Source organism: Oncorhynchus mykiss, chromosome 12, assembly GCF_013265735.2.
Source record: "Oncorhynchus mykiss isolate Arlee chromosome 12, USDA_OmykA_1.1, whole genome shotgun sequence".
Lineage (NCBI taxonomy): Eukaryota > Metazoa > Chordata > Actinopteri > Salmoniformes > Salmonidae > Oncorhynchus > Oncorhynchus mykiss.
This window is the reverse complement of record NC_048576.1, coordinates 96,533,515-96,599,576: the sequence shown is the minus strand read 5'-3', so window position 1 is coordinate 96,599,576 and position 66,062 is coordinate 96,533,515. Positions and strand designations below refer to the sequence as shown.

General features: G+C 38.3%; 1 protein-coding gene across 3 annotated transcripts; it reads right to left on the bottom strand.

Annotated features, from left to right (window-relative positions):
* Positions 1-5,408: 5,408 nt before the first annotated feature.
* LOC110517345 (tetratricopeptide repeat protein 30A) lies at positions 5,409-56,707 on the bottom strand. Of its 3 annotated transcripts, none has more exons than XM_036939370.1 (19): positions 56,525-56,707; positions 56,119-56,184; positions 55,221-55,430; positions 38,041-38,097; positions 32,385-32,520; positions 31,994-32,098; positions 31,716-31,844; positions 30,785-30,834; positions 30,290-30,442; positions 25,863-25,928; positions 23,941-23,994; positions 22,671-22,736; positions 19,987-20,063; positions 16,648-16,858; positions 9,120-9,191; positions 8,857-8,960; positions 7,203-7,281; positions 6,434-6,563; positions 5,409-5,777 (listed from the first exon to the last, which is right to left on the bottom strand). In XM_036939370.1, exons 1-19 carry the CDS (start codon positions 56,576-56,578, stop codon positions 5,641-5,643), a joined length of 1,956 nt encoding a protein of 651 aa, XP_036795265.1. In that variant the 5' UTR covers positions 56,579-56,707; the 3' UTR covers positions 5,409-5,640. The 3 variants fall into 3 exon arrangements, with proteins under 3 accessions (XP_036795265.1, XP_036795266.1, XP_036795267.1); XM_036939371.1 differs by having other exon boundaries at positions 19,987-20,057; XM_036939372.1 differs by lacking the exon at positions 9,120-9,191.
* Between the last annotated feature and the right edge of the window lie 9,355 nt (positions 56,708-66,062).

The window sequence follows — 66,062 nt, the reverse complement described above, 5'->3', positions numbered from 1 at the left end:
AACATTGTAAACAGAGTGCCCCATGGTGGCGTTGGGGTAATGGGCAGGTATAAGCTACGGACAACGAACACAATTGCAATTTTATCAATGGCGATTTAAATGCACAGAGATACCGTGACGAGATCCTGAGGCCCGTTGTCGTGCCATGATAACGCACAGCCCCATGTTACAACATTCCACAATCAACAGCCTGATCAACTCTATGTGAAGGAGATGTGTTGCGCTGCCTGAGGAAAACGGTCACACCAGATACTGACTGGTTTTCTGATCCACACTCCTAGTTTAAAAAAAATAATATATATTTGTGACCAACAGATGCATATCTGTATTCCCAGTCATGTGAAATCCATAGATTAGGTCTTAATACATTCAGTTCCATTGACTGGTTTCCTCACATTAACTGGAACTGAGTAACATCTTAGATGTTGTTATGTTGTGTTTATGTTGTGTTTATGTTGTTGTGTTTATGTTGTGTTTATGTTGTTGTGTTTATATTGTGTTTATGTTGTGTTTATATTGTGTTTATGTTGTTGTGTTTATATTGTGTTTATATTGTGTTTATGTTGTGTTTATATTGTGTTTATGTTGTGTTTATGTTGTGTTTATGTTGTTGTGTTTATGTTGTTGTGTTTATATTGTGTTTATGTTGTTGTGTTTATATTGTGTTTATGTTGTGTTTATATTGTGTTTATGTTGTGTTTATGTTGTGTTTATGTTGTTGTGTTTATGTTGTTGTGTTTATGTTGTTGTGTTTATGTTGTTGTGTTTATGTTGTTGTGTTTATGTTGTTGTGTTTATGTTGTGTTTATGTTGTTGTGTTTATATTGTGTTTATGTTGTGTTTATATTGTGTTTATGTTGTTGTGTTTATGTTGTGTTTATGTTGTGTTTATGTTGTTGTGTTTATGTTGTGTTTATGTTGTTGTGTTTATATTGTGTTTATGTTGTGTTTATATTGTGTTTGTGTTTATGTTGTTATTATGTTGTTGTGTTTATGTTGTGTTTATGTTGTTGTGTTTATGTTGTTGTGTTTATGTTGTGTTTATGTTGTGTTTATATTGTGTTTATGTTGTGTTTATATTGTGTTTATGTTGTGTTTATGTTGTGTTTATATTGTGTTTATGTTGTTGTGTTTATGTTGTGTTCATGTTGTGTTTATGTTGTTGTGTTCATGTTGTTGTGTTTATGTTGTTGTGTTCATGTTGTTGTGTTTATGTTGTTGTGTTTATGTTGTTGTGTTCATGTTGTTGTGTTTATGTTGTGTTTATATTGTGTTTATGTTGTGTTTATGTTGTGTTTATGTTGTGTTTATGTTGTTGTGTTTATGTTGTTGTGTTTATGTTGTTGTGTTTATGTTGTGTTTATGTTGTGTTTATGTTGTGTTTATGTTGTGTTTATATTGTGTTTATATTGTGTTTATATTGTGTTTATGTTGTGTTTATGTTGTGTTTATGTTGTTGTGTTTATGTTGTGTTTATGTTGTGTTTATGTTGTTGTGTTTATATTGTGTTTATATTGTGTTTATGTTGTGTTTATGTTGTGTTTATATTGTGTTTATATTGTGTTTATATTGTGTTTATGTTGTGTTTATGTTGTGTTTATGTTGTGTTTATGTTGTTGTGTTTATATTGTGTTTATATTGTGTTTATGTTGTGTTTATGTTGTGTTTATGTTGTTGTGTTTATGTTGTGTTTATGTTGTGTTTATGTTGTTGTGTTTATGTTGTGTTTATGTTGTGTTTATGTTGTGTTTATGTTGTTGTGTTTATGTTGTGTTTATGTTGTGTTTATGTTGTTGTGTTTATGTTGTGTTTATATTGTGTTTATATTGTGTTTATGTTGTGTTTATGTTGTTGTGTTTATATTGTGTTTATGTTGTTGTGTTTATGTTGTGTTTATGTTGTGTTTATGTTGTTGTGTTTATATTGTGTTTATGTTGTGTTTATGTTGTTGTGTTTATGTTGTGTTTATATTGTTGTGTTTATGTTGTGTTTATGTTGTTGTGTTTATGTTGTGTTTATGTTGTTGTGTTTATATTGTGTTTATGTTGTGTTTATGTTGTTGTGTTTATATTGTGTTTATGTTGTGTTTATGTTGTGTTTATGTTGTTGTGTTTATGTTGTGTTTATATTGTGTTTATGTTGTGTTTATGTTGTGTTTATATTGTGTTTATGTTGTGTTTATGTTGTGTTTATGTTGTGTTTATGTTGTGTTTATATTGTGTTTATATTGTTGTGTTTATGTTGTGTTTATATTGTGTTTATGTTGTGTTTATGTTGTGTTTATGTTGTGTTTATATTGTGTTTATATTGTTGTGTTTATGTTGTGTTTATGTTGTTGTGTTTATATTGTGTTTATATTGTGTTTATATTGTGTTTATATTGTGTTTATGTTGTGTTTATGTTGTGTTTATATTGTGTTTATATTGTGTTTATGTTGTTGTGTTTATATTGTGTTTATGTTGTGTTTATATTGTGTTTATGTTGTTGTGTTTATGTTGTGTTTATATTGTGTTTATGTTGTGTTTATATTGTGTTTATATTGTTGTGTTTATGTTGTGTTTATGTTGTTGTGTTTATATTGTTGTGTTTATGTTGTGTTTATATTGTTGTGTTTATGTTGTGTTTATATTGTTGTGTTTATGTTGTTGTGTTTATGTTGTTGTGTTTATGTTGTGTTTATATTGTGTTTATATTGTTGTGTTTATGTTGTTGTGTTTATATTGTTGTGTTTATGTTGTGTTTATATTGTTGTGTTTATGTTGTTGTGTTTATGTTGTGTTTATGTTGTGTTTATGTTGTGTTTATGTTGTTGTGTTTATGTTGTGTTTATGTTGTGTTTATGTTGTGTTTATGTTGTTGTGTTTATGTTGTGTTTATGTTGTGTTTATATTGTTGTGTTCATGTTGTTGTGTTTATGTTGTGTTTATATTGTGTTTATATTGTTGTGTTTATGTTGTGTTTATGTTGTTGTGTTTATGTTGTTGTGTTTATGTTGTGTTTATGTTGTGTTTATATTGTTGTGTTTATGTTGTGTTTATGTTGTTGTGTTTATGTTGTGTTTATGTTGTTGTGTTTATGTTGTGTTTATATTGTTGTGTTTATGTTGTGTTTATGTTGTTGTGTTTATGCTGTTGTGTTTATGTTGTGTTTATGTTGTGTTTATATTGTGTTTATATTGTTGTGTTTATGTTGTTGTGTTTATATTGTTGTGTTTATGTTGTTGTGTTTATGTTGTGTTTATGTTGTGTTTCTGTTGTGTTTATGTTGTGTTTATGTTGTGTTTATGTTGTTGTGTTTATGTTGTGTTTATGTTGTTGTGTTTATGTTGTGTTTATGTTGTTGTGTTTATGTTGTGTTTATGTTGTTGTGTTTATGTTGTGTTTATGTTGTTGTGTTTATATTGTGTTTATGTTGTTGTGTTTATGTTGTGTTTATATTGTGTTTATGTTGTGTTTATGTTGTTGTGTTTATATTGTGTTTATATTGTGTTTATGTTGTGTTTATATTGTGTTTATGTTGTGTTTATGTTGTTGTGTTTATATTGTGTTTATGTTGTGTTTATATTGTGTTTATGTTGTGTTTATATTGTTGTGTTTATGTTGTGTTCATGTTGTGTTTATATTGTGTTTATGTTGTGTTTATATTGTGTTTATATTGTGTTTATATTGTGTTTATGTTGTTGTGTTTATATTGTGTTTATATTGTGTTTATATTGTGTTTATATTGTGTTTATGTTGTTGTGTTTATATTGTGTTTATATTGTGTTTATATTGTGTTTATGTTGTGTTTATATTGTGTTCATGTTGTGTTTATATTTTGTTTATGTTGTGTTTATATTGTGTTTATATTGTGTTTATATTGTGTTTATGTTGTTGTGTTTATGTTGTTGTGTTTATGTTGTTGTGTTGTTGTGTTTATATTGTGTTCATGTTGTTGTGTTTATGTTGTTGTGTTTATATTGTGTTTATGTTGTGTTTATATTGTGTTTATGTTGTGTTTATGTTGTGTTTATGTTGTTGTGTTTATATTGTGTTTATATTGTGTTTATGTTGTGTTTATATTGTGTTTATGTTGTGTTTATATTGTGTTTATGTTGTGTTCATGTTGTGTTTATATTGTGTTTATGTTGTGTTTATATTGTGTTTATGTTGTTGTGTTTATATTGTGTTTATATTGTGTTTATATTGTGTTTATATTGTGTTTATATTGTGTTTATGTTGTTGTGTTTATATTGTGTTTATATTGTGTTTATGTTGTGTTTATATTGTGTTCATGTTGTGTTTATATTTTGTTTATGTTGTGTTTATATTGTGTTTATATTGTGTTTATATTGTGTTTATGTTGTTGTGTTTATGTTGTTGTGTTTATGTTGTTGTGTTGTTGTGTTTATATTGTGTTCATGTTGTGTTTATATTTTGTTTATGTTGTGTTTATATTGTGTTTATATTGTGTTTATATTGTGTTTATGTTGTTGTGTTTATGTTGTGTTTATGTTGTGTTTATGTTGTTGTGTTTATGTTGTTGTGTTTATATTGTGTTTATATTGTGTTTATATTGTGTTTATGTTGTTGTGTTTATGTTGTGTTTATGTTGTGTTTATATTGTGTTTATGTTGTTGTGTTTATGTTGTTGTGTTTATGTTGTTGTGTTGTTGTGTTTATGTTGTGTTTATTTTGTGTTTATATTGTGTTTATGTTGTGTTTATGTTGTGTTTATATTGTGTTTATGTTGTTGTGTTTATATTGTGTTTATGTTGTTGTGTTTATATTGTGTTTATGTTGTGTTTATATTGTGTTTATGTTGTTGTGTTTATGTTGTTGTGTTTATGTTGTTGTGTTTATGTTGTTGTGTTTATGTTGTGTTTATATTGTGTTTATGTTGTGTTTATATTGTGTTTATATTGTGTTTATGTTGTGTTTATGTTGTGTTTATATTGTGTTTATGTTGTGTTTATGTTGTTGTGTTTATGTTGTTGTGTTTGTTGTTGTGTTTATGTTGTTGTGTTTATGTTGTGTTTATGTTGTGTTTATATTGTGTTTATGTTGTGTTTATATTGTGTTTATGTTGTGTTTATATTGTGTTTATATTGTGTTTATGTTGTTGTGTTTATGTTGTGTTTATGTTGTGTTTATATTGTGTTTATATTGTGTTTATATTGTGTTTATGTTGTTGTGTTTATATTGTGTTTATATTGTGTTTATATTTTAGTTGAGTGTCATAATAATATCAGTAGAAAGGTGTGTTTCTCTGCCAACAGCTCTCTGGGCCCAGGCTCAACTAACCTAAACACACTCAAATGAACGAGGCCCCATGGCGTCTCCCACTGTGTGTGTGAGTGTGGCGTCTCCCACTGTGTGTGTGAGTGTGGCGTCTCCCACTGTGTGTGTGAGTGTGGGTAAGACGAGGAGTTGAGTCCAGAATATGTTTAACAGAAGTCAGAACAACAGCCTGTAACTTTCAGATGATGCAGAAAATAACAACAAGCCAAATATATAATGTACTATAATAGCTCATGTGATGTGGTCCAGGTCGATAGATTTGAACTGTTTGGGGCGTAGAACAGGTTCTAAAAAGGCTTTAGTGTAAACTACTGGTTCTGTCCGATGACATCAGCGGGTTCTGTTCCGTTCTAGTATGACATCACTGGTTCCATCCGATGACCTCGTAGAAGAGAGCTTTGAGGAGGCGAGACTCGTAGGTGACGGTGTTCTTTCCGATGTGCATCCTGTCCTCCTCCAGTGGCTGTTCTATCATGGCTGGCTCTGTCTTACCGTACACTACAGGGAGAGAGGAGAGGGGGGAGGAGAGGAGAGGGGAGGGGAGGGGGGAGGGAGAGAAGAGCGGAGAGGGGGGAGGAGAGGAGAGAGGGGAGGGGAGGGGGAGAGGAGAGAGGAGAGAGGGGGGAGGGAGAGGAGAGGGGGGAGAGGAGAGAGGGGGGAGGAGAGGATAGAGGGGGAGAGGAGAGGAGAGAGGGGGGGAGAGGAGAGAGGGAGAGGAGAGGGGGGAGGGAGAGAGGGGGGATGGAGAGGAGAGAGGGGGGATGGAGAGGAGAGAGGGGGGAGGAGAGGAGAGGGGGAGAGGAGAGGAGAGAGGAGGAGAGGAGGGAGGGGGGAGGGAGAGGGAGAGAGAGGAGAGAGGGAGAGAGGAGAGAGGGGGGAGGGAGAGAGAGGAGAGAGGGGGGAGGGAGAGAGAGGAGAGGGACGAAAGGAGGGTAAATGGTGTGTTGAAACTGTGTGTGTGTGTCTGCACGTGTCTGTGGGTGTGTGTGAGTGAGTGTGCATGTGTGTGTCTGTGTGTGTGTGTGTCTGTCTGCACGTGTAATTATGTATGTGTGTGTGTGTGTCTGTGTGTGTGTGTATGTGTCTATCTGCACGTGTTTGTATGTGTGTGTGTGTGTGTGTGTATGTGTATGTGTGTGTGTGCGCGTCCGTACCTTCACAGTGCTCCAGGAACTGAATACACTCCTGAACAACTGAGTCCCTGATCATGATCATGTGTTTGGCCGTGTTCTCCAGCAGAGACAGGAAACAGCGCTTAGCATAGAACCAGGTGTCTGTTCCCAGCTACACACACAGGACGACAACCATGAGAGAAGGATACGAAACCCTGGTCAGAGGAATAGATATGTCCTTCTCATTCCCTCCTGATTCAGGGAATCTTCCAACTAGGATTTCTGGAAAACCTGGCTGGACATTGTGTTACCAGAATTTCCCGACCCTGCGGGGGGGGGGCAGGGATATACACTCTCAAAGTCAATTTGACAGGTACCCTGATCTAAACAACTTGTACCTGGCCTGAAAAACCAGTTAAAACCAGTTAAACAAGCTAAAACCAGTTAAAACAAGTGTGTGGTTGATAGAATTGTAGGAATGACAACAACACTCCTACAGAGACACTCTGTGTGTGTTCAGCCGGGCTGAGTGAGCAGACCCAGGTGCAGAACTCTGGGCTATGTTTCAGTTGGCCAATATCTAAACAAAGATCAAACACTCTGGAAGGGGTGTGTCCCAAATGACACCCTACTTTTAAACAGAGTAGTGCACTTCTTTTAAACAGAGTAGTGCACTATATAGGGAATTAGGGTGTCATTTGGGACACACTACCAACATGTTTGTCAGGGCTGAAGTGGTAGAAACATCTAAAAACTCTTGGCTTTCCAAGAGAATGTTCCAGAACTGCCGGATAGAAAAACAATGTGCAACCTTCTTGTTGTACGGTTCCAGACTCTTGATGACACGGGTGATGCCGAAGTCGTAGTTCCCCTTGGCACAGTACAGGGTCCTGGAAGAGAGATATAAACACTATTAACACAGTACAGGGTCCTGGAAGAGAGATATAAACACTATTAACACGGTACAGGGTCCTGGAAGAGAGATATAAACACCATTAACACAGTACAGGGTCCTGGAAGAGAGATATAAACACTATTAACACTACAGGGTCCTGGAAGAGAGATAGAAACACTATTAACACTACAGGGTCCTGGAAGAGAGATATAAACACTAATTAACACAGTACAGGGTCCTGGAAGAGAGATATAAACACCATTAACACAGTACAGGGTCCTGGAAGAGCGATATAAACCCTATTAACACTACAGGGTCCTGGAAGAGAGATATAAACACTATTAACACAGTACAGGGTCCTGGAAGAGCGATATAAACACTATTAACACAGTACAGGGTCCTGGAAGAGCGATATAAAACCTATTAACACAGTACAGGGTCCTGGAAGAGAGATATAAACCCTATTAACACTACAGGGTCCTGGAAGAGAGATATAAACCCTATTAACACAGTACAGGGTCCTGGAAGAGACATATAAATCCTATTAACACAGTGCAGGGTCCTAGAAGAGACACAGAAACCCCATTAACACAGTGCAGGGTCCTAGAAGAGACATAGAAACCCCATTAACACAGTGCAGGGTCCTAGAAGAGACATATAAACCCCATTAACACAGTGCAGGGTCCTAGAAGAGACATATAAACCCCATTAACACAGTGCAGGGTCCTAGAAGAGACATATAAACCCCATTAACACCGTGCAGGGTCCTAGAAGAGACATAGAAACCCCATTAACACAGTGCAGGGTCCTAGAAGAGACATAGAAACCCCATTAACACAGTGCAGGGTCCTAGAAGAGACATATAAACCCCATTAACACCGTGCAGGGTCCTAGAAGAGACATAGAAACCCCATTAACACAGTGCAGGGTCCTGGAAGAGACATAGAAACCCCATTAACACAGTGCAGGGTCCTAGAAGAGACATAGAAACCCCATTAACACAGTGCAGGGTCCTGGAAGAGACATAGAAACCCCATTAACACAGTGCAGGGTCCTAGAAGAGACATAGAAACCCCATTAACACAGTACAAGGGCCTGGAAGAGAGATATAAACCTTATTCATTAACACAGTGCAGGGTCCTGGAAGAGACATAAAAACACTATTAACACAGTGCAGGGTCCTGGAAGAGACATAAAAACACTATTAACACAGTGTAAGGTCCTAGAAGAGACATAGAAACCCCATTAACACAGTGTAGTGTAACAGAACCTGTCAATGTAACCAGTGATGTAGGTCCTGGAAGAGACATAAAAACACTATTAACACAGTGTAGTGTAACAGAACCTGTCAATGTAACCAGTGATGTAGGTCCTAGAAGAGACATAGAAACCCCATTAACACAGTGTAGTGTAACAGAACCTGTCAATGTAACCAGTGATGCAGTGGTAAAACAATAGTAACGGCTCCCTATTCTTTCAATGCATTTTGCCCCCAAAAGGTGTGTGAGAAGAGTTTCTGTAAGTTCCCCCCTCCACTACATCGCTGAAGGACCGTGTAAATCCAACTCACCCTATCACCAGGTTGACGATACAGAGGTGGAAGACTTTCTTATCGGGGTCGTCGTAGGAGATCTGCTCTTCCTCCTTCTCGATCTTCCTCATCAGTTCTTCAGCCTGAGGAGAACAGGGTTACAGGGACAGTGGTGGGCTCAGATGTTTCACTGTGTTTTATACTGTAAACTCCATTCCACTCCACTCCACTCCACTCCACTCCACTCCACTCACTCACTCACTCACTCACTCACTCACTCCACTCACTCCACTCACTCCTACCTCTTCGTTCTGGCTGGTCATGATATAGGAGACACACAGGTTAGCCAGCACAACAGCACTGACATTCAGGATCTGGATCGGGGGGGGGGGGGGGGAGAAAGAGAAGGGGGGGGGGGGGGGGCGAGAGAGAGGGGGAGGGAGAGAGAGAGGGAGAGAGAGAGGGGGGGAGAGAAAGAGGGAGAGAGAGAGGGGGGAGAGAGAAAGGGGGGGAGAGAGAAAGAGAGCGGGGGAGAGAGAGCAAGAGGGGAATGGAGAGAGAGAGAGAGAGGAGAGAAAGAGAGAGCGAGAGAGAGAGAGTGGGGGAGAGAGAGAGAGAAAGAGAGCGGGGGAGAGAGAGAAAGAGGGGAATGGAGAGAGAGAGAGAGAGGAGAGAAAGAGAGAGAGAGAGAGAGAGCGGGGGAGAGAGAGAGAGAGAGAGAGAGAGAGAGCGGGGGAGAGAGAGAGATCAGTCAGGACACTTTGGGAGAAGGGCAGACCTGCGTTGGTAGACTGTGGATGTTCAACACTTCATCACTCCAGAAACACTAAAGTATCATGCAGAGACGAGACACAGCATTCAGAGCATCCCTAATGGCACCCTATTCCCTACATAGTGCACTCTACCTTTGACCAGAGTGCTATGTGCGATGGGCAAAATTAGTGCACTTTGTAGGGAATAAGGGACCATTTGGGACTTAACCCAAAGTGTGAGACTGGCCACTGCATTCAGAGTCACTGCACTCTGCCACCAGGAGTGAGACTGGCCACTGCATTCAGAGTCACTGCACTCTCCCACCAGGGGTGAGACTGGGGTACAGGGACGTGGGTGTGTGGGTGTTACCGAGGGTTTACGTCGGCAGGGACACTCCTGTATATTACAGTGTTCCAGCTATGTAGCCAGCAGGGGAGCAGAGACAGGATTCATTTCAACAGCAGCATGACATCACCAGACCTCATATTATCCTGTAGTCTATATGACTACGGTCAACAGAACTATAGTCTATATGACTACGGTCAACAGTACTATAGTCTATATGACTACGGTCAACAGAACTATAGTCTATATGACTACGGTCAACAGTACTATAGTCTATATGACTACGGTCAACAGAACTATAGTCTACATGACTACGGTCAACAGAACTATAGTCTACATGACTACGGTCAACAGAACTATAGTCTATATGACTACGGTCAACAGAACTATAGTCTACATGACTACGGTCAACAGGTCAACAGAACTATAGTCTACATGACTACGGTCAACAGAACTATAGTCTATATGACTATGGTCAACAGAACTATAGTCTACATGACTACGGTCAACAGAACTATAGTCTATATGACTACGGTCAACAGAACTATAGTCTATATGACTACGGTCAACAGAACTATAGTCTATATGACTACGGTCAACAGAACTATAGTCTATATGACTACGATCAACAGAACTATAGTCTACATGACTACGGTCAACAGAACTATAGTCTACATGACTACGGTCAACAGGTCAACAGAACTATAGTCTACATGACTACGGTCAACAGAACTATAGTCTACATGACTACGGTCAACAGAACTATAGTCTACATGACTACGGTCAACAGAACTATAGTCTACATGACTACGGTCAACAGTACTATAGTCTACATGACTACGGTCAACAGAACTATAGTCTACATGACTACGGTCAACAGAACTATAGTCTACATGACTACGGTCAACAGAACTATAGTCTACATGACTACGGTCAACAGTACTATAGTCTACATGACTACGGTCAACAGGTCAACAGAACTATAGTCTATATGACTACGGTCAACAGGTCAACAGAACTATAGTCTACATGACTACGGTCAACAGGTCAACAGAACTATAGTCTATATGACTACGGTCAACAGTACTATAGTCTACATGACTACGGTCAACAGGTCAACAGAACTATAGTCTATATGACTACGGTCAACAGGTCAACAGAACTATAGTCTACATGACTACGGTCAACAGGTCAACAGAACTATAGTCTATATGACTACGGTCAACAGAACTATAGTCTATATGACTACGGTCAACAGAACTATAGTCTACATGACTACGGTCAACAGAACTATAGTCTACATGACTACGGTCAACAGAACTATAGTCTACATGACTACGATCAACAGAACTATAGTCTACATGACTACGGTCAACAGAACTATAGTCTATATGACTACGGTCAACAGAACTATAGTCTACATGACTACGGTCAACAGAACTATAGTCTATATGACTACGGTCAACAGGTCAACAGAACTATAGTCTATATGACTATGGTCAACAGAACTATAGTCTACATGACTACGGTCAACAGAACTATAGTCTACATGACTACGGTCAACAGGTCAACAGAACTATAGTCTATATGACTACGGTCAACAGGTCAACAGAACTATAGTCTACATGACTACGGTCAACAGAACTATAGTCTACATGACTACGGTCAACAGAACTATAGTCTACATGACTACGGTCAACAGAACTATAGTCTACATGACTACGGTCAACAGAACTATAGTCTATATGACTACGGTCAACAGGTCAACAGAACTATAGTCTATATGACTACGGTCAACAGAACTATAGTCTACATGACTACGGTCAACAGAACTATAGTCTACATGACTACGGTCAACAGGTCAACAGAACTATAGTCTATATGACTACGGTCAACAGAACTATAGTCTACATGACTACGGTCAACAGAACTATAGTCTACATGACTACGGTCAACAGAACTATAGTCTATATGACTACGGTCAACAGAACTATAGTCTACATGACTACGGTCAACAGAACTATAGTCTATATGACTACGGTCAACAGAACTATAGTCTACATGACTACGGTCAACAGAACTATAGTCTACATGACTACGGTCAACAGAACTATAGTCTATATGACTACGGTCAACAGAACTATAGTCTACATGACTACGGTCAACAGAACTATAGTCTACATGACTACGGTCAACAGAACTATAGTCTACATGACTACGATCAACAGAACTATAGTCTACATGACTACGGTCAACAGAACTATAGTCTATATGACTACGGTCAACAGAACTATAGTCTACATGACTACGGTCAACAGAACTATAGTCTATATGACTACGGTCAACAGGTCAACAGAACTATAGTCTATATGACTATGGTCAACAGAACTATAGTCTATATGACTATGGTCAACAGAACTATAGTCTATATGACTATGGTCAACAGTACTATAGTCTATATGACTATGGTCAACAGAACTATAGTCTATATGACTACGGTCAACAGAACTATAGTCTATATGACTACGGTCAACAGAACTATAGTCTATATGACTATGGTCAACAGGTCAACAGAACTATAGTCTACATGACTATGGTCAACAGAACTATAGTCTATATGACTATGGTCAACAGTACTATAGTCTATATGACTATGGTCAACAGAACTATAGTCTATATGACTACGGTCAACAGAACTATAGTCTATATGACTACGGTCAACAGAACTATAGTCTATATGACTACGGTCAACAGAACTATAGTCTACATGACTACGGTCAACAGAACTATAGTCTACATGACTACGGTCAACAGAACTATAGTCTACATGACTACGGTCAACAGAACTATAGTCTACATGACTACGGTCAACAGGTCAACAGAACTATAGTCTACATGACTACGGTCAACAGAACTATAGTCTACATGACTACGGTCAACAGGTCAACAGAACTATAGTCTACATGACTACGGTCAACAGAACTATAGTCTACATGACTACGGTCAACAGAACTATAGTCTATATGACTACGGTCAACAGTACTATAGTCTGTATGACTACGGTCAACAGAACTATAGTCTATATGACTACGGTCAACAGAACTATAGTCTATATGACTACGGTCAACAGAACTATAGTCTACATGACTACGGTCAACAGAACTATAGTCTATATGACTACGGTCAACAGTACTATAGTCTGTATGACTACGGTCAGCAGAACTATAGTCTATATGACTACGGTCAACAGAACTATAGTCTATATGACTACGGTCAACAGTACTATAGTCTATATGACTACGGTCAACAGAACTATAGTCTACATGACTACGGTCAACAGTACTATAGTCTACATGACTACGGTCAACAGAACTATAGTCTACATGACTACGGTCAACAGAACTATAGTCTACATGACTACGGTCAACAGAACTATAGTCTACATGACTACGGTCAACAGAACTATAGTCTACATGACTACGGTCAACAGAACTATAGTCTACATGACTACGGTCAACAGTACTATAGTCTACATGACTACGGTCAACAGAACTATAGTCTACATGACTACGGTCAACAGGTCAACAGAACTATAATCTACATGACTACGGTCAACAGAACTATAGTCTACATGACTACGGTCAACAGAACTATAGTCTACATGACTACGGTCAACAGGTCAACAGAACTATAGTCTACATGACTACGGTCAACAGAACTATAGTCTACATGACTACGGTCAACAGGTCAACAGAACTATAGTCTATATGACTACGGTCAACAGAACTATAGTCTACATGACTACGGTCAACAGAACTATAGTCTACATGACTACGGTCAACAGGTCAACAGAACTATAGTCTATATGACTACGGTCAACAGAACTATAGTCTACATGACTACGGTCAACAGAACTATAGTCTACATGACTACGGTCAACAGAACTATAGTCTACATGACTACGGTCAACAGGTCAACAGAACTATAGTCTATATGACTACGGTCAACAGAACTATAGTCTACATGACTACGGTCAACAGAACTATAGTCTACATGACTACGGTCAACAGAACTATAGTCTACATGACTACGGTCAACAGAACTATAGTCTACATGACTACGGTCAACAGGTCAACAGAACTATAGTCTACATGACTACGGTCAACAGAACTATAGTCTATATGACTATGGTCAACAGAACTATAGTCTACATGACTACGGTCAACAGAACTATAGTCTATATGACTACGGTCAACAGAACTATAGTCTATATGACTACGGTCAACAGAACTATAGTCTATATGACTACGGTCAACAGAACTATAGTCTATATGACTACGGTCAACAGAACTATAGTCTACATGACTACGGTCAACAGAACTATAGTCTATATGACTACGGTCAACAGAACTATAGTCTACATGACTACGGTCAACAGAACTATAGTCTATATGACTACGGTCAACAGAACTATAGTCTACATGACTACGGTCAACAGAACTATAGTCTACATGACTACGGTCAACAGAACTATAGTCTATATGACTACGGTCAACAGAACTATAGTCTACATGACTACGGTCAACAGAACTATAGTCTATATGACTACGGTCAACAGAACTATAGTCTACATGACTACGGTCAACAGTACTATAGTCTACATGACTACGGTCAACAGAACTATAGTCTACATGACTACGGTCAACAGGTCAACAGAACTATAGTCTACATGACTACGGTCAACAGTACTATAGTCTACATGACTACGGTCAACAGAACTATAGTCTACATGACTACGGTCAACAGCTCAACAGAACTATAGTCTACATGACTACGGTCAACAGAACTATAGTCTACATGACTACGGTCAACAGTAGTCCACTACAGGGGTTTTCTGAACAGAAACATCTAAGGCCCGTAAACATTCAAATGGTATTAGACTGTGCCTTAGGAAAGCATTCAGTCCTCTTTACTTTTCCAAAACCGTTGCTACGTTACAGCCTTGTTCTAAAATGGATGAAATAAAACGTGCTCCTCAGCAATCTACACACAATAACCCAAAACGAGAAAGCAAAAACAGTTTTCTAGAATTGTTTGCGAAAAAAATAATGATGTTTTTTTTACATAGGTATTCAGGCCCTTTGCTATGAGACTTGAAATTGAGCTCAGGTGCATCCTGTTTCCATTGATCATCCTTGAGATGTTTCTACAACTTGATTGGAGTCCACCTGTGGTACATTCTATTGATTGGTCATGATTTGGAAAGGCACACACCTGTCTATATGAAAGGTTCCACAGTTGACAGAGCATGTCAGAGAAAAAAATCAAGCCATGAGGTGGAATGAATTGTCCCATAGAGGTCAAAGACAGAACTGTGTCGAGGCACAGAGAGGTGACCAAGAACCTGATGGCCACTCTGACAGAGCTCCAGAGTTCCTCTGTGGAGATGGGAGAACCTTCCAGAAGGACAACCATCTCTGCAGCACTCCACCAATCAGGCCTTTATGGTAGAATGGCCAGACATAAGCCACTCCTCAGTAAAAGACACATGACAGCCCGCTAGGAATTTGCCAAAAGGCAGCTAAAGACTCTCAGACCATGAGAAACAAGATTCTCTGGTCTGATGAAACCAAGATTTAACTCTTTGGTCTGAATGCCAAGCATTACGTCTGGAAATCTGGCACCATCCCTACGGTGAAGCATGGTGGTGGCAGCATCATGCTGTGGGGATGTTTTTCAGCGGCAGGAACTGGGAGACTAGTCAAGATCGAGGCAAAGATGAATGGAGCAAAGTACAGAGAGATCCTTGATGAAAACCTGGACCTCAGACTGGGGCGAAGGTTCACCTTCCAACAGGACGACGACCCTAAGCACACAGCCAAGACAATGCAGGAGTGGCTTCGGGACAAGTCTCTGAATGTCTTTGTGGCCCAGCCAGAGCCCGGACTTGAACCCGATTGAACATCTCTGGAGAGACCTGAAAATAGATGTGCAGCAATGCTCCTCATCCAACCAGACAGAGGTTGAGAGGATCTGCAGAGAAGAATGGGAGAAACTCCCCAAATACAGGTGTGCCAAGCTTGTAGCGTCATACCCAAGAAGACTCAAGGCTGTAATCACTGCTAAAGGTGCTTCAACAAAGTACTGAGTAAAGGGTCTGAATACTTATGTAAATGTGATATTTCAGTTTTTAATTTTTAATAAATTAGCACAAAAAAAAAATTTTTACTTTGTCATTATGGGGTATTGTGTGTAGGTTGATGAGGGAAAAAAACGATTTTAATAAATTTTAGAATAAGGCTGTAAATGTAACAAAATGTGGAAAAAGTCAAGGGGTCTGAATATTTTCCTGAAGGCAATGTATGTGATCCCTCCCTCTCTCCTTTCTCCCCCCATCTCCCCCCTCCCTCTCTCCTTTCTCCCCCCATCTCCCTCCCTCTCTCCTTTCTCCCCCCATCTCCCTCCCTCTCTCCCCCATCTCCCTCCCTCTCTCCTTTCTCCCCCCCATCTCCCTCCCTCTCTCCTTTCTCCCCCATCTCCCTCCCTCTCTCCTTTCTCCCCCATCTCCCTCCCTCTCTCCTTTCTCCCCCCATCTCCCTCCCTCTCTCCTTTCTCCCCCATCTCCCTCCCTCTCTCCTTTCTCCCCCATCTCCCTCCCTCTCTCCTTTCTCCCCCCATCTCCCTCCCTCTCTCCTTTCTCCCCCCATCTCCCTCCCTCTCTAGTTAACTCACGTTGTCGTAGTGTTTCTTAACGATGGGTTCGTAAAAGCCGATGGCTTCCTTGTACTTGTTCTCCTGCATGAAGAGAACGTGAGCCACGTTGAGCTTCCAGGTGTCGTGTTCGTTGCAGAACTCCACCGATTTACGGAAGATCTTCTCAACCATCTGGTAGTTCTCCCTGTTCCAGTAGATCTTAGCCTGGGCCATCAGAACTGGGATGTACCTACAGGACAGGACAACAGTTATATACCAGTTATATACCAGTAGATCTTAGCCTGGGTTATCAGCACAGAGATGTACCTACAGGACAGGACAACAGTTATATACCAGTAGATCTTAGCCTGGGTTATCAGCACAGAGATGTACCTACAGGACAACAGTTATATACCAGTTATATACCAGTAGATCTTAGCCTGGGTTATCAGAACTGGGATGTGGGGTGTTATTTTTAATTCTTTATTTCTGGAGAAATCTAACTTGATTATTTAGCAGACATCACTTACTTATAGCCGTCTTGATGAGAACGATGTCCATTTTGTCTGTTCTCTTTGGTCGCAATGTCTTTTTAATTTTTTTTATAGATAAACAGCTCGTTTTTGAATGGTCACTGTGTTAAAGGGAGGAGTTTTAGGCGGGTTGAGGAAAGGTGTGACTTTCAGGTTACAATAGGCTATAGGTATACAGCAGAACGCCGATTGTCCTCACTTTGATTATGCTGTAACAACATACTGTAGCACCGTGACCAGGATCTCTATTCATTTAAGTGAGCAGATTAGAGCTTTCAGGAGGAATATGGAAAATCTACTGGAGACATTTCAAAAGTACTGGTAGACTTGGTGATTTTGGTCACGGACATTGCCATTCACAAACAATATAATCAGATGCCTGTTTTACACCGACCTCGAGAGCCCAGGAATATGATCAGGTACAGTAGGAGACAACACTGTAAAGCCCAGGAATATGATCAGGTACAGTAGGCTACAACACTGTAAAGCCCAGGAAAATGATCAGGCACAGTAGGCTACAATACTGTAAAGCCCAGGAATATGATCAGGTACAGTAGGCTACAATACTGTAAAGCCCAGGAATATGATCAGGTACAGTAGGCTACAATACTGTAAAGCCCAGGAATATGATCAGGTACAGTAGGCTACAATACTGTAAAGCCCAGGAAAATGATCAGGTACAGTAGGCTACAATACTGTAAAGCCCAGGAATATGATCAGGTACAGTAGGCTACAATACTGTAAAGCCCAGGGAAATGATCAGGTACAGTAGGAGACAACACTGTAAAGCCCAGGAATATGATCAGGTACAGTAGGCTACAATACTGTAAAGCCCAGGAAAATGATCAGGCACAGTAGGCTACAATACTGTAAAGCCCAGGAATATGATCAGGTACAGTAGGAGACAACACTGTAAAGCCCAGGAATATGATCAGGTACAGTAGGCTACAACACTGTAAAGCCCAGGAATATGATCAGGTACAGTAGGAGACAACACTGTAAAGCCCAGGAATATGATCAGGTACAGTAGGAGACAACACTGTAAAGCCCAGGAATATGATCAGGTACAGTAGGAGACAACACTGTAAAGCCCAGGAATATGATCAGGTACAGTAGGAGACAACACTGTAAAGCCCAGGAATATGATCAGGTACAGTAGGCTACAATACTGTAAAGCCCAGGAATATGATCAGGTACAGTAGGAGACAACACTGTAAAGCCCAGGAAAATGATCAGGTACAGTAGGAGACAACACTGTAAAGCCCAGGAATATGATCAGGTACAGTAGGAGACAACACTGTAAAGCCCAGGAAAATGATCAGGTACAGTAGGAGACAACACTGTAAAGCCCAGGAATATGATCAGGTACAGTAGGCTACAATACTGTAAAGCCCAGGAATATGATCAGGTACAGTAGGAGACAACACTGTAAAGCCCAGGAAAATGATCAGGTACAGTAGGAGACAACACTGTAAAGCCCAGGAATATGATCAGGTACAGTAGGAGACAACACTGTAAAGCCCAGGAATATGATCAGGTACAGTAGGAGACAACACTGTAAAGCCCAGGAAAATGATCAGGTACAGTAGGCTACAATACTGTAAAGTATCCAACCTCACTGAGCTCGAGCTGTTTTGCAAGGAGGAATGGGAAAAAATGTCAGTCTCTCGATGTGCAAAACTGATAGAGACATACCCCAAGCGACTTACAGCTGTAATCGCAGCAAAAGGTGGGGCTACAAAGTATTAACTTAAGGGGGCTGAATAATTTTGCACGCCCAATTTGTCAGTTTTTGATTTGTTAAAAAAGTTTGAAATATCCAATAAATGTCGTTCCACTTCATGATTGTGTCCCACTTGTTGTTGATTCTTCACAAAAAAATACAGTTTTATATCTTTATGTTTGAAGCCTGAAATGTGGCAAAAGGTCGCAAAGTTCAAGGGGGCCGAATACTTTCGCAAGGCACTGTACATATAAACTGGAGTGGACTTATGGAAAGGCTCAGTAAGACATGTTATATATATATATAAACTGGAGTGGAGTTAAGTCCCGCAGCGTCAGCTCCCAACTTTTAAAGGAGGTAACAACTATAGCAGTAGATGTTAGCCTGAGTCACCAATACGGAAGAAGAGGAGATACACCATTCAGACAACCAGACAGGGAGAAGGTCCAGACCAGCCACCAATCAGACAGGGAGAATGTCCAGACCAGCCACCAATCAGGAAGGGAGAAGGTCCAGACCAGCCACCAATCAGGAAGGGAGAAGGTCCAGACCAGCCACCAATCAGGAAGGGAGAAGGTCCAGACCAGCCACCAATCAGGAAGGGAGAAGGTCCAGACCAGCCACCAATCAGACAGGGAGAAGGTCCAGACCAGCCACCAATCAAGAAGGGAGAAGTTCCAGACCAGCCACCAATCAGGAAGGGAGAAGGTCCAGACCAGCCACCAATCAGGAAGGGAGAATGTCCAGACCAGCCACCAATCAGGAAGAGAGAATGTCCAGACCAGCCACCAATCAGACAGGGAGAAGGTCCAGACCAGCCACCAATCAGGAAGGGAGAAGTTCCAGACCAGCCACCAATCAAGAAGGGAGAAGGTCCAGACCAGCCACCAATCAGGAAGAGAGAATGTCCAGACCAGTCACCAATTAGACAGGGAGAAGGTCCAGACCAGCCACCAATCAGACAGGGAGAAGATCCAGACCAGCCACCAATCAGGGAAGAATAATGGACCAAAGTGACCAACCAGCAGAGTAGGTAATGTAAGTCACCAATCAGGGAAGATAAAAGTGAGACAAGCTACCAATCAGACAGGAGAATACTAAGTAGGGGCGGGGTCTACTCACTTCTCCACCATCTCATCGTAGTCCTGGAGGGTTTTCTTCAAGGCTTCGGTATCCCGGGCTAGTCTGGCTTCCTGTATCTTAGAGACAAAGACAACACACAGGTCACGGGCTAGTCTGGCTTCCTGTATCTTAGAGACAAAGACAACACACAGGTCACGGGCTAGTCTGGCTTCCTGCACCTTAGAGAGACTACACACAGGTCACGGGCTAGTCTGGCTTCCTGCACCTTAGAGACAGACTACACACAGGTCACGGGCTAGCCTGGCTTCCTGCACCTTAGAGACAAAGATTACACACAGGTCACGGGCTAGTCTGGCTTCCTGCACCTTAGAGACAGACTACACACAGGTCACGGGCTAGTCTGGCTTCCTGCACCTTAGAGACAGACTACACACAGGTCACGGGCTAGTCTGGCTTCCTGCACCTTAGAGACAAAGATTACACACAGGTCACGGGCTAGTCTGGCTTCCTGCACCTTAGACACAGACTACACACAGGTCACGGACTAGCCTGGCTTCCTGCACCTTAGAGACAGACTACACACAGGTCACGGGCTAGTCTGGCTTCCTGCACCTTAGAGACAGACTACACACAGGTCACGGGCTAGCCTGGCTTCCTGCACCTTAGAGACAGATTACACACAGGTCACGGGCTAGCCTGGCTTCCTGTATCTTAGAGACAAAGATTACACACAGGTCACGGGCTAGCCTGGCTTCCTGCACCTTAGAGACAGACTACACACAGGTCACGGACTAGCCTGGCTTCCTGCACCTTAGAGACAGACTACACACAGGTCACGGGCTAGCCTGGCTTCCTGCACCTTAGAGACAAAGATTACACACAGGTCACGGGCTAGTCTGGCTTCCTGCACCTTAGAGACAGACTACACACAGGTCACGGGCTAGTCTGGCTTCCTGCACCTTAGAGACAGACTACACACAGGTCACGGGCTAGTCTGGCTTCCTGCACCTTAGAGACAAAGATTACACACAGGTCACGGGCTAGTCTGGCTTCCTGCACCTTAGAGACAGACTACACACAGGTCACGGACTAGCCTGGCTTCCTGCACCTTAGAGACAGACTACACACAGGTCACGGGCTAGTCTGGCTTCCTGCACCTTAGAGACAGACTACACACAGGTCACGGGCTAGCCTGGCTTCCTGCACCTTAGAGACAGATTACACACAGGTCACGGGCTAGCCTGGCTTCCTGTATCTTAGAGACAAAGATTACACACAGGTCACGGGCTAGCCTGGCTTCCTGCACCTTAGAGACAGACTACACACAGGTCACGGACTAGCCTGGCTTCCTGCACCTTAGAGACAGACTACACACAGGTCACGGGCTAGCCTGGCTTCCTGCACCTTAGAGACAAAGACTACACACAGGTCACGGGCTAGCCTGGCTTCCTGCACCTTAGAGACAAAGACTACACACAGGTCATGGACTATGGATGCTTTATGTTGTTCTCTCCAATAATAACACAGTCTTATCACTGTATCCTGAACAGTTAAGGGGAAAACGTGATGTCATTCTGTAAAAACACATGACTGAAAGCAATTTAAAGCTATAAAGGTTAAACAGCACCAATGTGACCAGATCAGAGGAATGACTGGGCTGTAGAAGGCTTGGAAAAGGTAAGCTTTCGTCCCAAATGGCACCCTAGTCCCATTGGGCTCAACTCAAAAGTAGTGCACTATATAGGGAATACACCCTTAGGAGGAAAAAAAAAAGTGCTATCTAGAACCTATGAAAGGGTTATTCGGCTGTCCCCATAGGAGAATCATTTGAAGAACCCTTTTTGGTTCCAGGTAGAACCCTTTTGAGTTCCATGTAGAATCTTTTACACAGAGGGTTCTACATGGAACCAAAAAGAGTTCTACCTGGAACCAAAAAGGGTTCTTCAAAGGATTCTCCTATGGGGACAGCCGAAGAACCCTTTTGGAACCCTTTTTTCTAAGAGTGTAGGGCTCCATTAGGGACGCAGACTAAAGCTAATAAACAAGCTGGTGGCCCGAGAGAGCAGAATGGAAGAATGTAACCTGTGGGGCCTCGGACGAAAGAAACGGAGAATGGAAGACCAAATAGATGAGAGAAGGATGACAACAGGCTAACATGATAAACAGACAACATCAACAGGATAAACAGACAACATCAACAGGATAACAGGATAAACAGACAACATCAACAGGATAAACAGACAACAACAACAGGATAACAGGATAAACAGACAACATCAACAGGATAAACAGACAACATCAACAGGATAACAGGATAAACAGACAACATCAACAGGATAAACAGACAACATCAACAGGATAACAGGATAAACAGACAACATCAACAGGATAAACAGACAACATCAACAGGATAAACAGACAACATCAACAGGATAACAGGATAAACAGACAACATCAACAGGATAAACAGACAACATCAACAGGATAAACAGACAACATCAACAGGATAACAGGATAAACAGACAACATCAACAGGATAAACAGACAACATCAACAGGATAAACAGACAACATCAACAGGATAACAGGATAAACAGACAACATCAACAGGATAAACAGACAACATCAACAGGATAAACAGACAACATCAACAGGATAAACAGGATAACCAGACAACATCGGAAGACAGAGAGAGAGAGAGAGAGGAGACTGGAAGATTGTAACCTGTTTGGTCAGCTTGCGTAGTTGATCTGTCAACTTGGCGTTCATCTCATCAAACTTCCTGAAGGCCTGCGTTGGTCGAACACAACAGAGACATGATCAGAGACAGGAATATTTACCTCAGAATATACAAAGAGTAGCAACAATGACACGGGACTTTAAAGTCTCTGCAATGAAGAGGACTGGTTCATTACATTGTGGAACATTCAGGTCACTGGCTAAAACATTGAAACAGAAATATATGTGTGTAGTAGTGGTGTGTTTAATACTACAGAAGGTTGATGCTAGTAGAGAATGATTAGTACTAGAGAGTAGGTAGTATACAGTTATTAGTACTAGGGAGTAGGTATTATAGAGTGATTAGTAGTAGGGAGTATAGAGTGATTAGTACTAGGTAGTAGGTAGTATAGTGATTAGTACTAGGTAGTAGGTAGTATAGAGTGATTAGTACTAGAGAGTAGGTAGTATAGTGATTAGTACGAGGGAGTAGGTATTATAGAGTGATTAGTACTAGGGAGTATAGAGTGATTAGTACTAGGTAGTAGGTAGTATAGTGATTAGTACTAGGTAGTAGGTAGTATAGAGTGATTAGTACTAGAGAGTAGGTAGTATAGTGATTAGTACTAGGGAGTAGGTATTATAGAGTGATTAGTACTAGGGAGTATAGAGTGATTAGTACTAGGTAGTAGGTAGTATAGTGATTAGTACTAGGTAGTAGGTAGTATAGAGTGATTAGTACTAGAGAGTAGGTAGTATAGTGATTAGTACGAGGGAGTAGGTATTATAGAGTGATTGGTACTAGGGAGTATAGAGTGATTAGTACTAGGTAGTAGGTAGTATAGTGATTAGTACTAGGTAGTATAGAGTGATTAGTACTAGGTAGTAGGTAGTATAGAGTGATTAGTACTAGGTAGTATAGTGATTAGTACTAGGTAGTAGGTAGTATAGAGTGATTAGTACTAGGTAGTAGGTAGTATAGTGATTAGTACTAGGGAGTAGGTATTATAGAGTGATTAGTACTAGGTAGTATAGAGTGATTAGTACTAGGTAGTAGGTAGTATAGTGATTAGTACTAGGTAGTAGGTAGTATAGTGATTAGTACTAGGTAGTAGGTAGTATAGAGTGATTAGTACTAGGTAGTAGGTAGTATAGAGTGATTAGTACTAGGTAGTAGGTAGTATAGTGATTAGTACTAGGTAGTAGGTGGTACAGGGTGATTAGTACTAGGTAGTAGGTAGTACAGGGTGTACATGGTGTGTAGTTTTGTTGTTACCTCCTCTGGAGCTGTCTGACAGGTCAACATGGCGTCCAGAAACTCATACAGATACTGGAACGGTAGAGACCACATAGATCAACTGTTTATTACATAGCAGGAGAAGGAGGACCAGAAAATTAATTGGGGATGTGTAGCAAGAACAGGATTTATATAGAGGTCTTTCAATCCAGAACAGGATTTATATAGAGGTCTTTCAATCCAGAACAGGATTTATATAGAGGTCTTTCAATCCCACAGGATTTATATAGAGGTCTTTCAATCCCACAGGATTTATATAGAGGTCTTTCAATCCCACAGGATTTATATAGAGGTCTTTCAATCCCACAGGATTTATATAGAGGTCTTTCAATCCCACAGGATTTATATAGAGGTCTTTCAATCCCAAAGGATTTATATAGAGGTCTTTCAATCCAGAACAGGATTTATATAGAGGTCTTTCAATCCCACAGGGTTTATATAGAGGTCTTTCAATCCCACAGGGTTTATATAGAGGTCTTTCAATCCCACAGGATTTATATAGAGGTCTTTCAATCCAGAACAGGATTTATATAGAGGTCTTTCAATCACACAGGATTTATATAGAGGTCTTTCAATCACACAGGATTTATATAGAGGTCTTTCAATCCAGAACATGATTTATATAGAGGTCTTTCAATCCCACAGGATTTATATAGAGGTCTTTCAATCACACAGGATTTATATAGAGGTCTTTCAATCCAGAACAGGATTTATATAGAGGTCTTTCAATCCAGAACAGGATTTATATAGAGGTCTTTCAATCACACAGGATTTATATAGAGGTCTTTTAATCCAGAATAGGACATATATAGAGGTCTTTCAATCCCACAGGATTTATATAGAGGTCTTTTAATCCAGAATAGGACATATATAGAGGTCTTTCAATCCTACAGGATTTATATAGAGGTCTTTTAATCCAGAATAGGACATATATAGAGGTATTTCAATCCCACAGGATTTATATAGAGGTCTTTCAATCGCACAGGATTTATATAGAGGTCTTTCAATCACACAGGATTTATATAGAGGTCTTTCAATCACACAGGATTTATATAGAGGTCTTTCAATCGCACAGGATTTATATAGGGGTCTTTCAATCACACAGGGTTTATATAGAGGTCTTTCAATCACACAGGATTTATATAGAGGTCGTTTAATCCAGAATAGGACATATATAGAGGTATTTCAATCCCACAGGATTTATATAGAGGTCTTTCAATCGCACAGGATTTATATAGAGGTCTTTCAATCACACAGGATTTATATAGAGGTCTTTCAATCACACAGGATTTATATAGAGGTCGTTTAATCCAGAATAGGACATATATAGAGGTTTTTCAACCCCACAGGATTTATATAGAGGTCTTTCAATCCAGAATAGGACATATATAGAGGTCTTTCAATCCCACAGGATTTATATAGAGGTCTTTCAATCCCACAGGATTTATATAGAGGTCTTTCAATCCAGAATAGGACATATATAGAGGTCTTTCAATCCCACAGGTTTATATAGAGGTATTTCAATCACACAGGATTTATATAGAGGTCTTTCAATTCCACAGGATTTATATAGAGGTCTTTCAATCACACAGGATTTATATAGAGGTCTTTCAATCCAGAATAGGACATATATAGAGGTCTTTCAATCCCACAGGTTTATATAGAGGTATTTCAATCACACAGGATTTATATAGAGGTCTTTCAATTCCACAGGATTTATATAGAGGTCTTTCAATCACACAGGATTTATATAGAGGTCTTTCAATCCCACATGGAAAATGTAATGTGGACATCACTTCAGGGTCAGACTGTATGCTTTTGAAGTAAAACCATCCCTAGTGACTGACCGTAGGGATGTAGTATGAACATATAGGACAATAAAAGGGACCTGTGGTTCTTACCGGGGTGAGGAACTTGTAGGTGAGGTGTGCATTCTCTGCCATCACATCAGCAGCCAGATCAAAATACTGAGACAGAATATAAGGAGAGAAAGAGAGTACAGTAGATATACAGTAGTAGAGTACAGTAGAGTACAGTAGATATACAGTAGTAGAGTACAGTAGAGTATAGTAGATATACAGTAGTAGAGTACAGTAGAGTATAGTAGATATACAGTAGTAGAGTACAGTAGAGTACAGTATAACAGTATAGTACAGTATAACAGCAGAGTACAGTATAACAGTATAGTAGATATACAATAGTAGAGTACAGTAGAGTACAGTATAACAGTAGAGTACAGTATAACAGTAGAGTACAGTATAACAGTATAGTAGATATACAATAGTAGAGTACAGTAGAGTACAGTATAACAGTATAGTAGATATACAGTAGTAGAGTACAGTAGAGTACAGTATAACAGTAGAGTACAGTATAACAGTAGAGTACAGTATAACAGTAGAGTACAGTATAACAGTATAGTAGATATACAATAGTAGAGTACAGTAGAGTACAGTATAACAGTATAGTAGATATACAGTAGTAGAGTACAGTATAACAGTAGAGTACAGTATAACAGTATAGTACAGTATAATAGTATAGTACAGTATAACAGTAGAGTACAGTATAACAGTAGAGTACAGTATAACAGTAGAGTACAGTATAATAGTAGAGTACAGTATAACAGAATAGTACAGTATAACAGTATAGTACAGTATAACAGTATAGTACAGTATAACAGTAGCGTACAGTATAACAGTAGAGTACAGTATAACAGTATAGTACAGTATAATAGTAGAGTACAGTATAACAGTAGAGTACAGTATAACAGTAGAGTACAGTATAACAGTAGAGTGCAGTAGAGTATAATATAATATAGTAGAGTACAGTAGAGTATAGTATAATATAGTAGAGTACAGTAGAGTATAATATAATATAGTACAGTACAGTATACTAGTATAATATAGTAGAGTACAGTAGAGTATAGTATAATATAGTAGAGTGCAGTAGAGTATAATATAATATGGCAGGGTACAGTATACTAGTATAATATAGTAGAGTAGAGTATAATATGGTAGAGTACTGTATACTTGTATAATATAGTAGAGTATAGTAGAGTACATTATAATTTAGTATAGTACTGTATAATAGTATAATAGAGTAGAGTACAGTAGAGTATATTATAATATAGTATAGTACTGTATAATAGTATAATATAGTAGAGTACAGTAGAGTACAGTATAACAGTATAGTAGATATACAGTAGTAGAGTACAGTAGAGTACAGTATAACAGTAGAGTACAGTATAACAGTAGAGTACAGTATAACAGTATAGTAGATATACAATAGTAGAGTACAGTAGAGTACAGTATAACAGTATAGTAGATATACAGTAGTAGAGTACAGTAGAGTACAGTATAACAGTATAGTAGATATACAGTAGTAGAGTACAGTAGAGTACAGTATAATAGTAGAGTACAGTATAACAGTAGAGTACAGTATAACAGTAGAGTACAGTATAACAGTATAGTACAGTATAATAGTAGAGTACAGTATAACAGTAGAGTGCAGTAGAGTATAATATAATATAGTAGAGTACAGTAGAGTATAGTATAGTAGAGTACAGCAGGGTATAGTATAATATAGTAGAGTACAGTATAGTAGAGTACAATATAGTAGAGTACTGTATAATAGTATAGTATAGTAGAGTACAGTAGAGTATAGTACAGTATAATAGTATAATATATTAGACTATAGTACAATATAGTAAAGTACAGTATAATAGTATATTATAGTAGAGTACAGAATAATAGTATAATATAGTAGAGTGCAGTAGAGTTTAATATAATATAGTAGAGTACAGTATACTAGTATAATATAGAAGAGCACAGTAGAGTATAATATAATATAGTAGGGTACAGTATACTAGTATAATATAGTAGAGTACAGTAGAGTATAATATAATATAGTACAGTACAGTATACTAGTATAATATAGTAGAGTACAGTAGAGTATAATATAATATAGTACAGTACAGTATACTAGTATAATATAGTAGAGTTCAGTAGAGTATAGTATAATATAGTAGAGTACAGTAGAGTATAATGTAATATAGTAGGGTACAGTATACTAGTATAATATAGTAGAGTACAGTAGAGTATAATGTAATATAGTAGGGTACAGTATACTAGTATAATATAGTAGAGTACAGTAGAGTATAGTATAATATAGTAGGGTACAGTATACTAGTATAATATAGTAGAGTACAGTAGAGTATAGTATAATATAGTAGGGTACAGTATACTAGTATAATATAGTAGAGTACAGTAGAGTATAGTATAATATAGTGGAGTACAGTAGAGTATAGTATAATATAGTAGGGTACAGTATACTAGTATAATATAGTAGAGTACAGTATAGTATAATATAGTAGGGTACAGTATACTAGTATAATATAGTAGAGTACAGTAGAGTATAATATAATATAGTACAGTACAGTATACTAGTATAATATAGTAGAGTACAGTAGAGTATAGTATAATATGGCAGGGTACAGTATACTAGTATAATATAGTAGAGTAGAGTATAATATGGTAGAGTACTGTATACTAGTATAATATAGTAGAGTGCAGTATAGTTTAATATAATATAGTACAGTACAGTATACTAGTATAATATAGTAGAGTACAGTAGAGTATAGTATAATATAGTACAGTACAGTATACTAGTATAATATAGTAGAGTACAGTAGAGTATAGTATAATATAGTAGAGTACAGTAGAGTATAATATAATATAGTACAGTACAGTATACTAGTATAATATAGTAGAGTACAGTAGAGTATAATATAATATAGTAGAGTACAGTAGAGTATAGTATAATATAGTAGGGTACAGTATACTAGTATAATATAGTAGAGTACAGTAGAGTATAGTATAATATAGTAGGGTACAGTATACTAGTATAATATAGTAGAGTACAGTAGAGTATAATATAATATAGTACAGTACAGTATACTAGTATAATATAGTACAGTACAGTAGAGTATAGTATAATATAGTAGAGTGCAGTAGAGTATAGTATAATATAGTAGAGTACAGTAGAGTATAATATAATATAGTATAGTACAGTATACTAGTATAATATAGTAGAGTACAGTATAGTATAATATAATAGGGTACAGTATACTAGTATAATATAGTAGAGTACAGTAGAGTATAGTATAATATAGTAGGGTACAGTATACTAGTATAATATAGTAGAGTACAGTAGAGTATAATATAATATAGTACAGTACAGCATACTAGTATAATATAGTAGAGTACAGTAGAGTATCGTATAATATAGTAGAGTACAGTAGAGTATAATATAATATAGTACAGTACAGTATACTAGTATAATATAGTAGAGTACAGTAGAGTATAGTATAATATAGTAGAGTGCAGTAGAGTATAATGTAATATGGCAGGGTACAGTATACTAGTATAATATAGTAGAGTAGAGTATAGTATGGTAGAGTACTGTATACTTGTATAGTATAGTAGAGTATAGTAGAGTCCATTATAATTTAGTATAGTACTGTATAATAGTATAATATAGTAGAGTATAGTAGAGTATATTATAATATAGTATGGTACTGTATAATAGTATAATATAGTAGAGTATAGTAGCGTATATTATAATATAGTATAGTACTGTATAATAGTATAATATAGTAGAGTATAGTAGAGTACAGTATAATAGTATAATATATTAGACTACAGTATAATATAGTAGAATACAGTATAATATAGTAGAATACAGTATAATAGTATAATAGAGTAGAGTACAGTAGAGTATAGTATAGTAGAGTACAGTATAATAGTATAATATATTAGACTACAGTATAATATAGTAGAATACAGTATAATAGTATAATAGAGTAGAGTACAGTAGAGTACAGTATACTATAGTAGTGTATAATAGTATAATATACTATAGTAGCGTAGAATACCCTACCTCATATTTGCAGTACAGTACAGTATAATATAGTAGAATACAGTATAATATAGTAGAATACAGTATAATAGTATAATAGAGTAGAGTACAGTAGAGTACAGTATAATATAGTACTGTATAATAGTATAATATACTATAGTACCGTAGAATACCCTACCTCATATTTGCAGTACAGTACAGTATAATATAGTACTGTATAATAGTATAATATACTATAGTACCGTAGAATACCCTACCTCATATTTGCAGTAGAGTACAGTATAATATAGTACTGTATAATAGTATAATATACTATAGTACCGTAGAATACCCTACCTCATATTTGCAGTAGAGTACAGTATAATATAGTAGTGTATAATAGTATAATATACTATAGTACCGTAGAATACCCTACCTCATATTTGCAGTACAGTAACAGCAGGTTTCCGAAGGTGACCGGGGGGAAGGGGATCTGCTGCAAGAGGAAGGCCAGTTTCTCAAAACCCTCCGATGGCTTCTTATCCATGTTCATCAGGGCCTGGTTGTGGAGCGTCACTGGGTCCAGCTCCTACAGGACAACAGACATGTGGAAATAACTATTTGTTCTTTAACTAACTTGCCTAGTTAAATACAGGATCAAATAAAAATTAATAAAAATGATATTTCATTGTCCATTTGGTTAGAAGGAGAATGTCTCCACACACACATCACAACAGCTTTCTGTATGACAGAGTGCTCCTGGTCCCCTGATCCCCATCAGTGTGTGAGTGTTGATATAGATGGTCATTAGAGGGCAGCACCCACTGAGCCACAGATAGAGATGTACTTTACAGCACCACTGTCTCCAACCTGCATGAGTGGTAAAGGGCTGACATATGTACACACACACACACAAGTACACACACAGTACCTCCTCTGATCTGGGAGGCATGTCAGTCAAGGCCTCCTGAGCTGCATCGCCTGGAGACAGACAGACAGAGAGACAGAGTGGAGCTTACTTACAAGCCCTTATGCAGTTTATTAAGTAAAAAATAAATAAATAAATAAAATAAATGAATAAAAGTAACAAATAATTAAAGAGCAGCAGTAAAATAACAATAGCGAGGCTATATAATGTGCGGGGGCACCGGTTAGTTGAGGTAATTGAGGTGATATGTACATGTAGGTAGAGTTTAAGTGACTACGCATAGATTATAAACAGAGAGTACCAGCCTGGTATACTATGAGAACAGACAGTTTTTCAGCTGGTAATTTCTCACAGCCTGGTCACAGTACACCCCCTGGACAGAATGCTAGTCTATCACAGTACACCCCCTGGACAGAATGCTAGTCTATCACAGTACACCCCCTGGACAGAATGCTAGTCTATCACAGTACACCCCCTGGACAGAATGCTAGTCTATCACAGTACACCCCCTGGACAGAATGCTAGTCTATCACAGTACACCCCCTGGACAGAATGCTAGTCTATTACAGTACACCCCCTGGACAGAATGCTAGTCTATCACAGTACACCCCCTGAACAGAATGCTAGTCTATCACAGTACACCTCCTGGACAGAATGCTAGTCTATCACAGTACACCTCCTGGACAGAATGCTAGTCTATCACAGTACACCCCCTGGACAGAATTCTAGTCTATCACAGTACACCCCCTGGACAGAATGCTAGTCTATCACAGAGCTTTAGACACCAACCTATCCCCTTAATGCTGAGAGTCAAACAGAGAGTCAATCAGGTCCCATTTTTACAGTTTTTGTTACGACTCGGCCGGGGATTGAACTCCCAACCCTCCAACCTCAGGGCGGATACTCTAACCACACGGCTGCTGAATGTACTCACAGTTTTTTAGCTGGTATTCTATAGCAGCCTTGAGGTTGAAGCCTTCTATGAGGGCGGTCTCATGTAGGATCAGGGTGTTCCCAACACTCCTCACGTCAATGCCCTCTGTCGTCATGCCAACGCTCAGCTCTGGACGACGAGAACACACACACACAGCACAGAGAGACACAGGATGGTCAGGGAAAAACATGACATGATAAGGAGGGTCACTAAGGGAAAACCCCAACAGGGTGATCAGGTATCTAACTAAACAGGTGTGCTGTCATTTTAAAGCCGACCTGGATGTTCCCTGATCCCTCTCTCGATGATCTCTCCGATGAACTTGAGGGCCTGACCATACTGTTTCATACTGTAGTAGCACAGACCTATGTTGTAGGACAGTTCTGAGACAGGAGGGAGGAGAGAGAGGCAGGGAGAGGAGGAGAGAATTAGGGGGGAGGGACAGGGAGATAGGGAGGGCGGAGAGGAGAGAGAGGGAGAGAAGGAGAGAATTAGAGGGAGAGGAGAGAGAGGGAGGGAGAGGAGGAGAGAATTAGGGGGGAGAGGAGAGAGAGGGAGGGAGAGGAGGAGAGAATTAGGGGGAGGAAGATAGTAAATGCAAGAGACTTGTAGGACAGGCAAAAGGTTATAGATGTTTTCCTCTGTGTGTGAGTGAGCGCGTGCAGTTACCTGGTTGGTAGCCCAGCACCTGCATGGCAGACATGAACTTCTTGCAAGCCTCCTCGTACTCCCCCTCCTTGTAGAGTAGACAGCCCATGTCCACGTCATAGTCTGGGTCGTCCTGGGGAAGCTGCTCTACCAGTGTCTGACAGGGAGAGGGTTCATAAAGGCCTTATAAGAGCTCATAAAGGGTTATAGGGAGTCATAAGGGCGTATTCGTTGAGAAAATGTGTTATAAGGGGTCTCGAGGGTTTCTAAATGGATCAAAAACACTAACTAAGCAGTTATAAGAGGTTATATTAAGTTCTCCTGACCTCATGACATACAGTAACTACTTAAGTTCTCCTGACCTCATGACATACAGTAACTACTTAAGTTCTCCTGACCTCATGACATACAGTAACTACCAGGTTATATTAGGTTCTCCTGACCTCATGACATACAGTAACTACTTAAGTTCTCCTGACCTCATGACATACAGTAACTACTTAAGTTCTCCTGACCTCATGACATACAGTAACTACCAGGTTATATTAGGTTCTCCTGACCTCATGACATACAGTAACTACTTAAGTTCTCCTGACCTCATGACATACAGTAACTACTTAAGTTCTCCTGACCTCATGACATACAGTAACTACCAGGTTCTATTAGGTTCTCCTGACCTCATGACATACAGTAACTACCAGGTTATATTAGGTTCTCCTGACCTCATGACATACAGTAACTACCAGGTTCTATTAGGTTCTCCTGACCTCATGACATACAGTAACTACCAGGTTCTATTAGGTTCTCCTGACCTCATGACATACAGTAACTACCAGGTTCTATTAGGTTCTCCTGACCTCATGACATACAGTAACTACCAGGTTCTATTAGGTTCTCCTGACCTCATGACATACAGTAACTACCAGGTTATATTAGGTTCTCCTGACCTCATGACATACAGTAACTACCAGGTTATATTAGGTTCTCCTGACCTCATGACATACAGTAACTACCAGGTTATATTAAGTTCTCCTGACCTCATGACATACAGTAACTACCAGGTTCTATTAGGTTCTCCTGACCTCATGACATACAGTAACTACCAGGTTATATTAGGTTCTCCTGACCTCATGACATACAGTAACTACCAGGTTATATTAGGTTCTCCTGACCTCATGACATACAGTAACTACCAGGTTATATTAGGTTCTCCTGACCTCATGACATACAGTAACTACCAGGTTATATTAGGTTCTCCTGACCTCATGACATACAGTAACTACCAGGTTATATTAGGTTCTCCTGACCTCATGACATACAGTAACTACTTAAGTTCTCCTGACCTCATGACATACAGTAACTACTTAAGTTCTCCTGACCTCATGACATACAGTAACTACCAGGTTATATTAGGTTCTCCTGACCTCATGACATACAGTAACTACTTAAGTTCTCCTGACCTCATGACATACAGTAACTACTTAAGTTCTCCTGACCTCATGACATACAGTAACTACTTAAGTTCTCCTGACCTCATGACATACAGTAACTACCAGGTTATATTAGGTTCTCCTGACCTCATGACATACAGTAACTACTTAAGTTCTCCTGACCTCATGACATACAGTAACTACTTAAGTTCTCCTGACCTCATGACATACAGTAACTACTTAAGTTCTCCTGACCTCATGACATACAGTAACTACCAGGTTATATTAGGTTCTCCTGACCTCATGACATACAGTAACTACTTAAGTTCTCCTGACCTCATGACATACAGTAACTACTTAAGTTCTCCTGACCTCATGACATACAGTAACTACCAGGTTATATTAGGTTCTCCTGACCTCATGACATACAGTAACTACTTAAGTTCTCCTGACCTCATGACATACAGTAACTACTTAAGTTCTCCTGACCTCATGACATACAGTAACTACTTAAGTTCTCCTGACCTCATGACATACAGTAACTACCAGGTTCTATTAGGTTCTCCTGACCTCATGACATACAGTAACTACCAGGTTATATTAAGTTCTCCTGACCTCATGACATACAGTAACTACTTAAGTTCTCCTGACCTCATGACATACAGTAACTACCAGGTTATATTAGGTTCTCCTGACCTCATGACATACAGTAACTACCAGGTTATATTAGGTTCTCCTGACCTCATGACATACAGTAACTACTTAAGTTCTCCTGACCTCATGACATACAGTAACTACTTAAGTTCTCCTGACCTCATGACATACAGTAACTACCAGGTTATATTAGGTTCTCCTGACCTCATGACATACAGTAACTACCAGGTTATATTAGGTTCTCCTGACCTCATGACATACAGTAACTACCAGGTTATATTAGGTTCTCCTGACCTCATGACATACAGTAACTACCAGGTTATATTAGGTTCTCCTGACCTCATGACATACAGTAACTACCAGGTTCTATTAGGTTCTCCTGACCTCATGACATACAGTAACTACCAGGTTATATTAGGTTCTCCTGACCTCATGACATACAGTAACTACCAGGTTATATTAAGTTCTCCTGACCTCATGACATACAGTAACTACCAGGTTATATTAGGTTCTCCTGACCTCATGACATACAGTAACTACTTAAGTTCTCCTGACCTCATGACATACAGTAACTACCAGGTTATATTAAGTTCTCCTGACCTCATGACATACAGTAACTACTTAAGTTCTCCTGACCTCATGACATACAGTAACTACCAGGTTATATTAGGTTCTCCTGACCTCATGACATACAGTAACTACCAGGTTATATTAGGTTATCCTGACCTCATGACATACAGTAACTACTTAAGTTCTCCTGACCTCATGACATACAGTAACTACCAGGTTATATTAGGTTCTCCTGACCTCATGACATACAGTAACTACCAGGTTATATTAGGTTATCCTGACCTCATGACATACAGTAACTACTTAAGTTCTCCTGACCTCATGACATACAGTAACTACCAGGTTATATTAAGTTCTCCTGACCTCATGACATACAGTAACTACTTAAGTTCTCCTGACCTCATGACATACAGTAACTACTTAAGTTCTCCTGACCTCATGACATACAGTAACTACTTAAGTTCTCCTGACCTCATGACATACAGTAACTACTTAAGTTCTCCTGACCTCATGACATACAGTAACTACTTAAGTTCTCCTGACCTCATGACATACAGTAACTACCAGGTTATATTAAGTTCTCCTGACCTCATGACATACAGTCACTACTTAAGTTCTCCTGACCTCATGACATACAGTAACTACTTAAGTTCTCCTGACCTCATGACATACAGTAACTACCAGGTTATATTAAGTTCTCCTGACCTCATGACCTCATGACATACAGTAACTACTTAAGTTCTCCTGACCTCATGACATACAGTAACTACTTAAGTTCTCCTGACCTCATGACATACAGTAACTACTTAAGTTCTCCTGACCTCATGACATACAGTAACTACTTAAGTTCTCCTGAATCATGACATACAGTAACTACCAGGTTATATTAAGTTCTCCTGACCTCATGACCTCATGACATACAGTAACTACTTAAGTTCTCCTGACCTCATGACATACAGTAACTACTTAAGTTCTCCTGACCTCATGACATACAGTAACTACTTAAGTTCTCCTGACCTCATGACATACAGTAACTACTTAAGTTCTCCTGACCTCATGACATACAGTAACTACTTAAGTTCTCCTGACCTCATGACATACAGTAACTACCAGGTTCTATTAGGTTCTCCTGACCTCATGACATACAGTAACTACTTAAGTTCTCCTGACCTCATGACATACAGTAACTACTTAAGTTCTCCTGACCTCATGACATACAGTAACTACTTAAGTTCTCCTGACCTCATGACATACAGTAACTACCAGGTTCTATTAGGTTCTCCTGACCTCATGACATACAGTAACTACCAGGTTATATTAAGTTCTCCTGACCTCATGACATACAGTAACTACTTAAGTTCTCCTGACCTCATGACATACAGTAACTACTTAAGTTCTCCTGACCTCATGACATACAGTAACTACTTAAGTTCTCCTGACCTCATGACATACAGTAACTACTTAAGTTCTCCTGACCTCATGACATACAGTAACTACCAGGTTATATTAGGTTCTCCTGACCTCATGACATACAGTCACTACTTAGGTTCTCCTGACCTCATGACATACAGTAACTACTTAAGTTCTCCTGACCTCATGACATACAGTAACTACCAGGTTATATTAGGTTCTCCTGACCTCATGACATACAGTCACTACTTAAGTTCTCCTGACCTCATGACATACAGTAACTACCAGGTTATATTAGGTTCTCCTGACCTCATGACATACAGTAACTACCAGGTTATATTAGGTTCTCCTGACCTCATGACATACAGTAACTACCAGGTTATATTAGGTTCTCCTGACCTCATGACATACAGTAACTACCAGGTTATATTAGGTTCTCCTGACCTCATGACATACAGTCACTACTTAAGTTCTCCTGACCTCATGACATACAGTAACTACCAGGTTATATTAGGTTCTCCTGACCTCATGACATACAGTAACTACCAGGTTATATTAGGTTCTCCTGACCTCATGACATACAGTAACTACCAGGTTATATTAGGTTCTCCTGACCTCATGACATACAGTAACTACTTAAGTTCTCCTGACCTCATGACATACAGTAACTACCAGGTTATATTAGGTTCTCCTGACCTCATGACATACAGTAACTACTTAAGTTCTCCTGACCTCATGACATACAGTAACTACCAGGTTATATTAAGTTCTCCTGACCTCATGACATACAGTAACTACCAGGTACATGTTTCTGGTCTTTAGTTCTGGTTCTAGTTCTGGGTCTAGCTCTGGTTAAGTTCTGGTTCTAGTTCCAGTTCTGGTTTAGTTCTGTTCTAGTTCTGGTTAAGGTATGGTTCTAGTTCTGGTTCTAGTTCTGGTTTAGTTCTGTTCTAGTTTTGGTTAAGGTATGGTTCTAGTTCTGGGTCTAGTTCTGGTTAAGTTATGGTTCTAGTTCTGGGTCTAGTTCCGGTTCTGGTTTAGTTATGTTCTAGTTCTGGTTCTAGTTATGGTTTAGTTCTGGTTCTAGTTCTGGTTCTGATTTAATGATGGTGCTAGTTATGGCATGAGTCATGGTTCTATTGATGTTCTAGTCATGGTTCTAGTTCTGGTTCTAGTCATGGTTCTAGTTCAGGTTCTAGTGCTGGTTCTAGTGCTGGTTCTAGTGCTGGTTCTAGTCATGATTCTAGTCATGGTTCTAGTTCAGGTTCTAGTCATGGTTCTAGTTCAGGTTCTAGTCATGGCTCTAGTCATAGGTCTAGTTCAGGCTCTAGTCATGGTTCTAGTCATGGTTCTATTGATGTTCTAGTCATGGTTCTAGTCATGGTTCTAGTTCTAGTTCAGGTTCAAGTCATGGTTCCAATCATGGTTATAGTTCTGGTTCTAGTCATGGTTTAATTGATGTTCTAGTCATGGTTCAGGTTCTAGACATGGTTCTAGTTCTGGTTCTAGTTCAGGTTCTAGTCATGGTTCTAGTCATGGTTCTAGTTTTGGTGCTAATTATGGTTCTAGTTATGGCCATGTCCAGTATATGTCCAATACTAGTCTCCACTAACCTTCGCTCCAGAGTACTCCTCTTCTCCGTATTTGATGGATGCCTGCAGTTTGATCATCTGTGGGAGAGATGGACAGAACATGGGTCAGAAGAGACAAAATAACGAAGAGAATATGGTTGAAGAACAGAATTATATCTCAGTGTGGTAAGATAACTCTACCTGGTAGTAAACATTATAACTCTACCTGGTAGTAAACATTATAACTCTACCTGGTAGTAAACAGTATAACTCTACCTGGTAGTAAACATTATAACTCTACCTGGTAGTAAACATTATAACTCTACCTGGTAGTAAACATTATAACTCTACCTGGTGGGGCTGGTAGTAAACATTATAACTCTACCTGGTAGTAAACATTATAACTCTACCTGGTGGGGCTGGTAGTAAACATTATAACTCTACCTGGTAGTAAACATTATAACTCTACCTGGTAGTAAACATTATAACTCTACCTGGTAGTAAACATTATAACTCTACCTGGTAGTAAACATTATAACTCTACCTGGTAGTAAACATTATAACTCTACCTGGTAGTAAACATTATAACTCTACCTGGTGGGGCTGGTAGTAAACATTATAACTCTACCTGGTAGTAAACATTATAACTCTACCTGGTAGTAAACATTATCGCTCTACCTGGTAGTAAACATAATAACTCTACCTGGTGGGGCTGGTAGTAAACATTATAACTCTACCTGGTAGTAAACATTATAACTCTACCTGGTAGTAAACATTATAACTCTACCTGGTAGTAAACATTATAACTCTACCTGGTAGTAAATATTATAACTCTACCTGGTAGTAAACATTTTAACTCTACCTGGTAGTAAACATTATAACTCTACCTGGTAGTAAACATTATAACTCTACCTGGTAGTAAACATTATAACTCTACCTGGTGGGGCTGGTAGTAAACATTATAACTCTACCTGGTAGTAAACATTATAACTCTACCTGGTAGTAAACATTATCGCTCTACCTGGTAGTAAACATAATAACTCTACCTGGTGGGGCTGGTAGTAAACATTATAACTCTACCTGGTAGTAAACATTATAACTCTACCTGGTAGTAAACATTATAACTCTACCTGGTAGTAAACATTATAACTCTACCTGGTAGTAAACATTTTAACTCTACCTGGTAGTAAACATTATAACTCTACCTGGTAGTAAACATTATAACTCTACCTGGTAGTAAACATTATAACTCTACCTGGTAGTAAACATTATAACTCTACCTGGTAGTAAACATTATAACTCTACCTGGTGGGTCTGGTAGTAAACATTATAACTCTACCTGGTAGTAAACATTATAACTCTACCTGGTAGTAAACATTATAACTCTACCTGGTAGTAAACATTATAACTCTACCTGGTGGGTCTGGTAGTAAACATTATAACTATATCTGGTAGTAAACATTATAACTCTACCTGGTAGTAAACATTATAACTCTACCTGGTGGGTCTGGTAGTAAACATTATAACTCTACCTGGTAGTAAACATTATAAATCTACCTGGTGGGTCTGGTAGTAAACATTATAACTCTACCTGGTAGTAAACATTATAACTCTACCTGGTAGTAAACATTTTAACTCTACCTGGTAGTAAACATTATAACTCTACCTGGTAGTAAACATTATAACTCTACCTGGTAGTAAACATTATAACTCTACCTGGTAGTAAACATTATAACTCTACCTGGTAGTAAACATTATAACTCTACCTGGTAGTAAACATTATAACTCTACCTGGTGGGTCTGGTAGTAAACATTATAACTCTACCTGGTAGTAAACATTATAACTCTACCTGGTAGTAAACATTATAACTCTACCTGGTAGTAAACATTTTAACTCTACCTGGTGGGTCTGGTAGTAAACATTATAACTATATCTGGTAGTAAACATTATAACTCTACCTGGTAGTAAACATTATAACTCTACCTGGTGGGTCTGGTAGTAAACATTATAACTCTACCTGGTAGTAAACATTATAAATCTACCTGGTGGGTCTGGTAGTAAACATTATAACTCTACCTGGTAGTAAACATTATAACTCTACCTGGTAGTTAACATTATAACTCTACCTGGTAGTAAACATTATAACTCTACCTGGTAGTAAACATTATAACTCTACCTGGTAGTAAACATTATAACTCTACCTGGTAGTAAACATCATAACTCTACCTGGTAGTAAACATTATAACTCTACCTGGTAGTAAACATTATAACTCTACCTGGTAGTAAACATTATAACTCTACCTGGTAGTAAACATTATAACTCTACCTGGTAGTAAACATTATAACTCTACCTGGTAGTAAACATTATAACTCTACCTGGTGGGGCTGGTAGTAAACATTATAACTCTACCTGGTAGTAAACATTATAACTCTACCTGGTAGTAAACATTATAACTCTACCTGGTAGTAAACATTATAACTCTACCTGGTAGTAAACATTATAACTCTACCTGGTAGTAAACATTATAACTCTACCTGGTAGTAAACATTATAACTCTACCTGGTAGTAAACATTATAACTCTACCTGGTGGGGCTGGTAGTAAACATTATAACTCTACCTGGTAGTAAACATTATAACTCTACCTGGTAGTAAACATTATCGCTCTACCTGGTAGTAAACATAATAACTCTACCTGGTGGGGCTGGTAGTAAACATTATAACTCTACCTGGTAGTAAACATTATAACTCTACCTGGTAGTAAACATTATAACTCTACCTGGTAGTAAATATTATAACTCTACCTGGTAGTAAACATTATAACTCTACCTGGTAGTAAACATTATAACTCTACCTGGTAGTAAACATTATAACTCTACCTGGTAGTAAACATTATAACTCTACCTGGTAGTAAACATTATAACTCTACCTGGTAGTAAACATTATAACTCTACCTGGTAGTAAACATTATAACTCTACCTGGTAGTAAACATTATAACTCTACCTGGTGGGTCTGGTAGTAAACATTATAACTCTACCTGGTAGTAAACATTATAACTCTACCTGGTAGTAAACATTATAACTCTACCTGGTAGTAAACATTATAACTCTACCTGGTGGGTCTGGTAGTAAACATTATAACTATATCTGGTAGTAAACATTATAACTCTACCTGGTAGTAAACATTATAACTCTACCTGGTGGGTCTGGTAGTAAACATTATAACTCTACCTGGTAGTAAACATTATAAATCTACCTGGTGGGTCTGGTAGTAAACATTATAACTCTACCTGGTAGTAAACATTATAACTCTACCTGGTAGTAAACATTATAACTCTACCTGGTAGTAAACATCATAACTCTACCTGGTAGTAAACATTATAACTCTACCTGGTAGAAAACATTACAACTCTACCTGGTAGTAAACATTATAACTCTACCTGGTAGTAAACATTATAACTCTACCTGGTGGGGCTGGTAGTAAACATTATAACTCTACCTGGTAGTAAACATTATAACTCTACCTGGTAGTAAACATTATAACTCTACCTGGTAGTAAACATTATAACTCTACCTGGTAGTAAACAGTATAACTCTACCTGGTAGTAAACATTATAACTCTACCTGGTAGTAAACATTATACCTCTACCTGGTGGGTCTGGTAGTAAACATTATAACTCTACCTGGTAGTAAACATTATAACTCTACCTGGTAGTAAACATTATAACTCTACCTGGTAGTAAACATTATAACTCTACCTGGTGGGGCTGGTAGTAAACATTATAACTCTACCTGGTAGTAAACATTATAACTCTACCTGGTAGTAAACATTATAACTCTACCTGGTAGTAAATATTATAACTCTACCTGGTAGTAAACATTATAACTCTACCTGGTAGTAAACATTATAACTCTACCTGGTAGTAAACATTATAACTCTATCTGGTAGTAAACATTATAACTCTACCTGGTAGTAAACATTATAACTCTACCTGGTAGGAAACATTATAACTCTACCTGGTAGTAAACATTATAACTCTACCTGGTAGTAAACATTATAACTCTACCTGGTAGTAAACATTATAACTCTACCTGGTAGTAAACATTATAACTCTACCTGGTAGTAAACATTATAACTCTACCTGGTAGTAAACATTATAACTCTACCTGGTAGTAAACATTATAACTCTACCTGGTGGGGCTGGTAGTAAACATTATAACTCTACCTGGTAGTAAACATTATAACTCTACCTGGTAGTAAACAGTATAACTCTACCTGGTGGGTCTGGTAGTAAACATTATAACTCTACCTGGTAGTAAACATTATAACTCTACCTGGTAGTAAACATTATAACTCTAACTGGTAGTAAACATTATAACTCTACCTGGTGGGGCTGGTAGTAAACATTATAACTCTACCTGGTAGTAAACATTATAACTCTACCTGGTAGTAAACATTATAACTCTACCTGGTGGGGCTGGTAGTAAACATTATAACTCTACCTGGTAGTAAACATTATAACTCTACCTGGTAGTAAACATTATAACTCTACCTGGTGGGGCTGGTAGTAAACATTATAACTCTACCTGGTAGTAAATATTATAACTCTACCTGGTAGTAAACATTATAACTCTACCTGGTAGTAAACATTATAACTCTACCTGGTAGTAAACATTATAACTCTACCTGGTAGTAAACATTATAACTCTACCTGGTAGTAAACATTATAACTCTACCTGGTGGGGCTGGTAGTAAACATTATAACTCTACCTGGTAGTAAACATTATAACTCTACCTGGTAGTAAACATTATAACTCTACCTGGTGGGGCTGGTAGTAAACATTATAACTCTACCTGGTAGTAAATATTATAACTCTACCTGGTAGTAAACATTATAACTCTACCTGGTAGTAAACATTATAACTCTACCTGGTAGTAAACATTATAACTCTACCTGGTAGTAAACATTATAACTCTACCTGGTAGTAAACATTATAACTCTACCTGGTAGTAAACATTATAACTCTACCTGGTAGTAAACATTATAACTCTACCTGGTGGGGCTGGTAGTAAACATTATAACTCTACCTGGTAGTAAACATTATAACTCTACCTGGTAGTAAACAGTATAACTCTACCTGGTGGGTCTGGTAGTAAACATTATAACTCTACCTGGTAGTAAACATTATAACTCTACCTGGTAGTAAACATTATAACTCTAACTGGTAGTAAACATTATAACTCTACCTGGTGGGGCTGGTAGTAAACATTATAACTCTACCTGGTAGTAAACATTATAACTCTACCTGGTAGTAAACATTATAACTCTACCTGGTGGGGCTGGTAGTAAACATTATAACTCTACCTGGTAGTAAACATTATAACTCTACCTGGTAGTAAACATTATAACTCTACCTGGTGGGGCTGGTAGTAAACATTATAACTCTACCTGGTAGTAAATATTATAACTCTACTTGGTAGTAAACATTATAACTCTACCTGGTAGTAAACATTATAACTCTACCTGGTAGTAAACATTATAACTCTACCTGGTAGTAAACATTATAACTCTACCTGGTAGTAAACATTATAACTCTACCTGGTGGGGCTGGTAGTAAACATTATAACTCTACCTGGTAGTAAACATTATAACTCTACCTGGTAGTAAACATTATAACTCTACCTGGTGGGGCTGGTAGTAAACATTATAACTCTACCTGGTAGTAAATATTATAACTCTACCTGGTAGTAAACATTATAACTCTACCTGGTAGTAAACATTATAACTCTACCTGGTAGTAAACATTATAACTCTACCTGGTAGTAAACATTATAACTCTACCTGGTAGTAAACATTATAACTCTACCTGGTAGTAAACATTATAACTCTACCTGGTAGTAAACATTATAACTCTACCTGGTAGTAAACATTATAACTCTACCTGGTGGGTCTGGTAGTAAACATTATAACTCTACCTGGTAGTAAACATTATAACTCTACCTGGTAGTAAACATTATAACTCTACCTGGTAGTAAACATTATAACTCTACCTGGTGGGTCTGGTAGTAAACATTATAACTATATCTGGTGGTAAACATTATAACTCTACCTGGTAGTAAACATTATAACTCTACCTGGTGGGTCTGGTAGTAAACATTATAACTCTACCTGGTAGTAAACATTATAAATCTACCTGGTGGGTCTGGTAGTAAACATTATAACTCTACCTGGTAGTAAACATTATAACTCTACCTGGTAGTAAACATTATAACTCTACCTGGTAGTAAACATCATAACTCTACCTGGTAGTAAACATTATAACTCTACCTGGTAGAAAACATTACAACTCTACCTGGTAGTAAACATTATAACTCTACCTGGTAGTAAACATTATAACTCTACCTGGTGGGGCTGGTAGTAAACATTATAACTCTACCTGGTAGTAAACATTATAACTCTACCTGGTAGTAAACATTATAACTCTACCTGGTAGTAAACATTATAACTCTACCTGGTAGTAAACAGTATAACTCTACCTGGTAGTAAACATTATAACTCTACCTGGTAGTAAACATTATACCTCTACCTGGTGGGTCTGGTAGTAAACATTATAACTCTACCTGGTAGTAAACATTATAACTCTACCTGGTAGTAAACATTATAACTCTACCTGGTAGTAAACATTATAACTCTACCTGGTGGGGCTGGTAGTAAACATTATAACTCTACCTGGTAGTAAACATTATAACTCTACCTGGTAGTAAACATTATAACTCTACCTGGTAGTAAATATTATAACTCTACCTGGTAGTAAACATTATAACTCTACCTGGTAGTAAACATTATAACTCTACCTGGTAGTAAACATTATAACTCTATCTGGTAGTAAACATTATAACTCTACCTGGTAGTAAACATTATAACTCTACCTGGTAGGAAACATTATAACTCTACCTGGTAGTAAACATTATAACTCTACCTGGTAGTAAACATTATAACTCTACCTGGTAGTAAACATTATAACTCTACCTGGTAGTAAACATTATAACTCTACCTGGTAGTAAACATCATAACTCTACCTGGTAGTAAACATTATAACTCTACCTGGTAGAAAACATTACAACTCTACCTGGTAGTAAACATTATAACTCTACCTGGTAGTAAACATTATAACTCTACCTGGTGGGGCTGGTAGTAAACATTATAACTCTACCTGGTAGTAAACATTATAACTCTACCTGGTAGTAAACATTTTAACTCTACCTGGTAGTAAACATTATAACTCTACCTGGTAGTAAACATTATAACTCTACCTGGTAGTAAACATTATAACTCTACCTGGTAGTAAACATTATAACTCTACCTGGTAGTAAACATTATAACTCTACCTGGTAGTAAACATTATAACTCTACCTGGTGGGTCTGGTAGTAAACATTATAACTCTACCTGGTAGTAAACATTATAACTCTACCTGGTAGTAAACATTATAACTCTACCTGGTAGTAAACATTTTAACTCTACCTGGTGGGTCTGGTAGTAAACATTATAACTATATCTGGTAGTAAACATTATAACTCTACCTGGTAGTAAACATTATAACTCTACCTGGAGGGTCTGGTAGTAAACATTATAACTCTACCTGGTAGTAAACATTATAAATCTACCTGGTGGGTCTGGTAGTAAACATTATAACTCTACCTGGTAGTAAACATTATAACTCTACCTGGTAGTTAACATTATAACTCTACCTGGAAGTAAACATTATAACTCTACCTGGTAGTAAACATTATAACTCTACCTGGTAGTAAACATTATAACTCTACCTGGTAGTAAACATCATAACTCTACCTGGTAGTAAACATTATAACTCTACCTGGTAGTAAACATTATAACTCTACCTGGTAGTAAACATTATAACTCTACCTGGTAGTAAACATTATAACTCTACCTGGTAGTAAACATTATAACTCTACCTGGTAGTAAACATTATAACTCTACCTGGTGGGGCTGGTAGTAAACATTATAACTCTACCTGGTAGTAAACATTATAACTCTACCTGGTAGTAAACATTATAACTCTACCTGGTAGTAAACATTATAACTCTACCTGGTAGTAAACATTATAACTCTACCTGGTAGTAAACATTATAACTCTACCTGGTAGTAAACATTATAACTCTACCTGGTAGTAAACATTATAACTCTACCTGGTAGTAAACATTATAACTCTACCTGGTGGGGCTGGTAGTAAACATTATAACTCTACCTGGTAGTAAACATTATAACTCTACCTGGTAGTAAACATTATCGCTCTACCTGGTAGTAAACATAATAACTCTACCTGGTGGGGCTGGTAGTAAACATTATAACTCTACCTGGTAGTAAACATTATAACTCTACCTGGTAGTAAACATTATAACTCTACCTGGTAGTAAATATTATAACTCTACCTGGTAGTAAACATTATAACTCTACCTGGTAGTAAACATTATAACTCTACCTGGTAGTAAACATTATAACTCTACCTGGTAGTAAACATTATAACTCTACCTGGTAGTAAACATTATAACTCTACCTGGTAGTAAACATTATAACTCTACCTGGTAGTAAACATTATAACTCTACCTGGTAGTAAACATTATAACTCTACCTGGTGGGTCTGGTAGTAAACATTATAACTCTACCTGGTAGTAAACATTATAACTCTACCTGGTAGTAAACATTATAACTCTACCTGGTGGGTCTGGTAGTAAACATTATAACTATATCTGGTAGTAAACATTATAACTCTACCTGGTAGTAAACATTATAACTCTACCTGGTGGGTCTGGTAGTAAACATTATAACTCTACCTGGTAGTAAACATTATAAATCTACCTGGTGGGTCTGGTAGTAAACATTATAACTCTACCTGGTAGTAAACATTATAACTCTACCTGGTAGTAAACATTATAACTCTACCTGGTAGTAAACATCATAACTCTACCTGGTAGTAAACATTATAACTCTACCTGGTAGAAAACATTACAACTCTACCTGGTAGTAAACATTATAACTCTACCTGGTAGTAAACATTATAACTCTACCTGGTGGGGCTGGTAGTAAACATTATAACTCTACCTGGTAGTAAACATTATAACTCTACCTGGTAGTAAACATTATAACTCTACCTGGTAGTAAACATTATAACTCTACCTGGTAGTAAACAGTATAACTCTACCTGGTAGTAAACATTATAACTCTACCTGGTAGTAAACATTATACCTCTACCTGGTGGGTCTGGTAGTAAACATTATAACTCTACCTGGTAGTAAACATTATAACTCTACCTGGTAGTAAACATTATAACTCTACCTGGTAGTAAACATTATAACTCTACCTGGTGGGGCTGGTAGTAAACATTATAACTCTACCTGGTAGTAAACATTATAACTCTACCTGGTAGTAAACATTATAACTCTACCTGGTAGTAAATATTATAACTCTACCTGGTAGTAAACATTATAACTCTACCTGGTAGTAAACATTATAACTCTACCTGGTAGTAAACATTATAACTCTATCTGGTAGTAAACATTATAACTCTACCTGGTAGTAAACATTATAACTCTACCTGGTAGGAAACATTATAACTCTACCTGGTAGTAAACATTATAACTCTACCTGGTAGTAAACATTATAACTCTACCTGGTAGTAAACATTATAACTCTACCTGGTAGTAAACATTATAACTCTACCTGGTAGTAAACATTATAACTCTACCTGGTAGTAAACATTATAACTCTACCTGGTAGTAAACATTATAACTCTACCTGGTGGGGCTGGTAGTAAACATTATAACTCTACCTGGTAGTAAACATTATAACTCTACCTGGTAGTAAACAGTATAACTCTACCTGGTGGGTCTGGTAGTAAACATTATAACTCTACCTGGTAGTAAACATTATAACTCTACCTGGTAGTAAACATTATAACTCTAACTGGTAGTAAACATTATAACTCTACCTGGTGGGGCTGGTAGTAAACATTATAACTCTACCTGGTAGTAAACATTATAACTCTACCTGGTAGTAAACATTATAACTCTACCTGGTGGGGCTGGTAGTAAACATTATAACTCTACCTGGTAGTAAACATTATAACTCTACCTGGTGGGGCTGGTAGTAAACATTATAACTCTACCTGGTAGTAAACATTATAACTCTACCTGGTGGGGCTGGTAGTAAACATTATAACTCTACCTGGTAGTAAATATTATAACTCTACCTGGTAGTAAACATTATAACTCTACCTGGTAGTAAACATTATAACTCTACCTGGTAGTAAACATTATAAATCTACCTGGTAGTAAACATTATAACTCTACCTGGTAGTAAACATTATAACTCTACCTGGTGGGGCTGGTAGTAAACATTATAACTCTACCTGGTAGTAAACATTATAACTCTACCTGGTAGTAAACATTATAACTCTACCTGGTGGGGCTGGTAGTAAACATTATAACTCTACCTGGTAGTAAATATTATAACTCTACCTGGTAGTAAACATTATAACTCTACCTGGTAGTAAACATTATAACTCTACCTGGTAGTAAACATTATAACTCTACCTGGTAGTAAACATTATCGCTCTACCTGGTAGTAAACATAATAACTCTACCTGGTGGGGCTGGTAGTAAACATTATAACTCTACCTGGTAGTAAACATTATAACTCTACCTGGTAGTAAACATTATAACTCTACCTGGTAGTAAACATTATAACTCTACCTGGTAGTAAACATTATAACTCTACCTGGTAGTAAACATTATAACTCTACCTGGTAGTAAACATTATAACTCTACCTGGTAGTAAACATTATAACTCTACCTGGTAGTAAACATTATAACTCTACCTGGTAGTAAACATTATAACTCTACCTGGTAGTAAACATTATAACTCTACCTGGTAGTAAACATTATATTTCTACCTGGTAGTGAACATTATAACTCTACCTGGTGGGTCTGGTAGTAAACATTATAACTCTACCTGGTAGTAAACATTATAACTCTACCTGGTAGTAAACATTATAACTCTACCTGGTAGTAAACATTATAACTCTACCTGGTGGGTCTGGTAGTAAACATTATAACTATATCTGGTAGTAAACATTATAACTCTACCTGGTAGTAAACATTATAACTCTACCTGGTGGGTCTGGTAGTAAACATTATAACTCTACCTGGTAGTAAACATTATAAATCTACCTGGTGGGTCTGGTAGTAAACATTATAACTCTACCTGGTAGTAAACATTATAACTCTACCTGGTAGTAAACATTATAACTCTACCTGGTAGTAAACATCATAACTCTACCTGGTAGTAAACATTATAACTCTACCTGGTAGAAAACATTACAACTCTACCTGGTAGTAAACATTATAACTCTACCTGGTAGTAAACATTATAACTCTACCTGGTGGGGCTGGTAGTAAACATTATAACTCTACCTGGTAGTAAACATTATAACTCTACCTGGTAGTAAACATTATAACTCTACCTGGTAGTAAACATTATAACTCTACCTGGTAGTAAACAGTATAACTCTACCTGGTAGTAAACATTATAACTCTACCTGGTAGTAAACATTATACCTCTACCTGGTGGGTCTGGTAGTAAACATTATAACTCTACCTGGTAGTAAACATTATAACTCTACCTGGTAGTAAACATTATAACTCTACCTGGTAGTAAACATTATAACTCTACCTGGTGGGGCTGGTAGTAAACATTATAACTCTACCTGGTAGTAAACATTATAACTCTACCTGGTAGTAAACATTATAACTCTACCTGGTAGTAAATATTATAACTCTACCTGGTAGTAAACATTATAACTCTACCTGGTAGTAAACATTATAACTCTACCTGGTAGTAAACATTATAACTCTATCTGGTAGTAAACATTATAACTCTACCTGGTAGTAAACATTATAACTCTACCTGGTAGGAAACATTATAACTCTACCTGGTAGTAAACATTATAACTCTACCTGGTAGTAAACATTATAACTCTACCTGGTAGTAAACATTATAACTCTACCTGGTAGTAAACATTATAACTCTACCTGGTAGTAAACATTATAACTCTACCTGGTAGTAAACATTATAACTCTACCTGGTAGTAAACATTATAACTCTACCTGGTGGGGCTGGTAGTAAACATTATAACTCTACCTGGTAGTAAACATTATAACTCTACCTGGTAGTAAACAGTATAACTCTACCTGGTGGGTCTGGTAGTAAACATTATAACTCTACGTGGTAGTAAACATTATAACTCTACCTGGTAGTAAACATTATAACTCTAACTGGTAGTAAACATTATAACTCTACCTGGTGGGGCTGGTAGTAAACATTATAACTCTACCTGGTAGTAAACATTATAACTCTACCTGGTAGTAAACATTATAACTCTACCTGGTGGGGCTGGTAGTAAACATTATAACTCTACCTGGTAGTAAACATTATAACTCTACCTGGTAGTAAACATTATAACTCTACCTGGTGGGGCTGGTAGTAAACATTATAACTCTACCTGGTAGTAAATATTATAACTCTACCTGGTAGTAAACATTATAACTCTACCTGGTAGTAAACATTATAACTCTACCTGGTAGTAAACATTATAACTCTACCTGGTAGTAAACATTATAACTCTACCTGGTAGTAAACATTATAACTCTACCTGGTGGGGCTGGTAGTAAACATTATAACTCTACCTGGTAGTAAACATTATAACTCTACCTGGTAGTAAACATTATAACTCTACCTGGTAGTAAACATTATAACTCTACCTGGTAGTAAACATTATAACTCTACCTGGTAGTAAACATTATACCTCTACCTGGTGGGTCTGGTAGTAAACATTATAACTCTACCTGGTAGTAAACATTATAACTCTACCTGGTAGTAAACATTATAACTCTACCTGGTAGTAAACATTATAACTCTACCTGGTGGGGCTGGTAGTAAACATTATAACTCTACCTGGTAGTAAACATTATAACTCTACCTGGTAGTAAATATTATAACTCTACCTGGTAGTAAACATTATAACTCTACCTGGTAGTAAACATTATAACTCTACCTGGTAGTAAACATTATAACTCTATCTGGTAGTAAACATTATAACTCTACCTGGTAGTCAACATTATAACTCTACCTGGTAGGAAACATTATAACTCTACCTGGTAGTAAACATTATAACTCTACCTGGTAGTAAACATTATAACTCTACCTGGTAGTAAACATTATAACTCTACCTGGTAGTAAACATTATAACTCTACCTGGTAGTAAACATTATAACTCTACCTGGTAGTAAACATTATAACTCTACCTGGTAGTAAACATTATAACTCTACCTGGTGGGGCTGGTAGTAAACATTATAACTCTACCTGGTAGTAAACATTATAACTCTACCTGGTAGTAAACATTATAACTCTACCTGGTAGTAAACATTATAACTCTAACTGGTAGTAAACATTATAACTCTACCTGGTGGGGCTGGTAGTAAACATTATAACTCTACCTGGTAGTAAACATTATAACTCTACCTGGTAGTAAACATTATAACTCTACCTGGTGGGGCTGGTAGTAAACATTATAACTCTACCTGGTAGTAAACATTATAACTCTACCTGGTAGTAAACATTATAACTCTACCTGGTAGTAAACATTATAACTCTACCTGGTAGTAAACATTATAACTCTACCTGGTAGTAAACATTATAACTCTACCTGGTAGTAAACATTATAACTCTACCTGGTAGTAAACATTATAACTCTACCTGGTGGGGCTGGTAGTAAACATTATAACTCTACCTGGTAGTAAACATTATAACTCTACCTGGTAGTAAACATTATAACTCTACCTGGTGGGGCTGGTAGTAAACATTATAACTCTACCTGGTAGTAAACATTATAACTCTACCTGGTAGTAAACATTATAACTCTAACTGGTAGTAAACATTATAACTCTACCTGGTGGGGCTGGTAGTAAACATTATAACTCTACCTGGTAGTAAACATTATAACTCTACCTGGTAGTAAACATTATAACTCTACCTGGTGGGGCTGGTAGTAAACATTATAACTCTACCTGGTAGTAAACATTATAACTCTACCTGGTAGTAAACATTATAACTCTACCTGGTAGTAAACATTATAACTCTACCTGGTGGGTCTGGTAGTAAACATTATAACTCTACCTGGTAGTAAACATTATAACTCTACCTGGTAGTAAACATTATAACTCTACCTGGTAGTAAACATTATAACTCTACCTGGTGGGTCTGGTAGTAAACATTATAACTATATCTGGTGGTAAACATTATAACTCTACCTGGTAGTAAACATTATAACTCTACCTGGTGGGTCTGGTAGTAAACATTATAACTCTACCTGGTAGTAAACATTATAAATCTACCTGGTGGGTCTGGTAGTAAACATTATAACTCTACCTGGTAGTAAACATTATAACTCTACCTGGTAGTAAACATTATAACTCTACCTGGTAGTAAACATCATAACTCTACCTGGTAGTAAACATTATAACTCTACCTGGTAGAAAACATTACAACTCTACCTGGTAGTAAACATTATAACTCTACCTGGTAGTAAACATTATAACTCTACCTGGTGGGGCTGGTAGTAAACATTATAACTCTACCTGGTAGTAAACATTATACCTCTACCTGGTAGTAAACATTATAACTCTACCTGGTAGTAAACATTATAACTCTACCTGGTAGTAAACAGTATAACTCTACCTGGTAGTAAACATTATAACTCTACCTGGTAGTAAACATTATACCTCTACCTGGTGGGTCTGGTAGTAAACATTATAACTCTACCTGGTAGTAAACATTATAACTCTACCTGGTAGTAAACATTATAACTCTACCTGGTAGTAAACATTATAACTCTACCTGGTGGGGCTGGTAGTAAACATTATAACTCTACCTGGTAGTAAACATTATAACTCTACCTGGTAGTAAACATTATAACTCTACCTGGTAGTAAATATTATAACTCTACCTGGTAGTAAACATTATAACTCTACCTGGTAGTAAACATTATAACTCTACCTGGTAGTAAACATTATAACTCTATCTGGTAGTAAACATTATAACTCTACCTGGTAGTAAACATTATAACTCTACCTGGTAGGAAACATTATAACTCTACCTGGTAGTAAACATTATAACTCTACCTGGTAGTAAACATTATAACTCTACCTGGTAGTAAACATTATAACTCTACCTGGTAGTAAACATTATAACTCTACCTGGTAGTAAACATTATAACTCTACCTGGTAGTAAACATTATAACTCTACCTGGTAGTAAACATTATAACTCTACCTGGTAGTAAACATTATAACTCTACCTGGTGGGGCTGGTAGTAAACATTATAACTCTACCTGGTAGTAAACATTATAACTCTACCTGGTAGTAAACATTATAACTCTACCTGGTAGTAAACATTATAACTCTAACTGGTAGTAAACATTATAACTCTACCTGGTGGGGCTGGTAGTAAACATTATAACTCTACCTGGTAGTAAACATTATAACTCTACCTGGTAGTAAACATTATAACTCTACCTGGTGGGGCTGGTAGTAAACATTATAACTCTACCTGGTAGTAAACATTATAACTCTACCTGGTAGTAAACATTATAACTCTACCTGGTAGTAAACATTATAACTCTACCTGGTAGTAAACATTATAACTCTACCTGGTAGTAAACATTATAACTCTACCTGGTAGTAAACATTATAACTCTACCTGGTGGGGCTGGTAGTAAACATTATAACTCTACCTGGTAGTAAACATTATAACTCTACCTGGTAGTAAACATTATAACTCTACCTGGTGGGGCTGGTAGTAAACATTATAACTCTACCTGGTAGTAAACATTATAACTCTACCTGGTAGTAAACATTATAACTCTAACTGGTAGTAAACATTATAACTCTACCTGGTGGGGCTGGTAGTAAACATTATAACTCTACCTGGTAGTAAACATTATAACTCTACCTGGTAGTAAACATTATAACTCTACCTGGTGGGGCTGGTAGTAAACATTATAACTCTACCTGGTAGTAAACATTATAACTCTACCTGGTAGTAAACATTATAACTCTACCTGGTAGTAAACATTATAACTCTACCTGGTAGTAAACATTATAACTCTACCTGGTAGTAAACATTATAACTCTACCTGGTAGTAAACATTATAACTCTACCTGGTGGGGCTGGTAGTAAACATTATAACTCTACCTGGTAGTAAACATTATAACTCTACCTGGTAGTAAACATTATAACTCTACCTGGTGGGGCTGGTAGTAAACATTATAACTCTACCTGGTAGTAAACATTATAACTCTACCTGGTAGTAAACATTATAACTCTACCTGGTAGTAAACATTATAACTCTACCTGGTGGGGCTGGTAGTAAACATTATAACTCTACCTGGTAGTAAACATTATAACTCTACCTGGTAGTAAACATTATCGCTCTACCTGGTAGTAAACATTATAACTCTACCTGGTAGTAAACATTATAACTCTACCTGGTAGTAAACATTATAACTCTACCTGGTAGTAAACATTATAACTCTACCTGGTGGGTCTGGTAGTAAACATTATAACTCTACCTGGTAGTAAACATTATAACTCTACCTGGTGGGTCTGGTAGTAAACATTATAACTCTACCTGGTAGTAAACATTATAACTCTACCTGGTAGTAAACATTATAACTCTACCTGATTGTAAACATTATCGCTCTACCTGGTAGTAAACATTATAACTCTACCTGGTAGTAAACATTATAACTCTACCTGGTAGTAAACATTATAACTCTACCTGATTGTAAACATTATCGCTCTACCTGGTAGTAAACATTATAACTCTACCTGGTAGTAAACATAACTCTACCTGGTAGTAAACATTATAACTCTACCTGGTAGGAAACATTATAACTCTACCTGGTAGTAAACATTATAACTCTATCTGGTGGGGCAGGAGAGGTTCCGGATCCTGGTAAATAGGTTCCAGAACAAAACAGTCCAAAACTGAGAGGTTCTGTGTCCTGTTGTGGCAGGATCCGGCTCAAATGAAGCACTGATTCTACCTCTACCTTGGTATTATAACTTCATGTAGGAAGTGTACCTTGGTGTGGCTGGTAGGGTTGTCCAATAGAAAGGTAGCCTTCATGGCCTCGGGGTAGGCACAGGCCCCGTACAGAGACTGGGCGTAATACAGCTTGTACTCCTCCACCTCGGGGTGTAGCTGAGTCAGCTGCTCATAGCACTCTGCTGCGTTGGTGAAGTCCTGCATGTGGTAGTAGCAGTAGCCTAGCAGAGACAGGGCTGCCCGTGACTGGGAGGAGGAGGAGAATAAGAAGATTACGGGCTCCATTCAATCCATATCGCCCAAGTTCAGCACTATATGGCGATTGACATGTAAAGGTAATGTTCCCGCATTCCATGAGACTGCAGTCACGGAAAAACGCTGCATATATTGGCTAAAGGTAATCGAAAATGACCTTTAAAATTTCAAGAACGCTATAGCGATGAACTTTGCCGATACGGATTGAATCGAGCCCTAGATGTATTGTCCAATGAAATAGTCTGAGGGACAGTCTGTTTGTGCTCAAGTCACTCATTAGCAAGCTAAACATTGGCTTGCCGGTGACAGCAATGGAGTTGGCAATAGCACAAACTGATCTGGGAGCAGGCTATAGAAGGAGACAACAGATCTGGGACCAGGCTATAGAAGGAGACAACAGACCTGGGACCAGGCTATAGAAGGAGACAACAGACCTGGGACCAGGCTATTGGAGACAACAGACCTGGGACCAGGCTATAGAAGGAGACAACAGATCTGGGACCAGGCTATAGAAGGAGACAACAGACCTGGGACCAGGCTATAGAAGGAGACAACAGACCTGGGACCAGGCTATTGGAGACAACAGACCTGGGACCAGGCTATAGAAGGAGGCAACAGACCTGGGACCAGGCTATAGAAGGAGACAACAGATCTGGGAGCACACACACACACTCACTACCTTCATCTGTTTCTGCAGTTCATTGCTGAGGATGTGGATAGCCTCTCCATACCGCCCATCTTTGATCTATAGGAGAACAGAGTTAGCAGCTAGTTATAAAATAATACATTAGCTATCTAGCTAGCTATGTTGTCACACTTAGTTCGTTAGCTAGCGTTAGGCTATAGCCTGAGCCTTGAAATTGAAGGGTCTGTCAGGCTAGCTTAATCAAAGTTAGCTAACTTGCTATAGCCCCAATTAGTGAAATTCGTATTGTGACGTTAGCTAGCTTGAATTCACTATATAATCAACATGATAACTTGATAAAATACCACAAGTTAAAATAACCAGTTTCATTATCAGCTAGCTTGCTATCATGGCTAGCGTTAGTATCCATGGTTAGCTATGCAAGCGACCAACTTCTCACCATTTTGTAGACGGTGGCGGTGTATTCGCCGTCTTTAATCGTTGTCAGTGTCATGATTTTGCCGCTAAATCTACAGTTCTCAATGGTAAGACTATTTTCACGCGAAAAATGATTGCCGATTCATCAATAATCCCAATTAGTGCACCATGTTTAGGCGTTATTTACTTTTCTACACATTCAACGCACAGGAAGTGTTACTTAGCAACCGTACCGGAAACGGAAACCCCCGACGTTGAATAACTTTAAAACAACCAATGAGGAGCGTCTGTTGTGAGGTATTACCATAGAGATTGACAGAGACCTTTAGTGGCCAAAAGGCTGTTATAGTATGGGCAGCACCATTGAAGGCTTCCACCATTCTTCTGCCATTTTAAAGTAGTCAACTGGGTGGGGATTCCTATGGGTTGTAGCACAGACTATCCATTATATTGATATTGAAATAAATGTGTTAAAAAATGAAAGGCAGTGGGAGGAGGCAAGATCAGGTAGGACCATTCTAGACAATGAGAGGGCAGATTCGTGTGTGAATAACAGGCACAACTTCGATATAATAACTTTTTCTCAAAGTTATCTGGATGTCACATGTCCTACTTATATCAGTACACTCATAACAACCGAAGCCTAAAGAAACCTATATTCAATAAAATAAACCACACATAAAGATGAGTCCTCTATCTATTTCTTTGTGTAGGACACTTTTCCTGCAAAGAACATTTTCCAATTATCTAATAAATGGAAAACACCAGTTGATGAGATTTAATGCTGCCCACCCCTTCCGTATCATGACAAGGTATGTTGAGAGATATATATATATTATATATATATAATGAAAAGCTCTATAGAAATTTTAATAAATTATTATTATTATTTTTAGGTTGTGGTGGACTGTCATAATCACTGTAGTTAGTATACAAACTGAAAGTGTGCATACTGCCCCCTGGAGGGTGTTGTCTGAATGGGTATAAAGACAAGGTTGGTGATTTATTGCCCCCTGGAGGGTGTTGCCTGAACGGGTATAAAGACAAGGTTGGTGATTTACTGCCCCCTGGAGGGTGTTGTCTGAACAGGTATAAAGACAAGGTTGGTGATTTTACTGCCCCCTGGAGGGTGTTGTCTGAACGGGTATAAAGACAAGGTTGGTGATTTACTGCCCCCTGGAGGGTGTTGTCTGAACAGGTATAAAGACATGGTTGGTGATATACTGCCCCCTGGAGGGTGTTGTCTGAGGGTGTTGTCTGAACAGGTATAAAGACAAGGTTGGTGATATACTGCCCCCTGGAGGGTGTTGTCTGAGGGTGTTGTCTGAACAGGTATAAAGACAAGGTTGGTGATATACTGCCCCCTGGAGGGTGTTGTCTGAGGGTGTTGTCTGAACAGGTATAAAGACAAGGTTGGTGATATACTGCCCCCTGGAGGGTGTTGTCTGAACAGGTATAAAGACATGGTTGGTGATATACTGCCCCCTGGAGGGTGTTGTCTGAGGGTGTTGTCTGAACAGGTATAAAGACAAGGTTGGTGATTTACTGTCCCCTGGAGGGTGTTGTCTGAACAGGTATAAAGACAAGGTTGGTGATTTACTGCCCCCTGGAGGGTGTTGTCTGAACCAGGTATAAAGACAAGGTTGGTGATTTACTGCCCCCTGGAGGGTGTTGTCTGAACAGGTATAAAGACAAGGTTGGTGATTTACTGCCCCCTGGAGGGTGTTGTCTGAACAGGTATAAAGACAAGGTTGGTGATATACTGCCCCCTGGAGGGTGTTGTCTGAACTGGTATAAAGACAAGGTTGGTGATTTACTGCCCCCTGGAGGGTGTTGTCTGAACAGGTATAAAGACAAGGTTGATGATTTACTGCCCCCTGGAGGGTGTTGTCTGAACAGGTATAAAGACATGGTTGGTGATTTACTGCCCCCTGGAGGGTGTCTGTTGTCTCTATCATTCTCTATGGTGTGTACCTGCTTCAGGCAAGGCATGTGTATGAACAGCTGGCTTCTGAAGAATGCCACCCAAGGATACACCTCAGGGAAAGCTTTTAATTTATTGATGATTATACAGGTACAAATCATAGACCCAAAGGACTAACTGGAACTGATTATGAATGTAACCCACCTTCCACAATATCATTAAAACATTTATCCTCAGACTACCATACGGTGTATTTGATTGAACAATTCAAAAATAAAATATATTATCCTCTGATTGGGCCCAGTCTATGTGGTTTGCACTCACAGTAACAACAGGCTTACATCTATACTATTGACAGGTCACTCACAGTAACAACAGGCTTACATCTATACTATTGACAGGTCACTCACAGTAACAACAGGCTTACATCTATACTATTGACAGGTCACTCACAGTAACAACAGGCTTACATCTATACTATTGACAGGTCACTCACAGTAACAACAGGCTTACATCTATACTATTGACAGGTCACTCACAGTAACAACAGACCTACATCTATACTATTGACAGGTCACTCACAGTAACAACAGGCTTACATCTATACTATTGACAGGTCACTCACAGTAACAACAGACCTACATCTATACTATTGACAGGTCACTCACAGTAACAACAGGCTTACATCTATACTACTGACAGGTCACTCACAGTAACAACAGTTCTACATCTATACTACTGACAGGTCACTCACAGTAACAACAGTTCTACATCTATACTATTGACAGGTCACTCACAGTAACAACAGGCTTACATCTATACTATTGACAGGTCACTCACAGTAACAACAGGTCTACATCTATACTATTGACAGGTCACTCACAGTAACAACAGGCTTACATCTATACTATTGACAGGTCCCTCACAGTAACAACAGGCTTACATCTATACTATTGACAAGTCACTCACAGTAACAACAGGCCTACATCTATACTATTGACAGGTCACTCACAGTAACAACAGGCTTACATCTATACTATTGACAGGTCACTCACAGTAACAACAGGTCTACATCTATACTATTGACAGGTCACTCACAGTAACAACAGTTCTACATCTATACTACTGACAAGTCACTCACAGTAACAACAGGCCTACATCTATACTATTGACAGGTCACTCACAGTAACAACAGGCTTACATCTATACTATTGACAGGTCACTCACAGTAACAACAGGCTTACATCTATGCTACTGACAGGTCACTCACAGTAACAATAGGCTTACATCTATACTACTGACAGGTCACTCACAGTAACAACAGGCTTACATCTATACTATTGACAGGTCACTCACAGTAACAACAGGCCTACATCTATACTACTGACAAGTCACTCACAGTAACAACAGGCCCACATCTATACTATTGACAGGTCACTCACAGTAACAACAGGCTTACATCTATACTATTGACAGGTCACTCACAGTAACAACAGACCTACATCTATACTATTGACAGGTCACTCACAGTAACAACAGGCTTACATCTATACTATTGACAGGTCACTCACAGTAACAACAGACCTACATCTATACTATTGACAGGTCACTCACAGTAACAACAGGCTTACATCTATACTACTGACAGGTCACTCACAGTAACAACAGTTCTACATCTATACTACTGACAGGTCACTCACAGTAACAACAGTTCTACATCTATACTATTGACAGGTCACTCACAGTAACAACAGGCTTACATCTATACTATTGACAGGTCACTCACAGTAACAACAGGTCTACATCTATACTATTGACAGGTCACTCACAGTAACAACAGGCTTACATCTATACTATTGACAGGTCCCTCACAGTAACAACAGGCTTACATCTATACTATTGACAAGTCACTCACAGTAACAACAGGCCTACATCTATACTATTGACAGGTCACTCACAGTAACAACAGGCTTACATCTATACTATTGACAGGTCACTCACAGTAACAACAGGTCTACATCTATACTATTGACAGGTCACTCACAGTAACAACAGTTCTACATCTATACTACTGACAAGTCACTCACAGTAACAACAGGCCTACATCTATACTATTGACAGGTCACTCACAGTAACAACAGGCTTACATCTATACTATTGACAGGTCACTCACAGTAACAACAGGCTTACATCTATGCTACTGACAGGTCACTCACAGTAACAATAGGCTTACATCTATACTACTGACAGGTCACTCACAGTAACAACAGGCTTACATCTATACTATTGACAGGTCACTCACAGTAACAACAGGCCTACATCTATACTACTGACAAGTCACTCACAGTAACAACAGGCCCACATCTATACTATTGACAGGTCACTCACAGTAACAACAGGCTTACATCTATACTATTGACAGGTCACTCACAGTAACAACAGGCCTACATCTATACTATTGACAGGTCACTCACAGTAACAACAGGCTTACATCTATACTATTGACAGGTCACTCACAGTAACAACAGGCTTACATCTATACTACTGACAGGTCACTCACAGTAACAACAGGCCTACATCTATACTATTGACAGGTCACTCACAGTAACAACAGGCCTACATCTATACTACTGACAAGTCACTCACAGTAACAACAGGCCCACATCTATACTATTGACAGGTCACTCACAGTAACAACAGGCTTACATCTATACTATTGACAGGTCACTCACAGTAACAACAGGCCTACATCTATACTATTGACAGGTCACTCACAGTAACAACAGGCTTACATCTATACTATTGACAGGTCACTCACAGTAACAACAGGCTTACATCTATACTATTGACAGGTCACTCACAGTAACAACAGGCTTACATCTATACTATTGACAGGTCACTCACAGTAACAGCAGGCTTACATCTATACTATTGACAGGTAACTCACAGTAACAACAGGCCTACATCTATACTATTGACAGGTCACTCACAGTAACAACAGGCTTACATCTATACTATTGACAGGTCACTCACAGTAACAACAGTTCTACATCTATACTATTGACAGGTCACTCACAGTAACAACAGGCTTACATCTATACTATTGACAGGTCCCTCACAGTAACAACAGGCTTACATCTATACTATTGACAGGTCACTCACAGTAACAACAGGCCTACATCTATACTATTGACAGGTCACTCACAGTAACAACAGGCTTACATCTATACTATTGACAGGTCACTCACAGTAACAACAGGCTTACAGCTATACTATTGACAGGTCACTCACAGTAACAACAGGCCTACATCTATACTATTGACAGGTCACTCACAGTAACAACAGGCTTACATCTATACTACTGACAGGTCACTCACAGTAACAACAGTTCTACATCTATACTATTGACAGGTCACTCACAGTAACAACAGTTCTACATCTATACTATTGACAGGTCACTCACAGTAACAACAGTTCTACATCTATACTATTGACAGGTCACTCACAGTAACAACAGGCTTACATCTATACTACTGACAGGTCACTCACAGTAACAACAGTTCTACATCTATACTATTGACAGGTCACTCACAGTAACAACAGTTCTACATCTATACTATTGACAGGTCACTCACAGTAACAACAGTTCTACATCTATACTACTGACAGGTCACTCACAGTAACAACAGTTCTACATCTATACTATTGACAGGTCACTCACAGTAACAACAGTTCTACATCTATACTATTGACAGGTCACTCACAGTAACAACAGTTCTACATCTATACTATTGACAGGTCACTCACAGTAACAACAGTTCTACATCTATACTATTGACAGGTCACTCACAGTAACAACAGTTCTACATCTATACTATTGACAGGTCACTCACAGTAACAACAGGCCTACATCTATACTATTGACAGGTCCCTCACAGTAACAACAGGCTTACATCTATACTATTGACAGGTCACTCACAGTAACAACAGGCTTACATCTATACTATTGACAGGTCACTCACAGTAACAACAGGCTTACATCTATACTATTGACAGGTCACTCACAGTAACAACAGACCTACATCTATACTACTGACAGGTCCCTCACAGTAACAACAGGCTTACATCTATACTATTGACAGGTCACTCACAGTAACAACAGTTCTACATCTATACTATTGACAGGTCACTCACAGTAACAACCACCTTTTCACAGTTTGGACTCTACTAAATAAAGGTTCATCAAAATACAGTCCGGTGTCAACAACCAACATCCCAAATGGGACAAATTTAATCAGAGAAACAGTGATGTCAGTGTAGATCAGTGAGAGTGGTCGAGGCACAGATATCCAATGAAATTAGTGTTTAAATCAAATCAAATCCAAGTTCATTTGTCACGTGCGCCGAATACAACAGATGTACACCTTACAGTGAAATGCTGACTTACAGCCTCTAACCAACAGTGTAGACCTTACAGTGAAATGCTGACTTACAGCCTCTAACCAACAGTGCAGAAAAAGGTATTAGGTGAACAATAGATGAGAAAAGAAATAAAACAACAGTAAAAAGACAGGCTATATACAGTAGAGAGGCTATATACAGTAGAGAGGCTATATACAGTAGAGAGGCTATATACAGTCAAGAGGCTATATACAGTAGAGAGGCTATATACAGTCAAGAGGCTATATACAGTAGAGAGGCTATATACAGTAGAGAGGCTATATACAGTAGAGAGGCTATATACAGTAGAGAGGCTATATAAAGTAGACAGGCTATATACAGTAGAGAGGCTATATACAGTAGAGAGGCTATATACAGTAGAGAGGCTATATACAGTCAAGAGGCTATATACAGTAGAGAGGCTATATACAGTAGAGAGGCTATAACAGTAGAGAGGCTATATACAGTAGAGAGGCTATATACAGTCAAGAGGCTATATACAGTAGAGAGGCTATATACAGTAGAGGCTATAACAGTAGAGAGGCTATATACAGTAGAGAGGCTATAACAGTAGAGAGGCTATATACAGTAGAGAGGCTATATACAGTAGAGAGGCTATAACAGTAGAGAGGCTATATACAGTAGTGAGGCGATATACAGTAGAGGCTATATACAGTAGAGATGCTATATACAGTAGAGAGGCTATATACAGTAGACAGGCTATATACAGTAGAGAGGCTATATACAGTAGAGAGGCTATATCAGTAGAGAGGCTATATACAGTAGAGAGGCTATATACAGTAGAGAGGCTATATACAGTAGAGAGGCTATATACAGTAGAGAGGCTATATACAGTAGAGAGGCTATATCAGTAGAGAGGCTATATACAGTAGAGAGGCTATATACAGTAGAGAGGCTATATACAGTAGAGAGGCTATATACAGTAGAGAGGCTATATACAGTAGAGAGGCTATATACAGTAGAGAGGCTATATCAGTAGAGAGGCTATATACAGTAGAGGCTATAACAGTAGAGAGGCTATAACAGTAGAGAGGCTATATACAGTAGTGAGGTTATATACAGTAGAGAGGCTATATACAGTAGACAGGCTATATACAGTAGAGAGGCTATATACAGTAGAGAGGCTATATACAGTAGAGAGGCTATATACAGTAGAGAGGCTATATACAGTAGAGAGGCTATATACAGTAGAGAGGTTATATACAGTAGAGAGGCTATATACAGTAGACAGGCTATATACAGTAGAGAGGCTATATACAGTAGAGAGGCTATATACAGTAGAGAGGCTACATACAGTAGACAGGCTATATACAGTAGAGAGGCTATATACAGTAGAGAGGCTACATACAGTAGAGAGGCTATATACAGTAGAGAGGCTATATACAGTAGAGAGGCTATATACAGTAGAGAGGCTATATACAGTACAGAGGCTACATACAGTAGAGAGGCTATATAAAGTAGACAGGCTATATACAGTAGAGAGGCTATATACAGTAGAGAGGCTATATACAGTAGAGAGGGTATAACAGTAGAGAGGCTGTATACAGTAGAGAGGCTATATACAGTAGAGAGGCTATAACAGTAGAGAGGCTATATACAGTAGAGAGGCTATATACAGTAGAGAGGCTATATACAGTAGAGAGGCTATATACAGTAGAGAGGCTATAACAGTAGAGAGGCTATATACAGTAGAGAGGCTATATACAGTAGAGAGACTATATACAGTAGAGAGGCTATATACAGTAGAGGCTCTATACAGTAGAGAGACTATATACAGTAGAGAGGCTATATACAGTAGAGAGGCTATATACAGTGGAGAGGCTATATACAGTAGAGAGGCTATATACAGTAGAGAGGCTATATACAGTCAAGAGGCTATATACAGTAGAGAGACTATATACAGTAGAGAGGCTATAACAGTAGAGAGGCTATATACAGTAGAGAGGCTATATACAGTCAAGAGGCTATATACAGTAGAGAGGCTATATACAGTAGAGGCTATAACAGTAGAGAGGCTATATACAGTAGAGAGGCTATAACAGTAGAGAGGCTATATACAGTACAGAGGCTACATACAGTAGAGAGGCTATATAAAGTAGACAGGCTATATACAGTAGAGAGGATATATACAGTAGAGAGGCTATATACAGTAGAGAGGGTATAACAGTAGAGAGGCTGTATACAGTAGAGAGGCTATATACAGTAGAGAGGCTATAACAGTAGAGAGGCTATATACAGTAGAGAGGCTATATACAGTAGAGAGGCTATATACAGTAGAGAGGCTATATACAGTAGAGAGGCTATATACAGTAGAGAGGCTATAACAGTAGAGAGGCTATATACAGTAGAGAGGCTATATACAGTAGAGAGACTATATACAGTAGAGAGGCTATATACAGTAGAGGCTCTATACAGTAGAGAGACTATATACAGTAGAGAGGCTATATACAGTAGAGAGGCTATATACAGTGGAGAGGCTATATACAGTAGAGAGGCTATATACAGTAGAGAGGCTATATACAGTCAAGAGGCTATATACAGTAGAGAGACTATATACAGTAGAGAGGCTATAACAGTAGAGAGGCTATATACAGTAGAGAGGCTATATACAGTCAAGAGGCTATATACAGTAGAGAGGCTATATACAGTAGAGGCTATAACAGTAGAGAGGCTATATACAGTAGAGAGGCTATAACAGTAGAGAGGCTATATACAGTAGAGAGGCTATATACAGTAGAGAGGCTATATACAGTAGAGAGGCTATATACAGTAGAGGCTATATACAGTAGCGAGGCTATAACAGTAGAGAGGCTATATACAGTAGAGAGGCTATATACAGTAGAGAGGCTATAGACAGTAGAAAGGCTATATACAGTAGAGAGGCTATATACAGTAGAGGCTATATACAGTAGAGAGGCTATATACAGTAGAGAGACTATCTACAGTAGAGAGGCTATATACAGTAGAGAGGCTATATACAGTAGAGAGGCTATATACAGTAGAGAGGCTATATACAGTAGAGAGACTATATACAGTAGAGGCTATATACAGTAGAGAGGCTATATACAGTAGAGAGGCTATATACAGTAGAGAGGCTATAACAGTAGAGAGGCTATATACAGTAGAGAGGCTATATACAGTAGAGAGGCTATATACAGTAGAGAGGCTATATACA

Coding starts and splice junctions, on each gene's coding strand:
- LOC110517345 (XM_036939370.1), bottom strand. CDS start 56,578: ATGACACTGACAACGATTAAAGACGGCGAATACACCGCCACCGTCTAC. Junction 38,098..55,220: donor ACCCTACCAGCCACACCAAG/GTACACTTCCTA, acceptor TCTCTCCCACAG/ATGATCAAACTGCAGGCATC. Junction 6,564..7,202: donor TGGAACCGTACAACAAGAAG/GTTGCACATTGT, acceptor CTGTGTGTGTAG/CTGGGAACAGACACCTGGTT.